The sequence below is a fragment of the Arachis ipaensis genome, chromosome B6 (assembly GCF_059453495.1).
Source record: "Arachis ipaensis isolate K30076 ecotype BB chromosome B6, ASM5945349v1, whole genome shotgun sequence".
NCBI classification, from domain to species: domain Eukaryota; kingdom Viridiplantae; phylum Streptophyta; class Magnoliopsida; order Fabales; family Fabaceae; genus Arachis; species Arachis ipaensis.
In genome coordinates, this window is record NC_142441.1 from 60,283,688 (window position 1) to 60,355,776 (window position 72,089).

The window sequence follows — 72,089 nt, forward strand, 5'->3', positions numbered from 1 at the left end:
AGAGTCACTCGAAAGCGTGGCTGGAGGTGTGCCTTTGGCACAAATTGATCCACGTGACCGCGTCATGGGAGAAAAAATGCCTCCCACGCGTCCGCGTCACCCATGCAAACGCGTGGCCCTGTAAAATCGACGTAAACGGGTGTTTGGCAGCAAGTTAGGCTGGAATGGGGCTGGAACGGTGCTAGAAGCCCAAGCCTTACCACGCGAACGCATGGCCCACGTGTCCGCGTCGTTTTGCAAATATGGTCATCCACGCGATCGCGTCATCCACGCGAACGCGTCACCCCAGATTTTTGGCAAAAATGCATTTAAACAGAGAGTTGTGCGTACGCGAGGCTGCTCTCGTGCCACTAGCACAACTCGAGTCACGCGTCCGCGTGCCCCACGCGTCCGCGTCAACTGACCTTATCGCGCACCATGCGACCGCGTCACTCATGCGTCCGCGTCGCCTGCGCCGCACAACTTATCCAGATCAGCCCAATTATCTTATCTTTTCCTTTCTAATCCTAATTTCTTCTATCTTTTTTTCTTTCTTCTTCCTTTTTCTACTTTCTTCTTCTTCATCTCTTTAACTTCTCATCCCTCTTCACTTTCATTCTATTTCATTTAATTTATTTGCATACTTTCATTCATTGCATTATTTTCATTGGTGTTAGAAATTTATTTGGGTCATTATTTTCTATATTTTTGTGGATTATTAAAATGGTTTGACAATTATATATTACTTTTTAAAGGGTTGCTTGCATGTTCAATTTAATATATTCAATAACTTATTTACCATGCATGCTATGTGTTTGTGAAAAAGCCTGTATGGCATTGTGCACTATTTTTAGATTTCTTTTATTCTACTACTCTAAATGCCTGCTCTTTACAAAATCCTTTTTATATTTTATTACTTAAATATAATTGTTATTACAAACAGGTTATTAGTTTGAAAGTCTTGGTAATCTAACTTGGACATTGAATGCTTGATCTATGCTACTCATGCCTTTGCCAGCATGCCAATAAATACCTTGCATTTAATTGTCATCATATGCACTTGCTATATTTCCATTGATGATTTTTCACATGTAGTCATGACCATGTGTTAACGTCATTCTTCCTTGCTTTGCATTGATTACCACCTTTCCCGCTCTCTTCCTTGCTCTAACGCTTAGCTTTAAAAGTTAATTTCTTTTTCCCTTTTCAGGATGGCCACCAAGAAGGATAAAGAGAAAGCTACTCCCAAACCACCAGCAAGAAAAGGAACAAAAAGAGCCCCAGCTGAGAAACTACAACCCCTATCCACTTGCACATCTTAGCATGCACCGAGGACGGTGCAATCCTTAAGTGTGGGGAGGTCGATATCGACTTCCAGGGGTTAGTTACCTTCTTTTCAACACCAATGTTTTATTTTCTTTATTTGTTCATTGTTGCATTTGCATGTTTGATTGCATATTTTTTTGATTTTATGCATTTAGTTACTACTTGGTTGAAGTAATATTTTCTTTTTCAAGAAATTTTTATAGTATTTCACTAATTTAAATTGAACAAAAAATTTTTTTTGTGTTAAACTTGTTTCGAAGTTGTATTTGGAACATGGTTTTTGAGGCAAAGAACACACAACCCGTGAGATTTTGAGCTTATTTACATGGTTACATTATTTAACCATACATTTTTATTCTTGTGTGTTTTCTTCTCTATGATTGCAAGCTTTACTTTGTTTCAGTCTATATGTACAATATTTACTGTATTTACATGCTTGCATATGATTGAGGCCATTATTTGTTATTAGCTCACTTATCCCAAATAAGCCTACCTTTTACATCACCCTTGTTAGCCACCTTGAGCCTTTTATCCCCGTTTATTCTGTTCTATAACCACATCACTAGCCTTAAGTAGAAAAATAATTAAATACCCCAATTGAATCTTTGGTTAGCTTAAGATAGAGATTGTGTAACAAATTAGTGTGGGGAAACTATGGAAACATGGGTTAATAAGGGAATGTGTTATGTTTTTCTACTTTGATAAAATATTAGGAATTTGGGTACCTACTCATGCGAGACTAGAAAAATTAAAAATCCATGTGCATTGATAAGTTATGTTTATTTTTCTAAAAAAAAATCCAAAAAAAAATATTCAATAAATAAGTAAATAAATAAGGGGACAAAATTACCCCAATGTTAAGTTAATGAAAAATCAATGCATATGTGATAAAATTAAAGAAAAGTTGATACATGAGTATGATATGCAAAAATGGGAATTTTGGGTAGCTAGGCATGAATTTAAAATATAGAATGTGTGTATAGGAGAAAGCTTAGGTTAATTAAAGATTCATATTATAGCTCACTTGGCCATACATATATCCTCACCCTTACCTTAGCCCCATTACAACCCTGAAAAGACCTCATGATGTTTGCATTGGTATACTAAATATTTGTTGATTGGTTAGATGAAGAACAAAGTTTAGAAAGCATGATTAGACAAGAATAAAGTGATTGACCCTAGACACTTGAGAGTTAGAGTGCATATACACTACCAGTGAGGGTTCAATGCTTGATTCTATGTTCCCTGCTTTCATGAGCTATCTTCTTACAAGTTTACTTGTCTTTTATTGTATAATTTGAATTAGTGAAATCTGATTTATGTTTGTCTTGAAGGATTTGTTTACTTTTAACCAAGTAAGTAGAAACATTTTTTGCATGTAGTTGCATTCATATAGATAGGTTGCATTTCATACTTTCTACCATTCCTCTTCCCCTTTATAGCTTCTCTTGAGCTTAGCATGAGGACATGCTAATGTTTAAGTGTGGGGAGGTTGATAAATCACTATTTTATGGTTTATCTTGTGCTCAATTGAGTGGATTTTATCAATCTTTCATACACTTATTCATATGATTTGCATGAGTTTACGTTTTTCTTCCTGAATTTGTGCTATGATTGAAAATATGCTTCTTTGGCCTTATATTTGCTAATATTAATCCTCTCTTATTACCATTAGATGTCGTGATGTAATAACCCTGGTTTTTGAAAATCAAATGATTAGTTATTTGTAATTTATTATATTTGTTGACAATTATGTTTTAAGAAAATTATTTACCTAGAGGTAATTAAATAGAGTTTCATGATAATTGGAGTTTAAACTAATTAGAATTTTTATATAATCTTTATTGGATCTTTGGTGTAATTGAAATTATAATTTTGGTAATTAAAAAATAAGAAAGAATTGTATAATTTAATTTCAATAATTTCTATTATGAATAAATTATGGTTTATTTTATTGATTTGAGTTCTTAGAAATTATTTTATTAGAAATGATTAGATTGATATTTATAAATACTTTAAGTTTAAGTCAATTAATATTTATGTACAATTTTTATTATAATTAATTATTTTATAAATTGAAATTAAAGTTTCAGAGATAGAAAAATAATAGAGATTTGTATGATTTAATCTAGAAAATTGATATTTGAATTTAAATTGTACTTTACAAAATATAATTAACTTGTTCATTTTATAATGTAAATTAGAAATAATTGATTGAACATAGCAATTTGTTGATAAATAATGTTCCTAAAAATTTTTAATAGAGTACATTTGATTTTAAAATTACTATACCCTCCAATTTTATTAAAATATCTATTCATATCTATCCATATTCTTTTATAAAATCCTAATTTCTAACCCTAATTCCCAAATCAAACTCAAAAACCCTAAATTCCTAAATTAAGAAACCCTAACCCTAAACCCTTTTGCCTCAACCGCACCCCCACCCCTCTTTCACCCTCTTCAGCGTAATACCCTCAGCCTCACTCAAACTCACACACGAACAGGAGAGGAAAAAGGAGAAGAGGACGGCGCCGGTGGGTTGGGTGCTGCCGTCGCTGTCGTTGCCACGTCTGAGGGAGAAAGTGATCAACAGAGAGTACAATTGCTGAGCTAGGATCGCTGCTGCTGAGAACTTTGTCGCCGCCATCCATGGAGCTGCGAGTAGTGCCGCTGTGCCTTCGTCATGCCTCCATCGCCGTTTAAGTCAGACCATCACGAAAGGAACCAGAGGAGGGAGACAAGCCCGAGCCAAGAGCAGGAGGAAGAAGACGTCGCTGTGCCTCCCGTCGCTGTCGCTGTTTGTGCTCCATCGTCGCTGCCGTTTCGTGGAGTCGCGTCGCCATTGCTGAGTGATGGAGGAAGAGGACGCATGAGAGGAGCCGCTGTTGTTTGGTTGCTGCTCTGCCACCATCGTGAGGGTTCTGTCATTGTCGTTCCAGAGCCATCGTTTGTGCCCTTCGTCGCCACCGTCGTGAGTAAAGTCCACCGCTGGTACTAGCTGAAACGCCGAAGTTGCTGTTTTGATTATGATGTAATTTGTTCTTGCCTCTGCTCATTGTTGTCCTCTGTTCTGCTTCTGCTTGTGATTTTCGTAGTTACCAGAGTCTCTGCCGCCGTGGATACTGCCATTGGAGTCGCTAGGAACCAATTTTTGGAGCTGCTCTTGATAATTCTGATGCTGCTACGTAGGTTCCGAGCTGTTGTGTTGTTGCCAGAGGAAGGGAACTCATAGGAAAAACGTCACCGAGGCTGCTGTTTGGTTTAATTGCGTTGTTAATGCGACATTGAGGTAGGGAATTAAACATTTTTAATTTAGAATGCCCACCAAGTTATTTGAATAAGTACAAATGGTTAACAATGGTTAAGAATTTCTTAATTGACATGAATGACCTGAAATGCATTTGAAATTTGTTAGTTGTTGTGAATATTTTGAGCTGTGACTGGAATTAAATGTGGTTTTGAATAATGATTAGTTTAGTGTAATTTATTAAATTGATATATGCTGGGTTAATTATTGAAAAGCTGTCGTATAGATAATTGATGAATTGAGTGTGGACTGTTGCTGTGAACGTTACTGGGTTTTGTTGTTGTAAGTGATTAATTGATAAGATTAATTTTGGTTGCTGTTGTGATTGATATTGGTTTTCTGATTTTGATGTAATTATGCTAAATTAGTTGAGTTGTGGTTATATTCTAATTGTTGAAAACAAGTGCTTGCTGTTGATTTTAGTTATCCGATGTACCGAAATGGCTGTGAAATTGACTTGTGACTGGCTAAAATTTGATCTGGTGGTTATTGAAGGATTAGAACTTAAAGGATTAAACTTTCTTGAGAACCTGATTTTCTAAAATAATATAATAACTTTAAGAGTATATAAATAATTCTGTGATGGCTGGACTAATTTATTGATCCTGGCTATGGCTGTGAATTGTGACTGCTTTTGAGGTTGTTATGACAATGATCAGTGGTTTGATTACTTTACTTAATTCTGATTAGTTGGGCTAGCTGGGCTAGCTATGAGTACGTTGTGTTTGTGCCTTGATTATAGTAATATGTGAATTGAGGATTGCTTGGTGAATGTTTGCTGGAGATTCTGATTTTGCTTGTAAGCAATACATTGGGTGTTGAATTAATTTTTGATAAGCTAGGTTTGAAGTTGTGATTTGTAAAGAGATTGTAAATCGATTATTAAATTAATTCCTTAAAATCTAAATTATAAACTGAGGCAGTTATTATTAAAAGTATAAAGATAATTTGTAATAATTGGAAACTATATGAAGTTGACTTTTTGGATGAACATAATAGTTGATTATAGGAGAACCAAGATTTTGTGAACAATACATATTTTTGTGTTTTGGTGTTAATGTTACTAAAATTCTGGTTAAGTGGGGCGATAATGTGTTTGGATATTTGGGAATGAGGAACTATTAGTCTTCTGGTTAAGTTAATTTATGAATTGATGAGTTTGAAGTTGGATTGAGGGATTATGTGAGAATAGCGAATTGTGGATTTTCTGATTGATTGAGAACCTTTATTTGATACCTGTTGAGAAAGGTTAATGAGATGTTGAGAAAGAAGGAACCCGTAAGAGTGGCTAAGTCCGAGTTTTAGGGGAGGTGCTGCTGAAATTTTATAAAATCTGAGGTTTTATTTGAGAAGTTATTTTAGAAGACTTGGACTTGGAAAATGATTATTTAAGTTTTATTTAGTAAAGAAAAGAATTATTCTATTTTAAATTCGATTTACCAAAGAAAGGTTTACATTTCAAAATTAAATTATTTAAGAAAGAAACTATGTTTTGAGATTGATTCAATATGAAAAGAATTATGTTTTAAGCTTGAAGCAAATGATTATTTTTTTTGAAATTTGGTGAAATAATAATATTTGAATTTGAATAGTAAGAGAGATGATTTTTGAATCTTTGTGAAGTTAGTAAACTTGAGAAAGAGTTTTATTTGATTACTTCTAATGAAAGGTTATGTTTTCAAAAGTGCTTAATGAATTTACAAATAAATGATTTTCTTGAGTCTTTGATAGAGAACTAAAATGAAAGATAGTTTTAAAGTTGGCTTGACTCAAGATTGCCATAGCAGAGATTAAGAACTGAATTGATGATTGAGATTTTTATGAACGAAGGGTAAAGAGAAATGGCTTGAGCCAAGATATTGTAAAAGTGAAAGATGTAAAGTTTGTACAGTATGATTGAACAGAGAAAGAAAGAGGTACTGCATAAGAATGTGAAAATGATGATGAATAATGAGAATGATGATGAATGATGATAATGAGAATGATTATGTAATGATCTGCTGTGTGAAGGCAGTCAGATAGATAGTGGTACGACCACAGAACGTTTTCCAGTGTTACACAGCTATTGAGAGCTGTACCTGCAACTGATAACCTGGGATCACTTGTGGAGGATATTAATTCATACACGGCTAGAATGCCGCACCTGTAAGGCAAGGATTGCTTACAGAGAATATGATTTCATACACGGCTGGAATGCCGCCACCTGTAAGGCAGAGTCTGCTTACAGAGGATATGACGCATACGTCAGTTAGTGAGAACTGTACCTATGCTGACTGGAAAACCATGCCCGTTTCAGCTGCTTCGGGTTACGTTGGGAGCGGGTAGAAACCGACAAATGAGCTCATTACCTGGACTAGGGCTAGACATGCATCATCATTGTTTGCGTATTTGCATTTGATTGGGTTTGCTCATTGTACTTCCCTGTGATTGTGCTGTTTGCCTTGCTGTGACTTGTTTGTGTGCTGAATTGAATCTCTTGTTAGTGCTATTAGTTGGTGAATGTATGATGATGATTAAGAATTGACGTTGTTATTGAAAATTAACTATGTGGTTGAGAAATGCTTAATGTGACCAGTTTTATATTTTGGAATTTGTTTTGAGCTTAGATTTTTGGAAAGAGGTAAATAATTAGTTAAAGTAAAACCAGGAATAGTATTTTCAAAAAGGTTTGATAAAAATATAGTTTCCTTGAGTATGTTAATTATTTGCATGTTAATCATTACTTTTACGGCATTCCCATTCCCTACTGAGAACGTGTGGTTTGTTCTCACCCCAAAAATTTCTACCCTTTCAGTGACACAGGTTCGAAGACACAGTGTGAAGCTGGGGCGATTATAGAATTTATTTATGAGTTAAGTATAAGTTAATTTGCTTTCATAGAGTTCCCTCGCCCTTATTGCTAAAGATTTTTATTTTATACAGAGGGATAGGATTTGTATCTAAGTTTTATTTGAAATCTTTTGTATGACAGATATTATTATTAATAATTATGTGATTATTATTACTTTGAAATGTTTGATATATGATTTTGATTATCAAAAACAAAATTTTCTGGAATTTTCTATAAAACTAAATAGCGATATCGAACTAAAGGCTCAATCGTAAATAATTAATAAAGGAAAGCAGGTTGGTAACGCCTTACTTTCGGTACGATCATGATGTTCTGGAAGTTGGGTCGTTACACATGATATGTGTGTTAAGTGATTTCAGGGATTACAGGACAGGAATGGCTTAGAGGATGGAAAGGAAGCATGCAAAAGTGGAAGGAATATAAGAAGTGGAAGGAACTGCAAAGCTATCAGCCTGACCCTCTCACACTAAAACGGTCATAACTTGAGCTACAGAGGTCTAAACGATGCGGTTCTAATTGCATTGGAAAGCTAACGTCCGGGGCTTCGATTTAATATATAATATGCCATAGTTTCCCTGAAGCTAGGCGATGCGAATGCATGCCCCACGCAGATGCGTCGCAGTGACGGAAATCAGATTTCTTCTCCAGCGATTCCTGGGCTGTTTTCGACCTAGTTTTCGACCCAGAAAACACAGATTAGAGGCTATAAAGTGGGGGAATCCATTCATTCATGATCAACATGCCTTCGATTATTCACTTTTAAAAATTTAGATGTAGTTTTTAGAGAGAGAGGTTCTCTCCTCTCTCTTAGGTTTTAGGATTAGGATTTCTTATTATTTCAACTTTATTATTTCAACTCTCTATCAGGTTCAATATTCCTTTCACTCTATATTTCTCTTTTACTTTCAGATACTTCAATGCTTTTCTTTAATTACTTATGTCGCCAAATTGGCTTATGAACTCTTTATGTTTAGATTGATTTTCTCTATTTGATATGAGTTGAGGTATTTCAGATTTATGATTCTTATTTAGCTTTTTTTTATATTCTTGGCTTTAATTGATTAACTGGAGGCTCTTGAGTTATCAAACTTATCGTGATTGATTGTTATGTCTGCTAATTGAATTGAATTCCACTAACTCTAGTCTTTCCCTAGGAGTTGGCAAGGACTTGGGAATCTAACTAATTAGTTCACTTGACTTTCCCTTGCTTTCGTAAAGGTTAACTGAGTGGGATTAACTTCAATTCTCATAAGAATAACTAGGATAGGACTTCCAAATTTTCATACCTTGCCAAGAGTTTATTTTAAAGTTATCTATTTATTTTACGTGTCATTTAAATTACTTGTTCCTTACTTTCAAAACCCCCAATTTACAAAACTCATAACCAATAATAAGAACATACCTCCCTGCAGTTCCTTGAGAAGATGACCCGAGGTTTGAATACTTCGGTTATCAATTTTTAAGGGGTTTGTTACTTGTGACAACCAAAAGGTTTGTAAGAAAGGATGATTGCTTGGTTTATAAACTATACTTACAACGGGAATTTATTCTGAATTCTAAACCGTCAATCTTCCATTCTTCACTCACCCACTCACTATCCGAAATGGGGTAAATGATGTCCGCCTCTAGTAACCGGGTTACCTCCTTCTTGACAACCTCCAGAATGGTAGGATTCAATCGTCTTTGAGGTTGTCGAACGGGTCTAGCTCCTTCTTCTAAGAAGATCCGGTGCTCACACACTTGGAGGCTTATCCCCACTAGATCTGCCAAGCTCCTTGCTACAATCACCGGGAACTTGTGGGCTTCATCATGGTATGAGTACTTTAGGTGGGGCGGTAGTGGCTTCAATTCTAGCTTTTGCTCTTGACTCGACATTTGAACTTCCGGTGGTTCCGGATGGGGTAATGGGTTCACTTCACTTAGGCCTTCACTTTTTTCTTCAATCATATGCTTCTCATCTAGCTTTGCATAATGCACTTTGGCCACAATGTTGTCAATTAAGTCACACCGGAATATGGAATGGTTCTCCGGTGGGTGCTTCATTGCCTCTTCTAAGCTAAAACTTACGACTGTCCCATCTATCTCAAATGAGTAGGTTCCCGAATAGGCATCCAAATTGAATCTAGAGGTCCTCAAAAATGGCCTCCCAAGTAGGATAGATGATGTCCTTTTGGATTCACTACGTGGCATCTCAAGGATATGAAAATCAATTGGAAATACCAAACCTTTTATGTTTACCAACACATCTTCCGCAATACCCGTCACAGTTATTATGCTCTTGTCCTCCAAGACAAACCTAGCCGCCAACCGCTTCAACGGTGGAAGCTTCAATATATGATAAATGTAAAGAGGCATAATGCTAACGCATGCACCAAGATCACATATACAATCAATGAATTGAACTCCATCAATGATACAAGAGACTAAGCAAGGGCCCGGGTCAACACACTTTTCCGGGATAGCTCCCATCTAAGCTGAAATAGAACTCCCCAATGGAATAGTTTCTAACTCGTGGATTCTATCTTTGTTCATACACAAATCCTTAAGAAACTTTGCATATTTAGGGTCAAGTTCCACTTTCTTGAACATCTCCACCATTTTTGGGTCAAGTTCCACACGCTTCTTAGTCTTTCTTGCCAATGTAGGAAATGGAATTGGTTGAGCTACTTCCTCCAAGACTTGCTCCTTTCTAGGGACTTCACTCCTTGGTTGAGGGTCCTCATCTTCAACTACCGCATGTGCCTCGTCCTCCTCTTCTATTTCTTCTATCTCCACCACATCCTCCTCTTGAGTAACTATCATTGGGCTAGGTGCCTTTGAGCTTCTCTCTTTTAATTGAGTTTCGGACCTCAAGGTTATGGCATTGATGCCACCCTTCGGGTTGGGTAGAGGTTGAGATGGTATGGCACTAGAGTTTGGAGCTTGAGGAGTGGAGGTAGAAGATGGCTCCATGCGAGCAATGAGGGCTTGGAAGGTGGAAGTAAGGCCATTAAGACTTGAGTTGAGTGTATTTTGGAGTTCTTTTTGCCCTTGGAGTATGGACCGGAGTGTCTCATCTTGATTTGAAGAAGGGGAAGGATAGGTGATTTGTGGTGCTTGTGATTGGTTGGGTTGAGGTGGTTGTCTATGAGGTGGTATGTAGGTTTGGTAGTTCCTTTCTTGGTTTGGTTGTTGATGTGGAGGGTTTTGTGAGTATCGGTTTTGTGGATTGTTGGTGTTCCATTTTTGGTTGCCTCCATTGTCCCTACCTCCTTGTTGATAATTGTCCCGCCAACCTTGGTTGGGGCTATCCCTCTAACCTTGATTAGAGTTGTTACTCCCTTGGCTATAATTGCCTCCTTCTTGTCTTTTTCTTTCATGCCTTGGCATACATAACTAACCAATACTTGAGTGTCAATCATGTGTTTTGGACATGAGTCAAGAAGTTTGCGAAACTGCTCCCAATACTCATATAGGATTTCCATCTCGCCTTGTACAATACATGAGATCTCCTTCCTTAGCTTGTCCGTCATTTCCACGGGCATGAATTTATCTAGGAATTCTCTTCTAAGCAAGTCCCAATCAGTAACAATATCACTAGGTAAGGTATAAAACCACTCCTTGGCTCTTCCCTCAAGAGAGAATAGGAAGGCAAACAACCATATAGCCACTTCATCGGATCCTTCTTGCCTAGTGGTCGAGCATACACCATGAAAGTCCTTAGGGTGTCTAAACTTTGGTAGAAGATTGATGAGGGCGGTCTTAAGTTCAAAGTTTGCATTCAAGTTGGGATGAAGCACATGAAGAGGTTGAAGGACAAATTACGGTGCACCTGCTTCCTTGAGAGTAACTCTCCTTGGAGCGGCCATATTGTCAACACCTAGATCAAAAGAAGAACTATTAGTAGTATTAATGGAAGAGTAGATAGTGCCTTCTCCGAATGACGCTTCGAAATTAGCCTCGGATATGGTTGGTGAATTGGTAAAAACTTTTTCACCTTCCTCAAAGGCTAACCTCCTCCGAGCTTGCCTAATATGGAGCAAAGTTCTTTCAATTTCCGAATCAAATGGGGTTAAGCTCGGATTCGGTAGTGAACGCGTCATACAATGAAGGAGATAAGAAGCTCATGACATCAAGTGGTACTAAGCAAAGATTAATTCTAACTAACAATCAAATAAACAATTAATTAAGAGAGAAATGCAAGTATCTACATATTAACATATTCACACTAATCAATAGAATGGCACACATAAGCAACTCCCCGGCAATGGCGCCATCTTGATGAACGAAATTCTTATGCCGGTATAGAAATTAGCAATGAATCCAATCGTGAGTATAGTCTAACCGACATGCAAATATCGCATCAAACAATTCTAAAATCTATGACCGAGAGTATTAGTCCCGGGTCGTTCTCCCTAGGAATTGCCTTAGAATGCACATTATTGATTAGAAAGTCTTTTGTGGTTTTGAGAGTTGGTACAAGAATTCAAGCTAACAAAGGTAAACAACAATTGATTAAGATAAAGGCCTTGGCTAAGGGTGAGTATTGGAAGTTCCATCGTTGTAGTTTCCTTCAATTGTGATAACAATTGATTATTGTTTCACTTAGTTAACCCCCTAATAATGGAGGAAAGTCAAGTGAAAGTAACTAACTTGAGTCATAAGTTCTAGTCTAACCCTAGGGAAGTCTAGCTTTAGTGCACTCCAAGTCAATTAGTAATTCTCAATTTCCAATCAACAATTGATATCCACTACTCAAGTGTCTCCAATAACTCAACCCCTAAGCCAAGTAAGGGAATTCTACTCCATAGCTAGGGTTATCATTTCATCAAACATTTGGTGAGCATTCATAGGAGACATTATGAAATTGAAGAAAAAGATTAAATTCAAGATATCTAGGAAAACAAAAAAAAATTCAAGATATCTAAATCACACAATTATCAATAATTGAACAATTGCAAGCATTAGACATGAAATACCTCAATTCATTGATTCAAATCAAAGTAACAAAGTCAAACCTAGATCCAAAGTGAATGAATAAAAGAAAGCACAAATTGAGAGTAGGAGAAGAGTAGATCTACAACTTGTATCAAAGTAAAAGTGAATTAGCAATTGATCTCACCATGAAATCAAAGGAGAATTGCAATGGAGAATGAAATTCTAGAGAGAAGTTGAAGTTTCTCTCTCTAAAAGAAATGTAACTAAATCCTCAAAATATATAAAATAATGTCTAATTAGTGAATCCCTCAATCCTTGGTCTTCTTATGTTCTTCCCGCCAGAACTTTACCCAAAAATAGGGCCTGCAACTGCCTGAAATTACTGGTCACGTTTTCTCCTTTAAAAATCACGTGCGGCCATCGGCGCGTATGCGCACAACACGCGCACGCACCGATGAGGCTTTTGCAATCCACGCACAGGCGCGCAGTACGCGGGTGCATCCAAGGATTTCTGGCCCAGTGGTGCACGAAATTGTAATTCACACTTTTCACAATTCGTACCACTAACCAGCAAGTGCACTGGGTCGTCCAAGTAATACCTTACGTGAGTAAGGGTCGATCCCACAGAGATTGTTGGCTTGAAGCAAGCTATGGTTATCTTGTAACTCTTAGTCAGGATATCAATTACAATTATCAGTTGACTTGCAAATGAATAAGAGAGCATGGATTAAATAATACTTGTTATGCAGTAATGGAGAAAATGTTGGAGTTTTGGAGATGCTTTGTCTTCTGAATCTCTGCTTTCCCCCTGTCTTCTTCTTCACGCATGCAAGGTTCCTCCTATGGCAAGCTGTGTGTTGTGGGATCACCGTTGTCAATGGCTACCATCCGTCCTCTCAGTGAAAATGGTCCAGGTGTGCTGTCACCGCATGACTAATCATCTGTCGGTTCTCACTCATGCTGGAATAGGATCCATTGATCCTTTTGCGTCTGTCACTACGCCCAACCGTTGTGATTTTGAAGCTCGTCACAGTCATTCAATCCCTGAATCCTACTCAAAATACCACAGACAAGGTTTAGACTTTCCAGATTTTCAAGAATGCTGCCAATGGATTCTAGCTTATACCACGAAGATTCTGATTAAAGAATACAAGAGATACTCATTCAATCGAAGGTAGAACGGAGGTGGTTCTCAGTCACGCGTTCATAGGTTGAGAATGGTGATGAATGTCACGGATCATCACATCCATCATATTGAAGTGCGAATGAACATCTTAGATAGAAACAAGCGTGTTTGAATAGAAAACAGAAATAATTGCATTAATTCATCGAGACACAGCAGAGCTCCTCACCCGCAACAATGGAGTTTAGAGACTCATTCCGTCAAAGAGTACAAAGTTCAGATCTAAAAATTTCATCAGATACAAAATAAATCTCTAAAAGTTGTTTAAATACTAAACTAGTAACCTAGGTTTACAGAAAATGAGTAAACTATGATAGATAGTGCAGAAATTCACTTCCGGGGCCCACTTGGTGTGTGCTGGGGCTGAGACTTGAGCTCTACACATGCCTAGGCTGTTTCTGGAGTTAAACGCCAGGTTGTAACCTGTTTTGGGCATTTAACTCCAACTTGTAACCTGTTTCTGGAGTTTAACGCCAGAATAGGCAGAGAACTGGCGTTGAAGCCAGTTTGCGTTGTCTAACCTCGGGCAAAGTATGGACTATTATATATTGCTGGAAAGCCCTGAATGTCTACTTTCCAACGCAATTGAGAGCGTGCCATATGGACTCTTGTAGCTCCAGAAAATCTATTTCGAGTGCAGAGAGGTCAGAATCCAACAACATCTGCAGTCCTTTTTCAGCCTCTGAATCAGATTTTGCTCAACTCCCTCTGTTTCAGCCAGAAATTACCTGAAATCACAGAAAAACACACAAACTCATAGTAAAGTCTAGAAATTTGATTTTTATTTAAAAACTAATAAAAATATACTAAAAACTAATCAAATCATACTAAAAGTTATGTAAAAACACTGCCAAAAAGCGTATAAATTATCCGCTCATCACAACACCAAACTTAAATTGTTGCTTGTCCCCAAGCAACTGAAAATCAAATAGGATAAAAAGAAGAGAATATACTATAAATTCCAAAATATCAATGAAACTTAGCTCCAATCAGATGAGCGGGACTAGTAGCTTTTTGCCTCTTGAATAGTTTTGGCATCTCACTTTATCCATTGAGGTTCAGAATGATTGGCATCTATAGAAACTCAGAATTCAGATAGTGTTATTGATTCTCCTAGTTCAGTATGTTGATTCTTGAACACAACTACTTTATGACTCTTGGCCGTGGCCCTAAGCACTTTGTTTTCCAGTATTACCACCGGATACATACATGCCACAGACACATAACTGGGTGAACCTTTTCAGATTGTGACTCAGCTTTGCTAAAGTCCCCAATTAGAGGTGTCCAGGGTTCTTAAGCACACTCTTTTCTTTTTTTTTTTGCTTTGGACCTTGACTTTAACCGCTTAGTCTCAAGTTTTCACTTGACACCTTCACGCCACAAGCACATGGTTAGGGACAGCTTGGTTTAGCCGCTTAGGCTGGATTTTATTGCTTTAGGCCCTCCTATCCACTGATGCTCAAAGCCTTGGATCCTTTTTATTACCCTTGCCTTTTGGTTTTAATGGCTATTGGCTTTTTCTGCTTGCTTTTTCTTTTTCTCTTTTTTTTTGCCATTTTCTTTTCTTTTTTTTTTTGCAAGCTTTTGTATTCACTTCTTTTTCTTGCTTCAAGAATCATTTTTATGATTTTTCAGATTATCAAATAACATGTCTCCTTTTTCATCATTCTTTCATGAGCCAACAATTTTAACATTCATAAACAACAAATTCAAAAGACATATGCACTGTTCAAGCATTCATTCAGAAAACAAAAAGTATTGTCACCACATCTAAGTAATTAAAATAGTTTCAAGGATGAACTCGAAACCATGTACATCTTGTTCTTTTGTAATTAAAACATTTTTTATTTAAGAAAGGTGATGGATTCATAGGATGTTCATAACTTTAAGGCATAGACTCTAATCTTTATTTATTATTTATCAGAAATAATATAAATTAGGCATAAAAGCAGATACTTAGCAATAAAAGAAAAGAAACTAAGGACATAAAGACAAATGACTCTAATTTTAATACTCATAGACTCTTAAAATAGATAAAAGGTTATCACAGAGTTAGCACTCAACAACCTTTGCTTTGGGAGGTAGATGCCTCTTTAGTTTGTGGAGTGCTTGGCCCTTCAAGAGATAGCTTCTGGCGCTTTAGTTCTTTCAGTTCACGCCCTTGCTCTTCTTGTTCCCTAAGCAGTTTGCAGAGCATGCTGTTTTGATTTTGCTGTTCTTCCTTCAGTTGATCCATAGCTTCTTGCAGCTTGGTGATAGATGCTTCTAGGCACCCCCAGTATTCAAATTGAGGAATTTTCGGGAGGAACTCATGTGCTCTCCTCTTGATGGGATCGTCTTGCACTTGTCCTTCCATTGAACTTTTGGTGATTGGTTGCTCAACTGAAATATACTCATCTACTCCCATCTTTACTCCAGCATCTTTACATGATAGGGAGATCAAGCTTGAATAAGCCAATTTGGCATTTTGGAGTTCTTGTTTGTAATTTTTTAAAGCTCACAAGAAATCAGCTGATGAACTTCCAATTTTTTTTCCAGCATAATGCAATGGATCATCACTGCTCTTTTGATGGTGACCTCAGAGTGGTTGCTAGTGGGCAGTATAGAGCACCCAGTAAAGTCCAGCTAGCCTCTGGCGACTGGTTTGAGATCCCATCTTTTGAGTTGGTTTTGGTCACCCTTTGTATTGGTTGTCCATTTGGCTCCAGGGAGGCATATGTCCTCTAGGATTTTGTCCAAGCTCAGATTTGGTCTCATCATTATCCTATTAAAGGAGTCTAGGTCATCTTGCAGTTGAGGCAGCTTGAAGATCTCCCTTATTTTGTCAAGGTGGGTGTGAACAATCTTCCCTCTGACCAGAGTTCGATAGTCATAGAATGCGGTTCTAGCTATTCTCTGCCTGTCTGTTTGCTACAGATTAGAGTAGAATTCCTGAACCATGTTTCTTCCCACCTTTGTTTCAGGATTAGCTAGGACTTTCCAGCTCCTGTTTTGAATTTACTCTTGGATCTCCGGATATTCGTCTTCTTTCAAATCGAATTTAACTTCCGGGATCACTGACCTTAGACCCATTATTTTGTAGTAATGGTATGAATGTTCTTTGGTTAAGAACTTCCTTTGATTCCAAAGTGATTTTGGAATATTCTCTTTCTTGCCTCTAGAGTTGGTTTGTTTTTCCTTAGGAGCCATGATCTTGGTGGGTATTGGCTTAGTGATCACGGATAAACACACCAAACTTAGAGGTTTGCTTGTCCTCAAGCAAAATAAAGGAAAGGAGAGGGATAGAGGGAAAGCCAAGTTCGAATTGTGGATGAGATGGGGAGGCCGAACGAGGATTTAAAGGGAAGGGGGATGGGTTTTCGAAAATCTTTTAAAAAGATATGATAGAAAATATAATTTGGAAAAGATAAGTAAGATAGGAAAAGATGTAATTTAAAATTGAAAAGATATGAAAGATATTTGAAAAAGATAGATTTCTTCTAAAAATATTGTGAAGATTTGAAAAAGATATTGATGAGTTTGAAAAATTTTGAAAAAGATAGATTTGTTTTGAAAAAGGATTTGAGAAGAGGTTGAAGAAGAATTGAGAAAGATTTAATTTTAGGATTAAGATATTTAAAAAAAAATTTGAAAAAAAAGGTTGAAAAATGAAAGTATGGGAACATGTTTATGCAAGAAAAATGGATGGACATATGAAATTTTGAAAAAAATCCAAGTTGGGAACAAAAACTTCCTCCCCCCCACAATCTTGTCGTTAAACGCCCAACTGCTGCATGTTTTGGGAGTTTAACGCCCCACTGTAGCTTCTTTTGGGCGTTTAACGCCCAACTGTTGCTTCTGGCTGGCGTTAAATGCCAGAATTCCTTTGTCACTGGGCATTTTTCCTGAACGCCCAGGATGCTGCAAAGTATGTCAATAAACGCCTAGAATGGTACCCATTCTGGCGTTTAACTCCCAGAAAGGTATCATTACTGGCGTTAAACGCCCAGTAGATGCTTCTTTTTGGCGTTTAACGCCCAATTGTACCTTTTACTGGCGTTTTCTTGCAAGTGAGCTCCTTTTTCCTGTTTTGTGCTCTGAATCCTTTTGTAACCCTGTGAACTTATTCAAGTGATTCTTTACCATGAAGATTATTAATATTGAACTTATATAATTTAAAAATAAATAAAATGAAGAATAGAATAAAATAAAATAACAAAAAAAGTTTTGCTAATGGCTGGGTTGCCTCCCAGTAAGCGCTTCTTTATTGACTTTAGATGGACCTTGCTGAGCTTTTAATCTAGCTTCAGCCTTGGGCACTCTTGCTCAACATTGCCTTCAAGATAATGCTTGATTCGCTGTCCATTAACAATGAACTTCTTATTAGAATCAATGTCTTGAAGCTCCACATAGCCATATGGTGACACACTTGTAATCACATATGGACCCCTCCACCGGGATTTTAGTTTCCCGGGGAATAGCCGGAGCCTAGAGTTAAACAGCAGAACCTTCTGTCCTAGTTTTAAGACTCTAGATGACAGCTTTCTGTCATGCCACCTTTTTGCTTTCTCTTTGTAAAGCTTGGCATTTTCGAAAGCAGTGAGTCTGAATTCCTCTAGCTCATTTAGCTGGAGCAATCTTTTTTCTCCAGCTAATCTGGCATCAAAGTTTAGGAATCTGGTTGCCCAGTAGGCCTTATGTTCCAGTTCCATGGGCAGATGACAGGCCTTACCATATACAAGCTAGTATGGAGAGGTCCCTATAGGAGTCTTGAATGCTATTCTGTAAGCCCACAGAGCATCATCCAAGCTTTTCGCCCAATCCTGTCTACAAGTACTTACAGTCCATTCCAAGATTCTTTTTAGTTCTCTATTAGAGACTTCAGCTTGCCCGTTTGTCTATGGATGATAAGGAGTTGCCACCTTGTGACTAATTCCATACCGGACCATAGCAGAGTAAAGCTGTTTGTTGCAGAAGTGGGTGCCCCCATCACTAATTAGTGCTCTAGGGACACCAAACCTGCTGAAGATATATTTCTGGAGGAACTTCAGCACTGTCTTAGTAGCATTAGTGGGTGTAGCAATGGCCTCTACCCATTTGGATACATAGTCGATTGCCACCAGAATATAAGTGTTTGAGTATGATGGTGGGAAAGGCCCCATGAAGTCAATACCCCATACATCAAACAACTCAATCTCTAAGATTCCTTGTTGAGGCATGGCGTAACCATGAGACAGATTACCAGCTCTCTGGCAGCTGTCACTGTTACATACAAACTCTCGGGAATCTCTATAGAGGGTAGGCCAGTAGAAGCCACATTGGAGGACCTTGGTGGCTATTCACTCACCTCCGAAATGGCCTCCATATTGTGACCCATGGCAATGACATAAGATCTTTTGTGCTTCTTCTCTAGGCACACACCTTCGGATTATTCCATCTGCACATCTCTTAAAGAGATAGGGTTCATCCCACAAGTAGTACTTTGCGTCAGTAATTAATTTTTTCTTTTGTTGCCTGCTGTACTCCTAGGGTATGAACCTTGCAGCTTTATAGTTTACAATGTCTGCAAACCATGGTGTTTCTGGAATGGCGAACAAATGCTCATCCGGAAAGGTTTCAGAGATCTCAATAGAGAGAAAGGACGCCCCTTCTACTGTTCTATCCGAGACAGATGATCAGCCACTTGGTTTTCTGTCCCTTTTCTATCTCTTATTTCTATATCAAACTCTTGCTTAAGCAACACCCATCTTATGAGTCTGGGTTTTGAATCCTGCTTTGTAAGTAGATATTTAAGAGCAGCATGGTCAGTGTACACAATCACTTTTGATCCTACTAAGTATGATCTAAACTTGTCAATGGCATAAACCACTGCAAGCAATTCTTTTTCTGTGGTTGTGTAATTTTTCTGGGCATCATTTAAAACACGGCTAGCATAATAAATGACATGAAGAAGCTTGTCATGCCTCTGCCCCAATACTGCACCAATGGCATAGTCACTAGCATCACACATTAGTTCAAATGGTAATGTCCAGTCTGGTGCAGAAATAACTAGTGCTGTGACCAGCTTAGCTTTCAGAGTTTCAAATGCCTGCAAACACTCTGTGTCAAACACAAATGGCGTGTCAGCAGCTAGCAGGTTTCTCAGAGGTTTTACGATTTTTGAAAAATCCTTTATAACCTCCTATAGAATCCTACATGCCCCAAAAAGCTTCTGATTGCCTTAACATTGGCAGGTGGTGGTAATTTTTTAATTACCTCTACCTTAGCTTGATCCACCTCTATTCCCTTGTTCAAAATCTTGTGCCCAAGGACAATTCCTTCAGTCACCATAAAGTGGCATTTTTCCCAGTTTAAAACCAGGTTAGTCTCTTGGTATCTTTTCAGAACCAGTGTCAGGTGATCAAGACAGGAGATGAATGAGTTCCATATACTGAGAAGTCATCCATGAAGACTTCTAGAAATTTTTCCACCATGTCAGAGAAAATAGAGAGCATGCATCTCTGAAAGGTTGCAGGTGCATTACACAGCCCAAATGGCATCCTTCTGTAGGCAAATACTCTAGATGGACATGTGAATGCTGTTTTCTCTTGATCCTGGGGATCTACTAAAATTTGGTTGTAGCCTGAATAGCCATCCAAAAAGCATTAATAATCATGACCTGCTAGTCTTTCTAGCATCTGGTCTATGAATGGTAAAGGAAAATGATCATTTTTGGTGGCTGTATTGAGCCTTTTGTAGTTAATACACATGCGCCACCCTGTAACTGTGCTTGTAGGAACCAGTTCATTTTCTTCATTATGAACCACTGTCATGCCTCCCTTTTTGGGGATAACTTGGACAGGACTCACCCAGGGGCTATCAGAAATAGGATAAATAATCCCAGCCTCCAGTAACTTGGTGACCACTTTCTGCACCACTTCCTTCATGGCTGGATTTAGTCGCCTCTGTGGTTGAACCACTGGCTTAGCATCGTCCTCCAATAGGATCTTGTGCATGCATCTTGCTGGGCTGATGCCCTTAAGATCACTTATGGATCACCCAAGAGCTGTCTTGTGTGTCCTTAGCACTTGAAGTAGTGCTTCCTCTTCCAGGGGATTTAGAGCAGAGCTTATGATCACCGAAAAAGTGTCACCTTCTCCTAGAAATGCATATTTCAGTTATGGTAGTAATGGTTTGAGCTCGGGTTTAGGAGGTTTTTCCTCTTCCTGAGGAAGTTTCAGAGGCTCTTTCAATTCCTCTGAATCCTCCAGATTAGACTGAACATCTTTAAAGATGTCTTCCAGCTCTGATTCGAGACTCTCAGCCATGTTGATCTCCTCTACTAAACAGTCAATAAGATTAACTTTCATGCAGTCTTTTGGTGTGGCTGGATGCTGCATGGCTTTGACAGCATTTAACTTAAACTCATCCTCATTGACTCTCAGGGTTACTTCCCTCTTTTGGACATCAATGAGAGTTCGTCCAGTTGCTAGTAAAGGTCTTCCTAGAATGAGAGTAGCACTCTTGTGCTCCTCCATTTCCAGCACCACAAAGTCAGTGGAAAAGGCAAATGGCCCAACCCTGACAATCATGTCTTCAATCACGCCTGATGGATATTTAATGGAGCCATCAGAAAGTTAGAGACATATCCGGGTTGGTTTGACTTCTTCAGTTAAACCAAGCTTTCTGATAGTGGATGCAGGTATTAGGTTGATGCTTGCCCCAAGATCACATAAAGCTGTCCTGGTGCAATTACCCTCTAATATGAATGGTATCATAAAGCTCCCGGGATCTTTAAGCTTTTCTGGGAAGCTTTCCAAAATGACTGCACTGCATTTTTCAGTGAGGAGAACTCTTTCAGTTTCTCTCCAATCCTTCTTATGATTCAAGATATCTTTCATGAACTTGGCATAAGAGGGTATTTGCTCAAGTGCCTCTGCAAATGGAATCTTTATTTTAAGAGTCCTGAGATAGTCTTCAAAGCGGGCAAATTGCTTATCCTACTCCTCTTTGCGGAGTTTTTGAGGATAAGGCATCTTGGCTTTGTATTCCTCAACCTTAGTTGATGCAGGTTTACTTCCTATAGAGGTGGTTAGAGAAGCCTTTTTAGAGGGGTTGCTATCAGCACTTTTGTATGTCTGATCCCTCACTGGCATTTGAATGTCAGGGTTAGAAGCTTGATTGGCGTTGGACGCCAACTTCTTACCTATTTCTGGTGTTTGAACGCCAGAACTGAGCTTCCATTGGGCGTTTGATGCTAGCTCCTTGCCTGTTTCTGGCGTTTGAACGCCAGAACTGCGCGTGGGTTGGGCGTTTAATGCCAGCTTTGCATCCTTTTCTGGCGTTTGAACGCCAGAGTTATTCCTCTCTGGGCTCTTACTGTCCTCAGAGGGATTTTGGATAATATTCTGCTCATCCTCTGTCAGTTGTTCTTTCCTTGGCTTTCTGCTGCTCTGAAGTGAGGTATTTAATGTTTTCCCTCTTCTTAATTGAACTGCCTGGCACTCTTCTGTTATCTGCTTTGATAACTGCTGTTTTGTCTGATTCAATTGTGCCTCCATATTGTTATTAGCATTTTTAGTGTCTTGTAGCATCTCCTTGAATTCTGCTAGCTGTTTTGTTAGAAGGCACAATTGTTGATTGAGTTCAGCAACTTGTTCTGGAGGACCAAGTTCAGTAGACACTGCTTTGGCTTCTTCTTTCATAGAGGACCCACTACTTATGTACAGATGCTGATTTCTAGTAACTATATCAATAAGCTCTTAAGCCTCTTCAATAGTTTTTCTCATGTGTATAGATCCAGCAGCTGAGTGGTCTAGGGACATCTGAGCTCCTTCTGTAAGCCCATAGTAGAAGATGTCTAATTGCACCCACTCTGAAAACATTTCAGAGGGGCATTTCCTTAGCATCCCTCTGTACCTCTCCCAGGCATTATAAAGGGATTCATCATCCTCTTGTTTAAAGCCTTGGATGTCCAGCCTTAGCTGTGTCATCCTTTTTGGAGGGAAATATTGATTCAGGAATTCGTCTGATAACTGTTTCCATGTCCTTATGCTTGCTGTGGGTTGGTTATTTAACCACCTTTTAGCTTGATCTTTTACAGCAAACGGAAACAGTAACAATCTGTATACATCCTGATCTACCTCCTTGTCACGTACTGTGTCAGCAATTTGCAAGAATTGTGTCAGAAACTCAGTAGGTTCTTCTTGTGGAAGACCGGAATACTGGCAGTTTTGCTGCACCATGACAATGAGCTGAGGATTTAGCTCAAAACTGTCTGCTTTGATGGAAGGTATACAGATGCTACTCCCATATGCAGAAGTAGTGGGATTAGCATATGATCCCAGAGTCCTTTTGGACTGTTCATTTCCACTTAGATCTATGATGGATAAAATAGAATTGATATGAATTGCAAAGAAAATATATCTTTGTTTTTATTTTTTTGAAGTAGAACAAACCAAATTATTAAGATAAATAAAAATAATAAGATAAAATAAAATAAAATAATTAGAAATTAGAATGTAAATTTCAAAAACCAAGAGAAAAATAAATTTGAAAATGAAAATAATTGCTTAATTAAGAAGATTTGAAAAACTTTGGATATGATTTTTTTTGAAAAAGATTTTGAATTTTGAATTTTTAAAACTAAGATAAGATAAAATAGAAAGTTTTTAAAATAAAAATCTTAATTTTTAAAGGGAAATTTCGAAAATTAACTGAAATAAAGAGAAAAGATATTTTTGAATTTAATGAAGAAAGAGAAAAACACACAAAAGACACAAGACTTAGAATTTTTAGATCTAATGCTCCTTGTTTTTTCGAAAATTTTGGAGGGAAAACACCAAGGAACACCAAACTTAAGGATTTTAAGATCAAAACACAAAGAAGCCTCAAGAACACTTTGAAGACTCACAAGAACATAAAAAGAACACCAAACTTAAAACTTTTAGAAAATTGAAAATAAGTTTTCAAAAATAAAAAAATAACAAGAGCACGCCAAACTTAAAAGTTTGACACGAGATTTAATCAAAGAAAAATTATTTTTGAAAAGTTTTAAAAGGAAGATTCCCAATTACCAAGAACATAAACACAACGCTCTAGCCAATTGAGTTATAAATTTAAAGAGTTTTTAAAAAAGTATTTAATGTATAAAATTATTTTTTTAATACTGATGATTTGAAAACGCACAAGAAAAATAAGAAAAGACACAGAATAGGAAAAACTAAAGATCAAACAAGAAAAATAGCAAGAACAACTTGAAGATCAAGAAAGAACAATGAACACAAATTTCGAAAATTTAAAGGAAAATAAAAACATGCAATTGACACCAAACTTAAAATATGAAACTAAACTCAAACCGAAAAACTCAATTATTAGTTTATAAAAATTTTTGAAAAAATTAAAAAGAGAAAATAAGGATTTAAACAAAATTTCAACCAAAAACAATAATAGAAGACTCTAAACCAAAAAGAAAAATTTTTCCTAATCTAAGCAACAAAATAAACCGTCAATTGTCCAAACTCGAACAATTCCCGGCAACGGCGCCAAAAACTTGGTGCACGAAATTGTAATTCACACTTTTCACAATTCGTACCACTAACCAGCAAGTGCAGTGGGTCGTCCAAGTAATACCTTACGTGAGTAAGGGTCGATCCCACAGAGATTGTTGGCTTGAAGCAAGCTATGGTTATCTTGTAACTCTTAGTCAGGATATCAATTATAATTATCAGTTGACTTGCAAATGAACAAGAGAGCATGGATTAAATAATACTTCTTATGCAGTAATAGAGAATGTGTTGGAGTTTTGGAGATGCTTTGTCTTCTGAATCTCTGCTTTCCCCCTGTCTTCTTCTTCACGCACGCAAGGTTCCTCCTATGGCAAGCTGTGTGTTTTGGTGGATCACCATTGTCAATGGCTACCATCCGTCCTCTCAGTGAAAATGGTCCAGGTGTGCTGTCACCGCACGACTAATCATCTGTCGGTTCTCACTCATGCTGGAATAGGATCCATTGATCCTTTTGCGTCTGTCACTACGCCCAACCCTTGTGAGTTTGAAGCTCGTCACAGTCATTCAATCCTTGAATCCGACTCGGAATACCACAGACAAGGTTTAGACTTTCCGGATTCTCAAGAATGCTGCAAATGGATTCTAGCTTATACCACGAAGATTTTGATTAAGGAATCTAAGAGATACTCATTCAATCGAAGGTAGAACGGAGGTGGTTGTCAGTCACGCGTTCATAGGTTGAGAATGGTGATGAATGTCACAGATCATTACATCCATCATATTGAAGTGCGAATGAACATCTTAGATAGAAACAAGCGTGTTTAAATAGAAAACAGAAATAATTGTAATAATTCATTGAGACGCAGCAGAGCTCCTCACCCCCTACAATGGATTTTAGAGACTCATGTCGTCAAAGAGTACAAAGTTCAGATCTAAAAATGTCATCAGATATAAAATAAATTTCTAAAAGTTGTTTAAATACTAAACTAGTAACCTAGGTTTATAGAAAATGAGTAAACTATGATAGATAGTGCAGAAATCCACTTTCGGGGCCCACTTGGTGTGTGCTGGGGCTGAGACTTGAGCTTTACACGTGCCTAGGCTGTTTCTGGAGTTAAACGTCAGGTTGTAACCTGTTTTGGGCGTTTAACTCCAACTTATAACCTGTTTCTGGCGTTTAACGCCAGAATAGGGCAGAGAACTGGCGTTGAACGCCAATTTGCATCATCTAAACTCGGGCAAAGTATGAACTATTATATATTTCTGGAAAGCCCTGGATGTCTACTTTCCAACTCAATTAAGAGCGCGCCATTTGGACTCTTGTAGCTCCAGAAATTCCATTTCGAGTGCAGGGAGGTTAGAATCCAACAACATCTGCAGTCCTTTTTCAGCCTCTGAATCAGATTTTGATCAGGTCCCTTAATTTCAGCCAGAAATTACCTGAAATCACAGAAAAACACACAAACTCATAGTAAAGTCCAGAAATGTGATTTTTATTTAAAAACTAATAAAAATATACTAAAAACTAATCAAATCATACTAAAAGTTATGTAAAAACACTGCCAAAAAGCATATAAATTATCCGCTCATCACAACACCAAACTTAAATTGTTGCTTGTCCCCAAGCAACTGAAAATCAAATAGGATAAAAAGAAGAGAATATACTATAAATTCCAAAATATCAATGAAACTTAGCTCCAATCAGATGAGCGGGACTAGTAGCTTTTTGCCTCTTGAATAGTTTTGGCATCTCACTTTATACATTGAGGTTCAGAATGATTGGCATCTATAGGAACTCAGAATTCAGATAGTGTTATTGATTCTCCTAGTTCAGTATATTGATTCTTGAACACAGCTACTTTATGAGTCTTGGCCGTGGCCCTAAGCACTTTGTTTTCCAGTATTACCACCGGATACATACATGCCACAGACACATAACTGGGTGAACCTTTTCAGATTGTGACTCAGCTTTGCTAAAGTCCTCAATTAGAGGTGTCCAGGGTTCTTAAGCACACTCTTTTCTTTTTTTTTGTGCTTTGGACCTTGAATTTAACTGCTCAGTCTCAAGTTTTCACTTGACACCTTCACGCCACAAGCATATGGTTAGGGACAGCTTGGTTTAGCCGCTTAGGCCGGATTTTATTCCTTTAGGCCCTCCTATCCACTGATGCTCAAAGCCTTGGATCCTTTTTATTACCCTTGCCTTTTGGTTTTAAGGGCTATTGGCTTTTTCTGCTTGCTTTTTCTTTTTCTCTTTTTTTTGGCCATTTTCTTTTCTTTTTTTTCGCAAGCTTTTGTATTCACTGCTTTTTCTTGCTTCAAGAATCATTTTTATGATTTTCCGATTATCAAATAACATGTCTCCTTTTTCATCATTCTTTCAAGAGACAACAATTTTAACATTCATAAACAACAAATTCAAAAGACATATGCACTATTCAAGCATTCATTCAGAAAACAACAAGTATTGTCACCACATCTAAATAATTAATCTAGTTTGAAAGATGAATTCGAAACCATGTACTTCTTGTTCTTTTGTAATTAAAACATTTTTTTATTTAAGAAAGGTGATGGATTCATAGGATGTTCATAACTTTAATGCATAGACTCTAATCTTTATTTATTATTTATCGGAAATAATATAAATTAGGCACAAAAGCAGACACTTAGCAATAAAAGAAAAGAAACTAAAGACATAAAGACAAATGACTCTAATTTTAATACTCATAGACTCTTAAAATAGATAAAAGGTTATCATAGAGTTAGGACTCAACAACCTTTGCTTTGGGAGGTAGATGCCTCTTTAGTCTGTGGAGTGCTTGGCCCTTCAAGAGATAGCTTCCAGCGCTTCAGTTCTTTCAGTTCACGCCCTTGCTCTTCTTGTTCCCTAAGCAGTTTACAGAGCATGCTGTTTTGATTTTGCTGTTCTTCCTTCAGTTGATCCATAGCTTCTTGAAGCTTGGTGATAGATGCTTCTAGGCGCCCCCAGTATTCAAATTGAGGAATTTCAAGGAGGAACTCCTGTGCTCTCCTCTTGATGGGATCGTCCTGCACTTGTCCTTCCATTGAATTTTTGGTGATTGGTTGCTCAACTGAAATATACTCATCTACTTCCATCTTTACTCCAGTATCTTTACATGACAGGGAGATCAAGCTTGGATAAGCCAATTTGGCATCTTTTGAGTTCTTGTTTGCAATTTTGTAAAGCTCACAAGAAATCAGCTAATGAACTTCCACTTCTTTTTCCAGCATAATACAATGGATCATCACTGCTCTTTTGATGGTGACCTCAGAGCGGTTGCTAGTGGGTAGTATAGAGCGCCCAATAAAGTCCAACCAGCCTCTGGCGACTGGTTTGAGATCCCCTCTTTTTAGTTGGTTTGGGACACCCTTTGTGTTGGTTGTCCATTTGGCTACAGGGAGGCATATGTCCTCTAGGATTTTGTCCAAGCTCTAATTTGGTCTCATCATTCTCCTATTAAAGGAGTCTGGGTCATCTTGCAGTTGAGGCAGCTTGAAGATCTCCCTTATTTTATCAGGGTGGGTGTGAACAATCTTCCCTCTGACCAGAGTTCGATAGTCATAGAATGCGGTTCCAGCTATTCTCTGCCTATCTGTTTGCCACAGATTAGAGTAGAATTCTTGAACCATGTTTCTTCCCACCTTTGTTTCAGGATTAGCTAAGACTTCCCAGCTCCTGTTTCGAATTTACTCTTGGATCTCCGGATATTCGTCTTCTTTCAGTTCGAATTTAACTTCCAGGATCACTGACCTTAGACCCATTATTTTGTAGTAATGGTCTGAATGTTCTTTGGTTAAGAACTTCCCTTGATTCCAAAGTGGTTTTGGAGTATTCTCTTTTTTGCCTCTTGAGTTGGTTTGTTTTCCCTTAGGAGCCATGATCTTGGTGGGTATTGGCTTAGTGATCATGGATAAACACACCAAACTTAGAGGTTTACTTGTCCTCAAGCAAAAGAAAGGAAAGGAGAGGGATAGAGGGAGATCCAAGTTCAAATTGTGGAAGAGATGGGGAGGCCGAACGAGGATTTAAAGGGAAGGGGGTGGGTTTTTGAAAATCTTTTAAAAAGATATGATAGAAAATGTAATTTTGAAAAGATAAGTAAGATAGGAAAAGATGTAATTTAAAATTGAAAAGATATGAAAGATATTTGAAAAAGATAGATTTGTTCTAAAAATATTGTGAAGATTTGAAAAAGATATTGATGAGTTTGAAAAATTTTGAAAAAGATAGATTTGTTTTGAAAAAGGATTTGAGAAGAGGTTGAAGAAGAATTGAGAAAGATTTAATTTTAGGATTAAGATATTTAAAAAAAAAATTTTTGAAAAAAAGTTTGAAAAATGAAACTATGGGAACATGTTTATGCAAGAAAAATGGATGGACATATGAAATTTTGAAAAAAAATCCAAGTTGGGAAGAAAAACTTCCTCCCCTCCACAATCCTGGCATTAAACGCCCAACTGCTGCATGTTTTGGGCATTTAACGCCCCTCTGTAGCTTCTTTTGGGCGTTTAATGCCCAGCTGTTGCTTCTGGCTGGCGTTAAACGCCAGAATTCCTTTGTCACTGGGCGTTTTTCCTGAACGCCCAGGACGCTGCAAGTATGGCGTTAAACGCCCAGAAAGGTATCATTACTGGCGTTAAACACCCAGTAGATGCTTTTTTTGGGTGTTTAACACCCAATTGTACCTCTTACTAGCGTTTTCTTGCCAGTGAGCTCCTTTTTCCTGTTTTGTGCTCTGAATCCTTCTGTAACCCTGTGAACTTATGCAAATGATTCTTTACCTTGAAGATTATTAATATTGAACTTAGATAATTTAAAAATAAATAAAATAAAGAATAGAAAAAATAAAATAACAGAAAAAGTTTTGCTAATGGCTGGGTTGCCTCCCAACAAGCGCTTCTTTATTGTCTTTAGCTGGACCTTGTTGAGCTTTTAATCTAGCTTCAGCCTTGAGCACTCTTGCTCAGCATTGCCTTCAAGATAATGCTTGATTTACTGTCCATTAACAATGAACTTCTTATTAGAATCAATGTCTTGAAGCTCCACATAGCCATATGGTGACAAACTTATAATCACATATGGTCCCCTCCACCGGGACTTCAGTTTCCCAGGGAATAGCCGGAGCCTAGAATTAAATAGTAGAACCTTCTGTCCTAGTTCAAAGACTCTAGATGACAGCTTTCTGTCATGCCACCTTTTAGCTTTCTCTTTGTAAAGCTTGGCATTTTCGAAAGCGGTGAGTCTGAATTCCTCTAGCTCATTTAGCTGGAGCAATCTTTTTTCTCCAGCTAATCTGGCATCAAAGTTTAGGAATCTGGTTGCCCAGTAGGCCTTATTTTCTAGTTCCATGGGCAGATGACAGGCCTTACCATACACAAGCTGGTATGGAGAGGTCCCTATAGGAGTCTTGAATGCTGTTCTGTAAGCCCACAGAGCATCATCCAAGCTTCTCGCCCAATCCTGTCTACGGGTACTTATAGTCCGTATTAAGATTCTTTTTAGTTCTCTATTAGAGACTTTAACTTGCCCGTTTATCTGTGGATGATAAGGAGTTGCCACCTTGTGACTAATTCCATACCGAACCATAGCAGAGTAAAGTTGTTTGTTGCAGAAGTGGGTGCCCCCATCACTAATTAGTGCTCTAGGGACACCAAACCTGCTGAAGATATGTTTCTGGAGGAACTTCAGCAATGTCTTAGTATCATTAGTGAGTGTGGCAATGGCCTCTATCCATTTGGATACATAGTCGACTGCCACCAGAATATAAGTGTTTGACTATGATGGTGGGAAAGGCCCCATGAAATCAATACCCCATACATCAAACAACTCAATCTCCAAGATTCCTTGTTGAGGCATGGCGTAACCATGAGGCAGATTACCAGCTCTCTGGCAGCTGTCACAGTTACGTACAAACTCTCGGGAATCTCTAGAGAGGGTAGGCCAGTAGAAGCCACATTGGAGGACCATGGTGGCTGTTCGCTCACCTCCGAAATGGCCTCCATATTATGACCCATGGCAATGACATAAGATCTTCTGTGCTTCTTCTCTAGGCACACACCTTCGGATTATTCCGTCTGCACATCTCTTGAAGAGATAGCGTTCATCCCACAAGTAGTACTTTGCATCAGTAATTAATTTTTTCTTTTGTTGCCTGCTGTACTCCTTGGGTATGAACCTTGCAGCTTTATAGTTTGCAATGTCTGCAAACCATGGTGTTTCCTGAATGGCGAACAAATGCTCATTCGGAAAGGTTTTAGAGATCTCAATAGAGAGAAAGGACGCCCCTTCTACTGTTCTATCCGAGACAGATGATCATCCACTTAGTTTTCTGTCCCTTTTCTGTCTCTTATTTCTATATCAAACTCTTGCTGAAGCAACACCCATCTTATGAGTCTGGGTTTTGAATCCTGCTTTGTAAGTAGATATTTAAGAGCAGCATGGTTAGTGTACACAATCACTTTTAATCCTACTAAGTATGATCTAAACTTGTCAATGGCATAAACCACTGCAAGCAATTCTTTTTCTGTGGTTGTGTAATTTTTCTAGGCATCATTTAAAACACGGCTAGCATAATAAATGACATGAAGAAGCTTGTCATGCCTCTGCCCCAATACTGCACCAACGGCATGGTCACTAGCATCACATATTAGTTCGAATGGTAATGTCCAGTCTGGTGCAGAAATAACTGGTTCTGTGACCAGCTTAGCTTTCAGAGTTTCAAACGCCTACAAACACTCTGTGTCAAACACAAATGGCGTGTCAGCAGCTAGCAGGTTTCTCAGAGGTTTTGCGATTTTTGAAAAATCCTTTATAAACCTCCTATAGAATCCTGCATGCCCCAGAAAGCTTCTGATGCCTTAACATTGGCAGGTGGTGGTAATTTTTCAATTACCTCTACCTTAGCTTGATCCACCTCTATTCCCTTGTTCGAAATCTTGTGCCCAAGGACAATCCCTTCAGTCACCATAAAGTGACATTTTTCCCAGTTTAAAACCAGGTTAGTCTCTTGGTATCTTTTCAGAACCAGTGTCAGGTGATCAAGACAGGAGCTGAATGAGTCTCCATATACTGAGAAGTCATCCATGAAGACTTCTAGAAATTTTTCCACCATGTCAGAAAAAATAGAGAGCATGCATCTCTGAAAGGTTGAAGGTGCATTACACAGCCCAAATGGCATCCTTCTGTAGGCAAATACTCCAGATGGACATGTGAATGTTGTTTTCTCTTGATCCTGGGGATCTACTGCAATTTGGTTGTAGCCTGAATAGCCATCCAAAAAGCAGTAATAATCATGACCTACTAGTCTTTCTAGCATCTGGTCTATGAATGGTAAAGGAAAATGATCCTTTCTGGTGGCTGTATTGAGCCTTCTATAGTCAATACACATGCGCCACCCTGTAACTGTTCTTGTAGGAACCAGTTCATTTTTTCATTATGAACCACTGTCATGCCTCCCTTTTTGGGGACAACTTGGACAGGGCTCACCCAGGGGCTATCAGAAATAGGATAAATAATCCCAGCCTCCAGTAACTTGGTAACCTCTTTTTGTACCACTTCCTTCATGGCAAGATTTAGCCGCCTCTGTGGTTGAACCACTGGCTTAGCATCGTCCTCCAATAGGATCTTGTGGTGCCCAAGTTCCAAAACTCTAATTTTTCCATGATCCTTCCATTCATGCATGCTTCTTTCATCCCTCTTAGTCGTTTTTGCCCTATGACTTCTGAAACCACTTAACAAATGGATCACGGCATCGAATGGTAATAGAGGAGGATTACGATATATCAATTTTAATGTAAAAGAAGCATGTTTTCATCTATGAAGCAAAGTTGGGAAAGGATCACAAAATCATGCATTTTTATATGAATAAGTGTGGAAGATCATTGATAAAACCCTCAAAATCTATTCATGATAAACCGTAAAGACGGGGTTTATCAACACATGAGCTCATGGCCTGCATAGTACAGACATGCATCATACTTGGTTGTGCATTTCCTTTGTTATGATTGTTGGATGAATGTATGCTTTGTTTGTTTGGATTCTATTCTCTGTGTTTGTGTCTTATTTTCTTGTATTCTTTCGTTCGTGTTTCGCTTTCTGTTTTCTCTATTTTCTCTATTTATCTTTTTCTTCTATTTACTGCTTTTCTATATTTTGCTATTCATCTGCTAAACAACACAGAATTAATGAACTTAACTAATAACCCCAGCCCTACTAAGAACTCCCCAGTTCTTACCTCTTCTCTCTCCCTTCCCCCTTTAGATGGAAGCCTGAGTTCCCTTCCGTAGTTCGCTGACGATTGTACGCAAAAAGGATTCAGCTCTAGGTAGTCTTCTGAGTCTAGGGTGAATCTCGTTCTCTGTTTATATGTATATACAGTGAGACCAGCCAACATCTGCACCCCGTTCGTATGCGCACTTTAGCCTAAATCCTGTGTACGAGACTCCTGTTGTGTGGCTATTTGATGGAGTACCAGTGGGACGTCATACGGCAATATATGATCGTGCAGAAGAGTAGTAGACGACCTTCTACCTTTTGATAACATTCGACCTGACTCGAGTTTTGAAGACCTAGAACGTATTTTCCCTCGCTTTAGTAGTGTAAAGGGACTAGGTGAGTATAGAGTCTAGGATAGCCTGGGTGCCAGCTTAGGGACTTCTTGAACAGGTCAGGGCCTAGGATGTTGTATGTAAATATATGTATATAGTTATTATCTAGCTATATCTAGGGGTGTTCTAACTAAAAGTCTATACTCTAATAAAGGCTGAATCACCAAATATTGTCAACTACTTGTGATGTATGTATGTGTGGTTGTTTATAACTATTTTATCTGTTATTACTTGTGAATTGATTATGAATGATTCCATCTATTAATCCAAATGTTTTAAAAAAAAAGTACCTCACAAAATAATTACGTTTTTAACAGCAAATCAGGCTCATAGAATAAATAATAGATAATAATTAGGAAGACAAATTGGTAACGCTCAGTTTCCAGTATGATCTAGACATACTGAAAATTGGGTCATTACACCCAAGATGCACTAGGACGGTGCTATTCTCTCAAGAATGGGAGTCAGAGATATTCTTCCTTTAAACACATCCACTTCTATCTTGAAATAGTCATCTTTGTCAAGCAGAATGTGGGGGATGTTCAAAATAGCTTCTAGAGCTTGATCGGATGCAACCAACATCCTTCCCCGATGGAATACTAACTTTGGTTTCCAATCTTGGTAGTTTGCATAGAATTCCCGCGCCATAGTCTCATTTACTTCAATGGGTTCTCGCTCGAGAAATCCCCAATGAAGCGAGGTAATCCTTTTATGAATAGTCGCATTGTACTGGCTTGGAACCTTCAACAGCCGCTCCATACGGATTGTGCGTTTTTCAATAGCCTCGTATTGAGAGTCGGCTCTTCGGTTAACCAAGGTATTCGGTTTATCACCTTGACGATTCCACCAAATATCAGGAGAGCGAGCAGAGGTTTGCACAACTAGTGCGAAAATTATAACCACAAACTAACCGGCAAGTGCACCGGATCGTACCAAGTAATACCTCAGGTGAGCGAGGGTCGATCCCACGAGGATTGATGGATCAAGCAACAATAATTGAGTGATAGGCTTAGTCAGGCAAGCAGAAAATAGTGTTGAGAGTTCAAAAAGCATTAAATAATAAATTCAGAGTTCAAAGATAGGCAAGTAAATAAGTTAGGAATAAAATATGGGAAAGCAGTTAAGGTTTCAGAGTTATCTATTTTTTGGATTGAATTTTCTTATTAATTTATTTTAATCATGCAAGATTTAGTTTACGACAAACTATATGTGACTAGACCCTAATTCCTTAGACCTTTCTAGTCTCCTCTAATTATCATCAACTCCCAATTCCTTGGTCAATTAATTCCAATTAGAGGGTGAAGTTTAATTCTAGTTATTATGCCCCAAAAACTTTAATTACCCAAATATAAAAGGATTATATGTCACGTATCCCGTTAAGTCCAGATAATTAGAAGTTTAGGAGAATTTTTTTTCAAGCTGTTGTTCAAGTAAAGAGCTTTTCCAAGTTATACAAGAACTCAATTAGAAAGAGGGTCATACTTCCGTTCCACCCAATTTCATAAAATAAATAACAAAAACAATTATTAAATTATAAATCAGTGCATGAATTAAAATAAAGAGAACAATAGAATCAATCCATACAAATAGACAGAGCTCCTAACCTTAACGATGGAGGTTTAGTTGCTCATGGGTCAGAGAAGAAAAACTAGGATTGTAAATTGGGCTGAGGTGGAATGAAAAGTCAACTAATGTTGGGATCCCCCCTCAGGAAAGTATATTTAATCCTAATTAATTTAAAATCAAATTTCTAAAACTAAAATAATATCTTTTCCTAAACATAAGATTTAAATTTAAATCAGAATTAATTAAATAATCACCAAGTCTTCAATTGATGGATGGGGACCACATGCTTTGTAGGACCCATGCTTAACTTGGGAAGTAATGAGAAGTGTTCCCCTGAGTCCTCCAGTCTGCAACCTCTAATCTGTGATTCCTAGGCCAAAAACTAGGTCAAAAACAGCCCAGAAATTGCCCCAAGCATTTTCTGCGTTTTCTGCACGTGGCGCATGTCACGCGTATGCGTCGATGGGCTTCTTCATGTGTCACACGTATGCGTCACCGAGCAACTTTCGCTTTCACGCGTACGCGTCAGGTATGCGCACGCGTCGCCATGAAAAGCTCAAAATGACGCGCACGCGTCAGATACGCGCGCGCGTCGTTCCTCGCTGTCATCTCCTTTAATTCTTGTGCTGCAGAAACTCCATCAAATCCAGCCGAATGCTACCTAAAATAAACAAAATTGCACAAGACTCAAAGTAGCATCCATAGTGGCTAAAAGATAATTAATTCTTGATTAAACTTAACAAATTAAATGCAAATTCACTCGGAAAAGATAGGAAAGATGCTCACGCATCACAACACCAAACTTGAATTGTTGTTTGTCCTAAAGCAACCAAAATAATATAGCCTTAGAATGTGAATTTGCATGAGAATGAGAGTTCGATTAAGCTCATGGCTCTTCTTTTAGTGGGGTTTACAGCTGCAATCCTGAATAGTTTTGGCATCTCACACTCCTTTGAATCAGAAGGATGTCACTGTCATTCGGAATTAGAATCCGGATAATATTATGAATTCTCTGATCTTTTGTAACTTAATTTAACCCTTGAACACAACAATTTTTCTTTGATTCTTTTTTTTCTTTGGTGCTTTGCACCTTGAGCCTAGCCGTGACTTTAAATGTTTTGTCTCAAGCTTCACTTGACACAGAAACACCACGAGCACTTAACTGGGGAACTCTCTTTAAGATCAGATTTTCCTTTCAGTTACTCCCAAACAGTGGTGCTCAAAGCCTTTGGCATACTCTGTTAATTGCAATTGCTCTCGACTCTAAATGTTTTGTCTCAAGGATTACTTGACACAAGAACACCACAAGCATGTGACTATGGAAACAACTCTTTGAGATTTTAATCATGTCTGACCTCCCTAGTCATTGATGCTCAATGATGACAAGTCATCATATGCTAGCTTTGCAAGTATTTTTCACTTGTTTCATTAGTTTTTATGTACTTTCTTGCATTGTAAGTTAGTAATTTGGAGTGGAATTGCATAGTTTATTTAAATCAATCAACCACCCTTTAATTGGGACAAGATTATGAGGTTTAAGCTTGAATTAATTGATTTTTAAATGAATTTTAAACAATGTGAATTTGGTGATACATTGATTGGTTTTTTTGATTACTTGTAGGTGAAGAAAAGAAAAAAATTGAGAAAAGCGTGGGCCAAGGGAAGAAAAGCGTGGCTCAATTCAAGGAACAAGAGCACAAAGCTCTTGCCAAGAGCCTAGAGCTCTTGTGGAGAGCTTTACTTAAAAAAAAAATCAAAGGCCAAGCTCTTGCCAAGAGCTTAATCAAGTGCTACAAGGAAGAAGGAAGCAAGGCAAACTCAAAGCAAAGCTCTTGCCAAAAGCTTTCTTCCAGAGCTTTTTCGGTCTTCTTCAAGGAAAAATCAAGGGAAAAAGAACTCAACAATGCACTCACCAAGGCTTGAACCCAAGACCAAGGGGGAGGGGGGCAGCACTACCTCACAAGAAAAACAAGCCAAAATTGGCTTGTTTTCTCTCCATGGGGTTCGAACTAAGTACCTCAAGAAAGCAAAGCTTTAGGCGCTACTCTTGTGACATGAAAAATGGGCAGCTCCTGCACTCCCCAAGGATCGAACTGGGCACCTCAAGGAAGGGAGACATTGGGAGCTACTCTTGTGCCAAGGAAAATGGCCAGCAAGTGCTCCGCACAAGGATCGAATCATGGACTTCAAGGGACAAGGAAAGCTCTTGCAAAGAGCTTAATTTCCTTGTCATAATGAGAAATGCGCGCAACACCTTGGAAGGAAGAGAACCAAGGCTCGGCTCTTGGTAACACCCGAGCTTTGCCCTGGGAGCATGCCATGGGCCAAAAATCCATCAAAAATCAAATTTAATTCATTTCTTCACCAAATTTTAGAGCCCACCTAAATTATTAGATCCAAATTAGGAAGTGTATAAATAGGTGTTAGTTAGATGAAGAAAGAACTTTGGACTTTTACTTTTTCTTTTTTTGAATTTTGATTGGAGAACTTTTTCATTTTAGCTACTGTTTAGAGTTTTCATTTTTCTGAAAACTTTGGCTTGATTTGGGAAGGAGAATTGAGTTCTCTTCCTCTGGATTTTCTTGTTTTCTTTTCTACAAAGCTTTGTTTGAGTCTTAAGTGTGAATAATTGAGGAAATTCTGTCTCACTCTCCTCTTAAGATCTTTTTGTTCAATTTACTGCATAATTCAAAAATTTGTGTTCTTCTTTTCTGAAATTCATCTTCAATTCTCTTTAAATTTTCTTCTAGATTGGATCAAGGAAGGTAGTGAGATCTAGACTTAGTTTTCTAGTCTCTTGACCCCTGAGATCTTGCATTTCCATCTAGTTTACCTGCTAAATGCTTTTACAAGCAAATTTACCTTTCTGTTTGAGATCTATTTCAATTCAAATTATCTTCTGCTCTTTTACTTGTTGCAATTTACTCTTCTTTGTTTAGATACTGCAATCCCAGCTCCCTAAGCCCTTTAATATTCAAGTAATCTACATTTCTTGCACTCTAAGTTTCTGCCATTTACTTTACTTGTTCTTTAAGATTCAGCACTTTTACTTTCTGTTCTCTTTAATTTACTGCAATTCCCCCTTCTCCCTTTACAATTCATGCAATTTAGCTTCTGTCAATTACAAATCACTCAAATCAACTCTTGTTTGCTTGACTAAATCAACCACTAAACTAAAATTGCTCAATCCTTCAATCCCTGTGGGATCGACCTCACTCAGGTGAGTTTTTATTACTTGATGTGACCTAGTACACTTGCCGGTGAGTTTTAGGTATTGGAATTTTGGTTCCAAGCCATCAAGTTTTTGGCCCCATTGCTGGGGATTAATTAGATTGATAATGATTAAGTGAGGTGGAGGTCTAGATCATGCACTTTTTCTTTTCTGTTTCTCTAATTTTTGACTAACACACTAACTGTTTGACTTTTTGCTTAAGCTAACTAAAACCTCACTTTAACAATTGAGTGGAGTTTTCCTGGTTTTTCTGGTTTTGTGTGATTTTTATGATTAGTTTGTATGTCAGGGACAAGGGGAGCTACACCCACCTTTTGTGAACAAGACGAAAGAACCCTCAGTAGATTAAGAAGAGAAGCAAGAGTGAAAAGTGTTGTTGGAGAGGAAGAATCAGAGGAAGAGTTCCAGGAAATGGAGGAACACTCAACTAACCCAACAAATCCACTAGCAGGAGCAACCAACAATAACAACAATCCACCACAGAGAAGAGTTTTGGCTTCCTATACATTTGCAAATCCTAGACATTGTGGGAGTAGCATTCTTACCCCAAATGTTAATGCAAATAACTTTGAACTGAAGCCACAGCTCATCACCTTGGTTCAAAACAACTGCTCCTATGGAGGAGGACCACTTGAAGATCCAAACCAACACTTATCTATTTTTCTGAGGATTTGTGATACTGTCAAAACCAATGGTGTACATCCTGACATTTACAAGCTGCTGTTGATGCACGGAAAACTTGTCTCTCAACAAATCTCCCTTCGGCAAGTGTACCGAAGTTATCGTCAAGTAAAAGCTCACAATAGAGTGAGGTCGAATCCCACAGGGATTGATTGATCAAGCAACTTTAATTAGAAGAATGTTCTAGTTGAGCGAATCCAAAATTTGGGTTGAGAGTTGCAGAAAATAAAATGGCGGGAATGTAAATAACAGAAAAGTAAATGCTAGAATTAAAGGACTGGAAGTAAATGACTGAAAATAAATTGCAGAATTGTAAATGGGAATGGGGGATTTGCTCATAAAAGTAAATGGCAGAAATTAAAGAGAATGGGTAAGATCAGAGATGGGGAGTTCATTGGGCTTAGGAGATGTTGCAATTCTCCGGATCAAGTTTATTTTCATCTCTTCCTCAATCAATGCACTCATTGATCTCCTTGGCAATCTTAAGTGATTGAATTACAATTTCTTGCAATTCAATCTCTCAAATCTTGATCAATAGCCAATTCCTTGGTCAATTGCTCATGAGAAGAGATGAAGTATGGTTACTGATTATACCACATGCATTTCCCAAATCAAGTATTGAGAGGGTTATAGTCACATACCCATCCAAACCCAATTTGGTCCAGCATGAGAAAGCATTTCTAGCTTGATCTCTTCATTCCTCTTTCAAGGTTCAAAAGAGATCCAAGTTTGAATAGCTTCTCTTCCAAGATAACTACTCAATTGGATGAAGATCGAAAGCTTTCAAGTAAAATCAAGAGGAAAGATAGAAGAAGAATAATGAAAATTATTATTGATCCATCAAATTACAACAGAGCTCTCTAACCCAATGAAAGGGGTTTAGTTGTTCATAGCTCTTGAAAATGAAAAAAAAGATGGAGAATACATCATAAAATTAGAATTTGCAAAGAAAGTAAAATACAGAGAGTAGTTCTCTTTTTCCCAGCCTCCAGAGCTTCTTTACAATTCAAAGCTACTCCTATATATACTACTCTTCTCAGCTTCTAGTTTTCTATTCAAGTCTTGGGCCTTTAGATCTTGAGTTTGAAGCAGTTATTTTCTTCATTTGGGCTTGGCTTTACTTGCAGAGAGAAAGTGCTAAGTGGGCAGAGACTTCAGCTCAGGACGTTAGGGGTGTTAATATTTAGTGAGAATATAAGTTCGAGAACGTTACTGACACTTAACATTGTCACTAACGTTCCAATGCACCCCTTTGCCTTACGTTAAAACCCACGTTAACTAGGTTAACGTGGCTTTTACCGTTGCCTTGTTAATCCTTCGAGAACGTTAGTGACACTCAACATTGTCACTAACATTCCAGTGTGCCCCTTCTTGTTTCACGTTAAAGCCCACATTAACTAGGTTAACGTGGCTTCTAATGTGGTCCTTGCCAACCTTCGAGAACGTTAGTGATACTCAACATTGTCACTAACGTTCCAATGTGCCCCTGGGTCTCACGTTAGAGTCCACGTTAACTAGGTTAACGTGGCCTCTAACGTGGCCATCTTTAGCCATCCCAACGTTAGTGACAATGTTGAGTGTAACTAACGTTGGCTCATCCTTCATTCCTCATCGTCAGCTTCCACGTTAACTAAGTTAACGTGGAGGTTAATGTGACTCTTGGGGGTTGTGTGGTTGCTTCAACGTTAGTGACAATGTTGAGTGTCACTAACGTTGTCGACAACTCTTCATCCTTTACGTTAGTTCCCACGTTAACCAAGTTAACGTGGGAGTTAACGTGGTACTTTGCACCATAGGCCAACGTTAGTGATAATGTTGAGTGTCACTAACGTTGGCTTCTCTTCCCCCCTTAACGTTAGAGGCCACGTTAACTAGGCTAGTTAACGTGGCTTCTAACGTGGCCATTTATGAGTAATTGCCAACGTTAGTGACAATGTTAAGTGTCACTAACGTTGGCTCAACTTCTCTTCTCCACGTTAGAGTTCACGTTAACTTAGTTAACGTGACTCTCTAACGTGGGCATTGATGGCTTTTTGAGAATGTTATTGGCAATCACTTTTCTCATTAATCTTGCAAGTTACCTCCCCTTTTCTTGCTTCCTTTTTGGTCCTGAAATCAAGCAATAAAGTGCATCAAAGCTCTAGTCCAAGTCATGAGTAATGCAACATAATATTTGTCACTAAACTTATGCAAAATCCTCATGAAATTATGTAAAATGCACAATGTATGCTTGAATCAAGGCATAAGTGAATATTTACCCAAAACTAGCTTATTTCCTAAAGAAATATATGAAACTATCCTAAAAACAGTAAAGAAAAGGTCAGTGAAACTGGCCAAGATGTCCTGGCATCACAACACCAAACTTAAAGCTTGCTTGTCCCTAAGCAAGTACTGGAACAAGAGAATGATGAATGGAATATCCAGAGGAATGAGTCATCCTTGTGGAAGTCATATTACTGATTTTATGGTGGTTTCATGCATAGCAACTTAGGTTCATTCCATTACTGGCTTTCAGACTTTTATCATGTCCCTAAACACTTACTTTGTTTATATCTCATGAGACTTTTATTCATTGATCCTTTTATTGTTATTTCAAGGGTTATTTGTGTTATTTAGGCTAAGTGCTCTGTAAGGGGGCAACTCTTTAAGATAAGCTTTCAGCCAACACTCCCGAACCAGTTGGTTCAGGTTGCTAGGTGTTGAAGCACCCCTAAGGACTTACTCCCTCAAGCCTATCCCCCATACATACACACTACAGGCATTTAGTTTATTTATTTTCTTTTCTTGAGACCTTGGTGTCCAGCACCTCTTTGGGTTACTAAGTGTTCTGTAGTGAAGGTTACTCTTGAAAGTGGACTTTCAGCTGATAATCCCGAGTTAGTTAACCCAAGTTACCAGGTGATAAGGCACCCCTAAGAGCTTATTCATCCAAGTATATCCCTCACACAAGAGCACCACAGACACTTGCCTCAAGATTAAAACCATTGATGCCTAGCCTTATTGCTTACTCTTTTTCTTTTGTTTTTCACTTCCATTATTCTTTCCCTTTTCTCTTCTTAGGATCTTGTTATTAACTTAGTCTCATGAGTGTATCCAAAGCAAAGTATTCAGGCCAGATAATTGTCATCCCAGCCTTGTGGTTAAACCAACTTAGCTAACTTATGACTACCCCAAAGATTCATGAGTGCACTTCCACAATATGAACTCTACTCTAGTCTTTTAACAACATAATCATTCTCTTCTTCAATTTGATTTAAAATGGACAAGCTTACAAGTAAATAAGGGAATGATGCAGTGACATTTAAACCAGAAATCATGGACCTATTCAGAAGGAAAACTTAAAAGACAGAATTTAAAAAGGGTTCAACTACGAGCAACTACAAATCAAAAGTGCATTCGGACTTTCAACTTTTAACAATTCTTAGTACAATGGAGTTAGGTAACAATACAACCTTCGGGTGATGATCTCTGGTCCCCCTCTCTCTTTGTTATCATCCTAGTTTTTGCTGCCTCGCTTCTTTGGGTGAAGGTGCACCATTTCCTTATAAGATTCCTGCAAGGTTACTGGAAGTTGCTTGTTCCTAAAGCACTTGAGACATAGTTAGCTTACATGCATGCTTGTGCCTCTCGAACTCAATTTGGTGTGTGAACACCAAACTTAGTTCTTTTCCCAGTACAAAACATTGCATATATGCAGAGACCCTCATATCTTGCTATCAGCAAAGCAATGATCACCTAAAGTCTAACTACATCTAAGTGGTTTCTCTTGATTGGATGGAGCTAGCAATGTTCTTTTGGAGTGGAGTGTAATTCTAACCAATGTCCTTTAGTGGAACACCAAACTTAGAACTACACTATCACTCTTGGATTGTTCTGGTGTGGAACACCAAACTTAGCTCCTTACAATACAGGGGAAACAACTTTGTGATTTTTATTGAAATAAAGATGAAAGTGAAACTACCTGAGGTTGGGTTACCTCCCAACAGAGCGCTCTTTTATCGTCGCTAGCTCGACGAGTCCTTAATTACTTGAGATGGTACTTTACTCTGGGGTTTTCCCCCATGTTGCCCAGATAATGCTTGAGTCTTTGTCCATTCACTGTAAAAGTCCTTTCTGAACCTTCATCCGTGATTTCGATGTAGCCATATGGTGATACTTTTGTAACCATGAAAGGTCCGGACCACCTTGACTTGAGTTTTCCTGGGAACAGCCTTAATTTAGAATTGTAAAGGAGTACTTGCTGCCCTTTTTCGAAACTCCTGGGTGCCAGATACATGTCATGTTTTCTCTTTGCCTTCTCTTTATACATCTTAGTGTTTTCATAGGCTTGTGACCTGAATTCCTCCATCTCTTGCAGCTGCAAGATCCTTTTTGCACCAGCAGCAATGCTGTCAAAATTTAGTATCTTGATAGCCCAAAGAGCTTTGTGTTCCAGCTCCAGTGGTAAATGACAAGCCTTCCCATAGACTAGTTGATATGGAGACATTCCAAGTGGAGTTTTGAATGCTGTTCTGTATGCCCAAAGAGCATCATCCAACTTCTTCGACCAATCCTTTCTAGATGCGCCCACAGTCTTTTCCAGGATCCTCTTCAGCTCTCTGTTGGATATCTCAGTTTGCCCACTTGTTTGAGGATGGTAAGGTGTGGCTACTTTGTGTTTTACCCCATATCGTAAGAGGAGAGCTTCTAGTGGTTTGTTACAAAAGTGGCTCCCTCCATCACTGATGAGGGCTCTTGGGACTCCAAACCGGCTAAAGATATTCTTCCTGAGGAAGTTCATGACTACCTTGTTATCATTAGTTGGGGTTGCAATAGCCTCTACCCACTTGGAAACATAATCCACTGCTACCAGGATGTACTTGTTTGCATATGAGCTTGGGAATGGTCCCATGAAATCAATTCCCCACACATCAAACAATTCCAGTTCCAAGATGAAATTTTGTGGCATGGCATTTCTTTTGGGCAGGTTTCCAAATCTCTGGCATTCATTGTAGCTTTTTACTAGTTCCTTGGCATCCTTGAAAAGGGTGGGCCAAAAGAATCCGCTTTGTAACACCTTTGCTGTAGTTCTGTCCCCTCCAAAGTGCCCGCCATAGCATGAACCGTGGCAGTTCCACAGGACTTCTCTCCCTTCTTCTTCCGAAACACATCTTCTAAGAATTCCATCTGAACATTTCTTGAAGAGATATGGCTCGTCCCAGACAAAGTATTTTGCATTATTCATGAGCTTCCTCTTTTGATGTTTATTGATCCCTGGGGATAATGCCCCAGTCGCCTTGAAATTTGCAATATCTGCGAACCATGGTGCTTTGTGAACTGTCATCAACTGCTCATCAGGGAAGAGCTCGTTCACATTTGTATCATTTTCTCCACCTTGATCATGGGCGATTCTGGATAGGTGATCTGCCACCTTGTTCTCCACTCTTTTCTTGTCTCTGATTTCAATATCGAATTCCTGCAACAGTAAGATCCACCTTATTAGTCTTGGCTTTGATTTTTGCTTGGCAAACAAATATTTAAGTGTTGTGTGATCTGTAAAAACAATCACTTTAGCACCAATGAGGTATGATCTAAATTTGTCAAATGCAAAAACTATTGCTAGCAACTCCTTTTCAGTAGTGGTATAATTCTTTTGAGTTTCATTAAGGACTTTGCTAGCATAGTATATCACACGAACTAGGTTATCTTTCCTTTGTCCTAACACTGCCCCAACTGCAAAATCAGATGCATCGCACATCAATTCAATGGTAGTTTCAATCAGGTGGGGAGATGATAGGAGCAGAGGATAACCTCATTTTCAAATGTGCAAATGCTAGCATGCATGTTTCATCAAAGATGAATGGTGTATCAGATACAAGGAGATTGCTTAAGGGCTTGGCTATCTTTGAAAAATCTTTAATGAACCTTCTGTAAAAACCAGCATGCCCTAAAAAACATCTAATTGCCTTGACATCACTGGGTGGGGGTAGTTTTTCAATAAGTTATACTTTAGCTCTATCAACCTCAATGCCTTGGTGAGAGACCTTGTGACCAAGGACTATTCCTCCTGTCACCATGAAGTGGCATTTTTCCCAGTTCAAGACCAAATTGGTCTCTTGGCATCTTTTCAATACCAAGGCGAGGTGATGTAGGAAACTAGGAAAAGAATCTCCGAATACCGAGAAATCATCCATAAAAACTTCAATGAATTTTTCTATCATATCTGAAAAGATAGAAAGCATGCAGCGTTGGAAAGTTGTAGGGGCATTACATAATCCAAATGGCATGCGCCTATAGGCAAACACTCCATACGGACAGGTAAATGAGGTTTTCTCTTGGTCTCTTGGATCAACCACTATTTGGTTATATCCTGAATAACCGTCGAGAAAACAATAATATGCGTGCCCTGCAAGTCTTTCCAACATCTGATCCATGAATAAAAGGGGAAAATGGTCCTTTCATGTAGCCTCATTAAGTTTCCTATAGTCTATGCACATCCGCCATCCTGTGACGGTCCTTGTAGGTATGAGCTCGTTCTTCTCATTGGTAACCACAGTGATCCCTCCCTTCTTTGGCACAACATGTATGGGGCTAACCCAAGGGCTGTCCGAAATTGGGTATATGACCCCTCCTTGCCAAAGCTTCATAACCTCTTTCTGTACCACTTCCTTCATGATTGGGTTCAGCCTTCTTTGGGATTGAATGGATGGCTTGGCATCATCTTCCAACAGTATTTTATGCATGCATATGGCTGAACTGATTCCCTTCAAGTCAGCAAGGGTCCATCCAATGGCATCCTTATGCTCCCGCAGCACCTTGAGTAGCTCGTCCTCTTGATCTTGACTGAGGGATGAATTTATGATCACTGGGTAGTTTTCATTTTCTCCTAGATATACATATTTGAGAGTGGGTGGCAATGCTTTGAGTTCAGGTTTGGGTGCTTCTGATTTTTTGTTCCCTTCCTTTGGTGCATCTGGTATATGTATTTCTGCTGTAGCTACCTCTTCACTTGATTCAGATTCTTCCTCCACCAATCTCTCGTTCTCTTCAGGTTCATCTTCTTCAAAATTCTCATGCACTTCATCCTCAAGTGCATCTAACCTCATGCATTCCCCCAATTGTTCCGGTGGATAACTCATGCCCTTGAACACATTGAATTTCATCTTTTCATTATGTAATCTCAGGGTGAGGTCACCCTTTTGAACATCAATGACAGCTCCAGAAGTGGCCAAGAATGGCCTTCCCAAAATGATGGAGGTTTTGGCGTCTTCCTGCATGTCCAGCACCACAAAATCTGCTGGGAATATGAAATCTCCTACTTTTACTAGCAAATCCTCCACTATCCCGTGAGGAAATTTGAACGAACGGTCTGCCAGTTGTAGAGCCATTTTTGTTGGTTTAGCCTCCTCAATTTTCATCTTTCTCATCATAGCTACTGACATCAAATTGATGCTGGCCCCTAAGTCACAAAGAGCCTTTTCTACTGTAATTTCTCCTATAATGCAAGGGATCTGAAAACTCCCAGGATCCTTCAGTTTCTGAGGTAGTTTATGCTGAATGATAGCACTGCACTCTTCAGTTAGTATCACAGTCTCATTGTTCTTCCAGCTTCTCTTCTTAGTCATTAGCTCCTTCAAAAATTTGGCATAAAGTGGCATTTTTTCTATGGCTTCAGCAAATGGTATGTTGATTTGTAGCTTCTTGAAGATTTCCAAAAATCTCAAGAACTGGTTGTCATCTTCCTTTTTCTTCAATAGCTGGGGGTATAGAGCTCTTGAGACGTTCAGTTGGGGTATCTTTTTTTCTTTCTGCAAACTTGGCGTGGGGGGTTGCATTCCATCTTGCTCTTCTTCCTTTTCATTTGATCCTTCTTCTTGTGGTTTTTGGGGATGTTCCTTCAGTTCCTTCCCACTCCTAAGTGTGATAGCTTGACACTCCTCCCTTTTGCTTGACACTCCTCCCTTTTGACACTCCTCCAGTTTTGTGATGACAACATTTTGATTCTGCATGTTTGACTGCACTTCCTCTCTGAATGCTTTACTGTCTTGAATGTCTCTGCATATTCCTTCAATGAAGGTTTCGATCTTAGAGAGCTTGTCATCAATTGATGAGTGATTCGGAGCAGACGTGCTGTTTTGGTTTTGATAAGTATGTGGAGAAGTGTTGTTGTGGGGGTATTGAGATGTCCTCTGGGTGAATTGCTTTTGATCTTGCTCACTTCCCCACCCAAAGTTCGGGTGATTTCTCCATCCAGGGTTGTAAGTCTTGGAGTATGGATCATAGTTTTTCCTTGGTGAATTCCCAATGTAGTTGGCTTGCTCCTGACTCCCCTCTGCTTCTTCATTCACTCCTTCTTGGATTGTTGATGAAGATGAGATTGCTGCTACTTGGTTCCTCTCCATCTTCTTGGTGAGGTCAGCCAGCTGCTGGGTAATGAGCTTGTTTTGGGCTAACAGAGCATCTACATTGTTTAGCTCTATCACTCCTCTTGTGTTCCCTCTTTCGGAAGCATAGAAGTAGTCATTTTCTGCTACTGTTTCAATAACATCTATGGCTTCCTCAATGGTCTTCTTCTTGTTCAAGCATCCTCCAGATGAATGGTCTACTGCCTTCTTTGACTCATAAGAGAGCCCTTCATAGAAAATGTGCAGCTGGACCCATTCGTTGAACATGTCAGGTGGACACCTCCTTGTTAAGTCTTTGAACCTCTCCCATGCTTCATACAGAGTCTCACCATCTTGTTGCCTGAAGGTTTGAACCTCAGCTCTCAGCCTATTAATTCGTTGAGGAGGGTAGAATCTTGCTAAGAATTTGTTCACCACATCCTCCCAAGTTGTCAAGCTCTCCCTTGGGAAGGATTCCAGCCACTTGGCTGCCTTGTCTCTGAGTGAGAAGGGAAATAAAAGCAGTCTATAGGCATCAGGATAAACACCATTAGATTTCACTGTGTCACATATTCTCAGGAAGGTGGTCAAATGTTGATTGGGGTCTTCTTGAACACCTCCTCCAAACGAACAGTTGTTCTGAATAAGGGTGATGAGCCGTGGTTTAAGTTCAAATTTGTTGGCATGGATTGTTGGCTTTTGGATGCTACTTCCACAATTGCCTGGGTTTGGATTAATGTAAGAGCCCAAAACTCTTCTATCCTCCCCAGCATGATTTGCTCCACCTCCTCTTCATGATAATTTTCCATGTTTTCTTCCATGTTTGGTTCAAAGTATTCCTCAAACTGTTCCTCCTCTTCTTCAGCACCAACTACTCATTTTTCTTTTGCCTCCCTCCTTAGTCTAAGGAAGGTTCTCTCCGGTTCAGAATCAAAGGAAGTTGAAGCCCCGCTTCTTCTCCCTGTCATACAACCAACAAGTACAAGCAGAGAAAATAGGTGCAGACAGTATTTGTGTCAGAATTGCTGTTAGTTGTGGGTGATGCAATATATCAAACAGTTAGTGGGTTAGCAAACAGAATTGAAAATAACAAAGAAAAAAAACAAAAGAGTAGAGGGAGAAAAGAAGAAGTATAACTAAAACAAAAAGTAAATCACTCAAACAGAAAATGAAATTCACAAAATAAAATGCTCAATCTAGTGATCTTCCAATCTAATCATTGTTGATGCACAATCAATCCCCGGCAACGGCGCCATAAACTTATGCACGAAAAACTTGTCTCTCAACAAATCTCCCTTCGGCAAGTGTACCGAAGTTGTCGTCAAGTAAAAACTCACAATAGAGTGAGGTCGAATCCCACAGGGATTGATTGATCAAGCAACTTTAATTAGAAGAATGTTCTAGTTGAGCGAATCCAGAATTTGGGTTGAGAGTTGCAGAAAATAAAATGGCGGGAATGTAAATAACAGAAAAGTAAATGCTAGAATTAAAGGACTGAAAGTAAATGACTGAAAATAAATTGCAGAATTGTAAATGGGAATGGGGGATTTGCTCATAAAAGTAAATGGCAGAAATTAAAGAGAATGGGTAAGATCAGAGATGGGGAGTTCATTGGGCTTAGGAGATGTTGCAATTCTCCGGATCAAGTTTATTTTCATCTCTTCCTCAATCAATGCACTCATTGATCTCCTTGGCAATCTTAAGTGATTGAATTACAATTTCTTGCAATTCAATCTCTCAAATCTTGATCAATAGCCAATTCCTTGGTCAATTGCTCATGAGAAGAGATGAAGTATGGTCACTGATTATACCACATGCATTTCCCAAATCAAGTATTGAGAGGGTTATAGTCACATACCCGTCCAAACCCAATTTGGTCCAGCATGAGAAAGCATTTCTAGCTTGATCTCTTCATTCCTCTTTCAAGGTTCAAAAGAGATCCAAGTTTGAATAGCTTCTCTTCCAAGATAACTACTCAATTGGATGAAGATCGAAAGCTTTCAAGTAAAATCAAGAGGAAAGATAGAAGAAGAATAATGAAAATTATTATTGATCCATCAAATTACAACAGAGCTCCCTAACCCAATGAAAGGGGTTTAGTTGTTCATAGCTCTTGAAAATGAAAACAAAGATGGAGAATACATCATAAAACTAGAATTTGCAAAGAAAGTAAAATACAGAGAGTAGTTCTCTTTTTCCCAGCCTCCAGAGCTTCTTTACAATTCAAAGCTACTCCTATATATACTACTCTTCTCAGCTTCTAGTTTTATTTTCAAGTCTTGGGCCTTTGGATCTTGAGTTTGAAGCAATTCTTTTCTTCATTTGGGCTTAGCTTTACTTGCAGAGAGAAAGTGCTAAGTGGGCAGAGACTTCAGCTCAGGACGTTAGGGGTGTTAATATTTAGTGAGAATATAAGTTCGAGAACGTTACTGACACTTAACATTGTCACTAACGTTCCAATGCACCCCTTTGCCTTACGTTAAAACCCACGTTAACTAGGTTAACGTGGCTTTTAACGTTGCCTTGTTAATCCTTCGAGAACGTTAGTGACACTCAACATTGTCACTAACGTTCCAGTGTGCCCCTTCTTGTTTCACGTTAAAGCCCACGTTAACTAGGTTAACGTGGCTTCTAATGCGGTCCTTGCCAACCTTCGAGAACGTTAGTGATACTCAACATTGTCACTAACGTTCCAATGTGCCCCTGGGTCTCACGTTAGAGTCCACATTAACTAGGTTAACGTGGCCTCTAATGTGGCCATCTTTAGCCATCCCAACATTAGTGACAATGTTGAGTGTCACTAATGTTGGCTCATCCTTCATTCCTCATCGTTAGCTTCCACGTTAACTAAGTTAACGTGGAGGTTAACATGACTCTTGGGGGTTGTGTGGTTGCTTCAACGTTAGTGACAATGTTGAGTGTCACTAACGTTGTCGACAACTCTTCATCCTTTACGTTAGTTCCCACGTTAACCAAGTTAACGTGGGAGTTAACGTGGTACTTTGCACCATAGGCCAACGTTAGTGACAATGTTGAGTGTCACTAACGTTGGCTTCTCTTCCCCCCTTAACGTTAGAGGCCACGTTAACTAGGTTAACGTGGCTTCTAACGTGGCCACTTATGAGTAATTGCCAACGTTAGTGACAATGTTAAGTGTCACTAACGTTGGCTCAACTTCTCTTCTCCACGTTAGAGTTCACGTTAACTTAGTTAACGTGACTCTCTAACGTGGGCATTGATGGCTTTTTGAGAATGTTATTGGCAATCACTTTTCTCATTAATCTTGCAAGTTACCTCCCCTTTTCTTGCTTCCTTTTTGGTCCTGAAATTAAGCAATAAAGTGTATCAATGCTCTAGTCCAAGTCATGAGTAATGCAACATAATATTTGTCACTAAACTTATGCAAAATCCTCATGAAATTATGTAAAATGCACAATGTATGCTTGAATCAAGGCATAAGTGAATATTTACCCAAAACTAGCTTATTTCCTAAAGAAATGTATGAAACTATCCTAAAAACAGTAAAGAAAAGGTCAGTGAAACTGGCCAAGATGCCCTGACATCAGCTGTTATTTCCATTTTCCCTCGGAGACAAGGCTACTCAATGGTTGGAATCCTTTCGAAGAGATAGCATCAACAATTGAGAAGATCTAGTGAGCAAGTTCCTTACCAAATTTTACCCGCCTCGGAGGATTATTAGGTTGAAGACTGAAGTACAAACATTCACACAGATGGAGACTGAACCTCTCTATGATGCATGGGAGAGATAAAAGGCTCTAATTAGAAAGTGCCCTCCTGAAATATTCAATGAATGGGACATATTGCAGAATTTTTATGAAGGCTTGACATTGAAATCTCAGGAGGCTCTGGATCACTCAGCCGGGGGCTCTTTACAATTAATGAAAACTGCAGAGGAGGCCCAAAATCTCATCGATATGGTAGCTAACAACCAGTATTTCCTTGCTCACCAAAGGCAATGCCAACCATCACAAAGGAAAGGAGTGATGGAGTTGGAAGGAGTGGACTCAATCCTAGCTCAAAATAAAATGATGCAGCAACAAATTCAGTAACAATTTGACAAAATGGCCAAAAAGATTGATAGCCTCCAAGTTGCAGTAGTAAACACAAGCCAACCATCAACCCCTTGGGGGCAGAATGAAGAGAATCAAGAGGATCAATAGCAAGAACAATTCAGTATGTGCACAATCAAGGGTCTGGATCAAATGAGGTTTATGGTGACACTTACAACCCCTCCTGGAAGAACCACCCCAACCTCAAATGGGGAGACAATCACACTTAGACTCAACAGCCATGGCAAAGAAATTCAACACAAAATAGTTGGAAAAACACAAACCACAACAACCAGCAGAAGAATAACCAAAATACATACAGAAAACCACAAAACACTTACGCCAACTCTAACCATCATCCATCCAATAACCAAGCCACCAATCAAAACACTTACCATCAACCCTCAACATCTCATAACTAACCAATCTCATAAGACTCTCAGAGGATCACCAACTTGGAGCTCTTGATGGAGAAAATGATGAAGCACCAAGAGATGACAACAAAGAACCAAGAAGCTTGCATGAAAAATATGGAAAAGCAGATTGGACAGCTTTCCAAGCAAATTGCTATTGAGAGACCATCAAGCTCACTCCCAAGTGATACAATTCCAAATCCGAAGGAAGAGTGCAAAGCTATACAGCTAAGGAGTGGAAAGACATTGGTGGACAACAAAGAAGTAACCAAGAAGCCTAAAGAAAGCAACAAAGAGCCAATAGGAAAAGAGGAAGCCAGCAACAAGGATGTGACAAGAAGCAAGCAAACTTCAAAGCAGGCTAAAGAAAAGGAGGAACAACCACACAATTCAAAGGAAGCAATAAAAGAACCAACCAAGGATCACAGGCAGGGAGTGAACTTCACACCTCCATTGCCATATCCCTAAAGGTTCAACAAGGAGACTAAGGACCAACACTTCCCTCAATTTCTTGAAGTCTTCAAGAAATTGGAGATAAATATTCCACTGGTTGAAGCACTAGAGCAGATGCCTCTATATACAAAGTTCTTGAAAGAGCTTATCAACAAAAAGAGAAGTTGGCATGAGAAGGAAACTATACTGCTTACTAAAGAATGCAGGACATTAATCCAGAAAAGGACTTCCCCCTAAACTTGAAGACCTTGGAAGGTTCTTTTTGCCTTGTACCATTGGCAGCATGATCATCAACAAGGCAATGTGTGACTTAGGGGCTAGTATCAATCTGATGCCCTCTTCTCTGGTGAGAAAGCTGTGCATAGAAGAAGTGAAGCCAATACAAAAGTCTCTAGAATTAGTGGACAAGTCAGTGATCTGTCCCAGGGGTGTGATTGAAAACCTTCTAGTTAAGGTGGACAAATTCATATTCCCTGCAGATTTTGTAGTCTTAGACTCAGATGAGGATGAAGGTGATTCCATTATACTTGGAAGACCATTCTTGGCCAGAGCTAGGGCCATTATAGATGTGGAGCAAGGAGAGCTGACCCTCAAAATGCATGATGAAAGCATCACTCTGAATGTATTTCCAGAAACACAGCTCATTGATGAAAAGAAGAATTGCATGGAAACTGACAAGGAAGACTTGCAATGGAGGGAAGGAATCAATAAGACAACCAGTAATCACCTTCCAAAGCAAGAAACAGACAACACAGCAAGAAAAAAAGAGAATGAGACGATGTAGAGTGATGAAGGAACTCAAGAAGAAATTGAAGTGTTGACCACTAAGAAGGAAAATCCTAAAACAAAGTCCACTGTCAAAGAAGAAGTATCAACAAAAAGAAGAAAGAAAAGCAAGAAAAAGACTCAGAAGGGGTGGAAGAACAAGAAAATTTCAACTGAGGGATTTTCCAAAGGTGATAAAGTACAGTTAATTTACCAACAGTTGGAAACAAGCCAACAAGCTGATGGCTACTACACTACCAGCAAAATACTCTCACTAGAGCATGCTGAAATTGAGCATCAAGGCACTAAAAGGAAGATCACAGTGAGGGGGGATAAGCTGAGACACTACAGTCATCAACCACCCCAATGAGGGGCCCAATGTCAAGCTAGTGACAATAAAAGAGCGCTCCATGGGAGGCAACCCATGATTTAAGATTCAAGTTTGTTTTAAATTCAATAATCTGGGATCATTCTAGCATGATTTTGAATTCTCATGAACATACTTGATAGATGCATACACTGAGTTCTTGAAGCATATACCAGACTTCTAAGTTTGGTGTGCCTTCATTAGCTTTTCAAGCATTTTTAGACCGTATGCTTAGTCATTTTTGATGAGGTATATGACCAAACATTAAGTTTGGTGTCTGCACATGTATTAATTTTCAGAAGAATCATTTCTTGTTCATAGAATCAAAGTCATGCATAGATGGATTATGCATTATTTCATTTTAGAAATTTATGATAGAAAATAAATGATGTATTATGATGAAGGTATCAATTGTGATGAATTGCTTGCATTTTACATTAATCCCTTAGCAAGAGATAAGTTTGGTGTTCACCAAACCTTGGTTCACTAATTAAGGGACACAATTGATCCTTTATGAATAAAAAACATAATAAATAATCTAAGCACTCACCACTTCATCACCGTGCTACATTTGTGTCCTAAGGCTTAACATTTTGATTTAATTAGGAAAAAGAAGGTTGGGGTAAAGACAAGAAGAAGACACAGCTATGACAAGCCAAGAGAGAAGGGTCACATGTGCCTAGAGAGGTGTGCCTACCTTGGGAACAAAATCTGTATGCTAGCCACCTTGGAGGACGAACCTCATGCAACCAATAGGGAGAGAATCATTGTCAATCCTCAAGAGAACATGCAAGCCGTTCATCTCATGAAGCTACTATGTTGGTTAGCTCAATCTTCACCCTTCATCAGTCATAACCGAACTCTTCCCCCCCTAAAAAGTGTTTTGTTCAAAGCTTTGATGACTTGACTATAAGTAGGTGGAAACATTTCAAGAGCTACACATTCATATAAACCTTCCTCATACTTGCAAGCTATTGTCTCACCTTTCACTTAGCCAAAAACATGTCCCTTTTTCCTTACCAACATCAACATTCCCTTTCTCACATTTCCTTCCACAACAAGACCGAATCTCACCTCATCAAAGCTCATCCTCACTCTTCCTTCTATTTGAATCCATGGCTTCATCAAGTTCAAGAAGAAGAAAGGGCAAGGAACCAATGGTGGTCGAACCTCCCACCTATGATACCAGGAAATTTAGATCTCAGTTTCATGAAGGAAGATATCATAGGCTCATGAAAACAAAGCGTATCATCCCTGAGATGGGTTTTGAGCTGAGGGAAGGGGAGTACCCCATCATGAAGCAAATCACTAGTGAAAGAAGGTGGGAGCTTCTATGTGATCCTTTCACTGACATTAGTGCAGTTATGATCAGGGAATTCTATGCAAACGCGGTGAAAGAGAGCGAAGACAGTGCCCCTTACAAGAGTTATGTCAGAGGGGTTGAAGTGGATTTTATTCCATCATCAATCACAAGGGCCTTGAAGCTAAGAACTATAACTTATAAAGAGCTTAACTATGAAGCCAGACTGCAAGGAGAGAATGACCCCGATGAGATTTTACAGGGGATATGTTTGGAAGGCACAGACTAGGAAAGAGATTCAAAAGGAGTTCCAAGCCACTTGAAAAGAATAAATCTTACTCCTGAGGCCAACGGGTGGTATGAGATAGTAAAAAGATCTATACTTCCCACTGGAAATACCTCAGCTGTCATAATCAAGCGTGCACTCTTAGTATACTGTATCTTACATGGAGGAAAAATTAATCTGGCATAACTCATGGCTGACAATATCCAAGAGATGGCTGAAAGCACAAATAAATCAAGTAGGCTTGGTCATCCAAGCACCATTCTAAGGCTATGCAACAAAGCTGGAGTGATCTTTAAAGATGAGGATATAGAGAAAGTAAAAAAGGGGAAGGGAATCACAAAGAGAAGCATGGAAGGCATCACTGAAGAGGATGATCAAGAAGAAGAACCCCAAAGGAGAAGAAGACCACAAAGGGAGGCAGAGCAAACTCACGGTGCCATAGACATGAGTCAATTGCAAAGAGCTCTTGAGGAAATATCACAGCAAAATGTGAGAGCACAAGAGCAGTATTCAAGGCAACAAGAGCTATATTTGCAACAACAAGAGCAATATCTAGAGCACCGGGAGCAATATTTGAAGGATAGAGAGCAAAATAAAGCTTGGCAGCGCAGAATGGAGGAGAGGCAAGAAAACTGGCAGCTACAAATGATGGCTCAACAACAAGAATTCCAAACAAAGGTTCTTGAGGGGCAGAGAGAACAAACAACAAATTTTAAAGAGTCATATGACAAAATGTTCCTGACCCAAGCCAAATCTGGGGAATACACTCATAACTTGTATCAATGGAAGAACATACATCATACCATTGGAGAGTGTAAGCATGTGGATAGAATAGAATATGATGAAGACACCCAAGCAAAGTTGGATTATTTGACTCACAGCATGCCAGCAATAAATCTACAGATTAAACCATTTGAGATGTGCCCTGAGTTAGTAAACCAACAGAGAGCAAGAACAGATAGATACTCAGCACATATGCAAAACAGATTGGAGGATGTTGGACTCTTGGGCCTGCTAGATTCTGTCTGGGACAGAAGATGCCTTGGCGAAGAAGCTCAAGACTACTCCAAGCTCTGGAAGAGAAAGAAGAAGAAGGGAAAATCAAGCAAAAACCAGGAACAAAACAATTAGAAGGTGGTGAAGTTCTTTCATGATTTCGAATTAAATAAGGAAGATGCATGTCTGAAACATGACATGCCTCCAAATGCTCTTTGTTCTGCATTTTTGTTTTGAGTAATTAGCTTGAAAGTAATCTGCATAATTTTGTCATCCTTCATTTGCTTGAATCTTGTTTTGTGTCCCATATACTTGAATAAAAGAGAAATATTTGAATTAGGAAGAAAATATCCAATGTTGCATGAGTTAGAATGAAAGTTAGTGGTGGTATTTGTTGATTTAATGCATGGCTCATAAAATAAATGCTGCATAATGATATGTTCTTTGAAGAAGGAACTAGTTTGCTGTTATAAATGCTTGTATCATTAAAGATCCCTTGAGAATGAAATAAAACAGAAAGAAAAAGAAAGAGAAAAAGCCAAGAATGGCAAAGAAAACAAATAATAAGGCTAGGCACCAATAGCTTGGACCCTAGGATACATGCCTGTGGTGTTTTTGTGCTAGGATATGCTTGGACAAGTAAGTTCTAAGGAGTATTTCAAAACTTGGCCACTTAGATCAACTGATTTGGGATTGCCAACTGAAAGTCCACAATACAGAGCAACCTAGCTACAAAACACTTAGTTATCCAAAGAGATGCTGGGAATCAATGATCCTAGGAAGAAAAGGTTTAGCCATGTGTCTGTGGTGAAGGAATGTTGAGCAAAATTAAGCCAGAGGCTACTGCAACATTTGCTACCAAGCCTTCAAAGAACAATAAGCTCTCTGAGCAAAACAAAGAAGGAAAAGTTAGCAAGGGAACAAGCAAAAGTAAAGCCTTATAGCAGCAAACTTAGTGATCCTTTGAGGAAGCATCTCCTATGTAACAGCAAGCAATAAATGAGCAACCATTGTCTGCATAAAAACCCGATGAACCAAGTTTAACTATATGCTCAACAAGGATATGCACACTTCTCTGTTTCATTTCATTCCCTCTTATGTTTGATGCTTGCTTGGGGACAAACAAGATTTAAGTTTGGAGTTGTGATGACAAGTCATCATATGGTAGCTTTGCAAGCATTTTTCACATGTTTCATTAGTTTTTATGCACTTTCTTTTATTGTAAGTTAGTAATTTGGAGTGGAATTGCATGGTTTATTTGAATCAATCAACCACCCTTTAATTAGCACAAGATCATGAGGTTTAAGCTTGAATTAATTTATTTTTAAATGAATTTTAAACCTTGTGAATTTAGTGATACTTTGATTGGTTATTTTGATTACTTGTAGGTGAAGAAAAGAAAAAAAATGAGAAAAGCGTGGGCCAAGGGAAGGAAAGCGTGGCTCAATTCAAGGAACAAGAGCACAAAGCTCTTGCCAAGAGCCTAGAGCTCTTGTGGAGAGCTTTACTTTAAAAAAAATCAAAGGCCAAGCTCTTGCCAAGAGCTTAATCAAGTGCTACAAGAAAGAAGGAAGCAAGGCAAACTCAAAGCAAAGCTCTTGCCAAGAGCTTTCTCCAAGAGCTTTTTTGGGCTTCTTCAAGGAAAAATCAAGGGAAAAAGAGCTCAACAATGCACTCACCAAGGCTTGAACCCAAGACCAAGGGGGAGGGGGGGCAGCGCTACCTCACAAAAAAAACAAGCCAAAATTGGCTTGTTTTCTCTCCATGGGGTTCGAACTAAGTACCTCAAGGAAGCAAAGCTTTAGGCGCTACTCTTGTGCCATGAAAAATGGGCAGCTCCTGCACTCCCCAATGATCGAACCGGGCACCTCAAGGAAGGGAGACATTGGGCGCTACTCTTGTGCCAAGGAAAATGGCCAGCAAGTGCTCCGAACAAGGATCGAACCATGGACCTCAAGGGACAAGCAAAGCTCTTGCCAAGAGCTTAGAGCTGTTGCAAAGAGCTTAATTTCCTTGTCATAATGAGAAACGCGCGCAACACTTTGGAAGGAAGAGAACCAAGGCTCGGCTCTTGGTAACACCCGAGCTTTGACCTGGGAGGTATGCCATGGGCCAAAAATCCATCAAAAATCAAATTTAATTCATTTCTTCACCAAATTTTAGAGCCCACCCAAATTCGTAGATCCAAATTAGGAAGTGTATAAATAGGTGTTAGTTAGATCAAGAAAGAACTTTGGACTTTTACTTTTTACTTTTTTTGAATTTTGATTGGAGAACTTTTTCATTTTAGCTTCTGTTTGGAGTTTTCATTTTTCTGAAAACTTTGGCTTGATTTGGGAGGGAGAATTGAGTTCTCTTCCTCTGGGTTTTCTTGTTTTCTTTTCTGCAAAGCTTTGTTTGAGTCTTAAGTGTGAATAATTGAGGAAATTCTGTCTCACTCTCCTCTTAAGATCTCTTTGTTCAATTTACTGCATAATTCAAAAATTTGTGTTCTTCTTTACTGAATTTCATCTTCAATTCTCTTTAAATTGTCTTCTAGATTGGATCAAAGAAAATAGTAAGATCTAGACTTAGTTTTCTAGTCTCTTGACCCCTAAGATCTTGCATTTCCATTTGGTTTACTTGCTAAATGCTTCTACAAGCAAATTTACCTTTTTGTTTGAGATCTATTTCAATTCAAATTATCTTCTGCTCTTTTAATTTACTTGTTCTTTAAGATTCAGCACTTTTACTTTCTGTTTTCTTTAATTTACTGCAATTCCCCCTTCTCCCTTTACAATTCATGCAATTTAGCTTCTGTCAATTACAAATCACTCAAATCAACTCTTGTTTGCTTGACTAAATCAACCACTAAACTAAAATTGCTCAATCCTTCAATCCCTGTGGGATCGACCTCACTCACGTGAGTTATTATTACTTGATGTGACCCGGTACACTTGCCGGTGAGTTTTAGGTGTTGGAATTTCGGTTCCAACCCATCACTCAGATCCTTGGACCTTGCTTTTATATCCCTTTTTTTGCTGTTTCTTTTGCTTCAAGGATTAAACTTTCATAAATTTTAGAGAAGTTATAATACTTCTCTAAATTCCCGTTCCTTGTACATCAACATCTTTTAATTCAAATTTAACTATGCATTGGTCATATCATGCATTTAGAATCACAGAAAATACCACCACATCTAAGTAAATAAGACTACTATTCAATATAAACTCAATTTCTCATGCAATATATCACTTCTTTTTCTTTTTTATTTACATTCAAGCTTGGTGGGCAATACATGAGACACCTTTCAGAATTAAAGCAATTAACAGAAAACTAAACTAGAACCAAGGAATCTAACTAATAAAGGATTATGCAATAAACAAAGCAAAATAGCAGAAAACCGGAACATAACATAGTAAAAGCGAGAAGGAATATAGAATGAAAGGAGCTCAACAACGTTAGTTATCCTAGCAGTCGTTTTATTCTTCAGGTTGTGCTCCTCCGTGAAGATGATTCACCTCCCTTTGGTGCCATAAAAATAAACAGAAAACCCATAAGTGAAGCATCAACACCAAACTTAAAGGTTTGCTTGTCCTCAAGCAAAGAAGAACTGAAAACAAAATGAAATAAGTATCATGCTGAAAGAAGAATAAAAGGATAAAAGAATAAGAGAGAATTAGGATTGGGGGGTGGATGATTTGAAATCAGTCGCTGAGGTGGTTTAATTGGGCATTGCATACGACGCATACGCATAAAGAACGCATACGCGTAAGGAACGCATACGCGTAAGGAACGCGTACGTGTGGATCGTGCGAATTTCAAGTGACGCGTACGTGTCAGGGACGCATACGCGTCAGGGACGCGTACGCATGGACAGCCAGGGTGAAAAAACGACGCGCACGTATCAGGGACGCGTACGCATGATGGGGCTTGTGCTCCCATCACCATTCCGGCCCCATACCATCAAAACTCTCTGGCCTTACACCCATTTACACCGATTTGCAGGGTCACGCGTATGCGTGGGGACGCGTACGCGTGGACTGGCGAAAACGCAGGCGATGCGTACGCATGAGGGACGCGTACGCGTGGACTCGCTTGTGCACTAGGCACGCCACCAGCACCACTCCTGCACAACTCTTTGTTCAGTTTTATTTTTCACGCACACACATATGATGCGTACCCGTCAGCGACGCTTGCGCGTCGTGTGCTCATTTTTTTTCAATGCTCGGTTCCTGTTCTAAGATAGCTGCATGATCAGAACACACATAAAACGTAAGGAAAATAGTAAAAACTCAATAAAAATCAAATAAATAAGAAAATTACTACTACGAAAAATAACTAAGTATACGAAATTATCGGGTTGCCTCCCAACAAGTGCTTCTTTAATGTCACTAGCTTGACACTTGATTGTTGAATTTTCTTTCTCTTCTTCCAGTTGGTTAAAAGAAATGTCTCCAAGGGGGGAGAGGTGAAAATTAGTGCCCCCTGATATAAATTCCTCCAAACAAACTTTCTTTTATTGTGATTAACTAGATTCACCTTGCTTGTTGGTGTAGAGGTTGGATTTTTCTTTCTGACCTTCTCTTTTTCATGGATATTTTCTTCTGTTTCTTGGTCACAATCCCCTTTTCAGTGCTTTTCTTGGTTTTCTTCACTTCCTTGATTTCAAAATTTGGGTGTTGTGTGATGGTTAGAGTGTACCCTTCATCAAGACTTTCTTGAATTGGTGGTTCAATAAACTCACTTTCTATGACAGTCTCTACTTCATTGGAGTGTAGATTCCCATAATTGTTTTCATCCCTTACAACCTCCTTTGTTTGCGTATCTTCCTCCTTTGTTTTTGCATCTTCCTCTTCTTCCATGTGTGAGGATGGAAAGTTCTCTAATTCATTGGAGTATAAACTCCTTTGATTGATTTCATCACTTTCTTCTATAGGATCTTGCATTATATCTCTTGGGAAGGAATTTGCTTGTTCCTCTTCCTGTGACTTGATAATCGACTGCACATGTTTCTCTATATTTTTGACACTCGTCTTTATATCATGTATAAATTCTTTTATGAGAAGCTCAAGATCTGATGGTACTTGATATGAATAAGGAGATAGTGGCTCTTAATATGAATAAGAAGGAGATGATGATTCTTGATAAGAGTAAAAAGATGATGGTTCTTGGTATGGATAGGGAGATAGTGGCTCTTGATATGGGTAGAAAGATGATGGTTCTTGATATGGATAGAGAGGTGGTGGTTCTTGGTATGAATATGGAGATGGTGGTTCTTGATATGAATATGGAGATGGTGGTTCTTTATAGTTGGAAGATGGAGCACTGAAGTTTCTTTTGTTTTGACTTTGCCAACCAAAATTTGGGTAGTTCCCCCATTCACAATAATATGAATCACTCATTGGGTGTGAGTAGTGACCCATGTGTTCTCTCTCCATTATTTTTCTTAGCACAAAACACCAAAAAGAATTAAACGCACCATGTGGTAAACAAGAAAGCAAAGAAGAAAGAACATAAAGGAAATTTAAACTCAATAAATAAAATAACTAAGGGGACACCAAACTTAATTTGAGAAATTAAGAAAAATATTAGTGCTATTTTTTTTAAAATATTAAAGCAAAATTTAAATAAAATTAAAACTAAAATGTATAATCTAAGTAATCAAACAACTGATAGTTGTTAATCACTATCAATCCCCGGCAACGGCGCCAAAAACTTGGTGCGGAAATTATAACCACAAACTAACCAGCAAGTGCACTGGGTCGTACCAAGTAATACCTCAGGTGAGTGAGGGTCGATCCCACGAGGATTGATGATTCAAGAAACAATAATTGAGTGATAGGCTTAGTCAGGCAAGCAGAAAATATTGTTGATAGTTCAAAAAGCATTAAATAATAAATTCATAGTTCAAAGATAGGCAAGTAAATAAGTTGGGAATAAAATATGGAGAAAGCAGTTAAGGTTTCATAGTTATCTATTTTTCGGATTGACTTTTCTTATTAATTTTTTTAATCATGCAAGATTTAGTTTATGGCAAACTATATGTGACTAGACCCTAATTCCTTAAACCTTTATAGTCTCCTCTAATTCTCATCAACTGCCAATTCCTTGGTCAATTAATTCCAATTAGAGGGGTAAGTTTAATTCTAGTTATTATGCCCCAAAAACTCGAATTACCCAAATATAAAAGGATTATATGTCACGTATCCCGTTAAGTCCAGATAATTAGAAGTTTAGGAGAATTTGTTTTCAAGCTGTTGTTCAAGTAAAGAGCTTTTCCAAGTTATACAAGAACTCAATTAGAAAGAGGGTCATACTTCCGTTCCACCCAATTTCATAAAATAAATAACGAAAACAATTCTTAAATTATAAATCAGTGTATGAATTAAAATAAAGAGAACAATAGAATCAATCCATACAAATAGACAGAGCTCCTAACCTTAACGATGGAGGTTTAGTTGCTCATGGTTCAGAGAAGAAAAACTAGGATTGTAAATTGGGCTGAGGTGGAATGAAAAGTCAACTAATGTTGGGATCCCCCCTCAGGGAAGTATATTTAATCCTAATTAATTTAAAATCAAATTTCTAAAACTAAATTAATATCTTTTCCTAAAAATAAGATTTAAATTTAAATCAGAATTAATTAAATAATCACCAAGTCTTCAATTGATGGATGGGGACCACATGCTTTGTAGGTCCCATGCCTAACTTGGGAAGTAATGAGAAATGTTCCCCTGAGTCCTCCAGTCTGCAATCTCTAATCTGTGTTTCCTGGGCCGAAAACTAGGTCAAAAACAGACCAGAAATTGCCCCCAGCGTTTCTATGTTTTCTGCACGTGGCGCATGTCACGCGTACGTGTCAGTCACGCGTACGCGTCGATGGTCTTCTTCGTGTGTCTGATGCATGGAAACTTGTCTCTCAACAAATCTCCCTTCGCCAAGTATACCGAATTGTCGTCAAGTAAAAACTCACAATAGAGTGAGGTCAAATCCCACAGGGATTAATTGGTCAAGCAACTTTAATTAGAGGAATGTTCTAGTTGAGCTAAGCATAAATTGAGTTGAGGAATTGCAGAAAATTAAATGGTGGGAAAGTAAGACAAAAAATGTAAGTGCTGGAATTAAATGACAGAATGTTAATGGCATAAAGTAAATTGCATAATCTTAAATGGGGATTTGGGGAGATGAGCATAAAAGTAAATGGCAGAAAATAAAGAGAATGGGTAAGATTAGAAATGGGGGATTCATTAGGCTTAGGAGATGTTGCATTCTCTGGATCAAGTTCATTCTCATCTCTTCCTCAATCAATGCATTCATTGATCTCCTTGGAAATCTTAAGTGATTGGATCTCAATTCCTTGGCAAACCAATCTCTCTAAGCTTGAACAATTGCCCAATTCCTTGATTTAATTGCTCATGGGAAGAGATGAAGTATGGTCACTGATTATACCACATGCATTCCCAAATCAAAGTGTTGGTAGGATTATATGTCACTATATCCATGCAAACCTCAATTTGGTCCAGCATGAGAAAGCATTTCTAGCATTTCTTCTTCAATGTTTCCTTCTATTGTTTCACCTTTCCCTCCTCTTGTTTCACCCAATTTGGATTGATATCTTCGAAGACTACCCTGGCTTTCATACATAGTCTTAGGATGGTACTGGGGTAGCAAAGCCGAGCATTGGGATCAATCTTCTTGGCTGCTTCTTGAATCCCCTCAGCTATAATTTCATGTACATTGATGTCTCCACCCCTCATTATGCAATGTACCATAGTAGCTCGAGAAATGTTGACCTCAGAATTGTTTGAGGCTGGGAGGATAGATCTTCTCACGAGCTCAAACCATCCATTGGCTTCCAGTATGAGGTCTCCTCTTCTAATGAACCGTGGCCTCTTATCCGAATACCTTTCCCAATCTGATCCTATGACACATATGTCGTTCACAATTTCTTCAAGTTCATCATTGTCGGGGCCGTTACTTATTCTTGCTTGATAACTGGGCTTATCAGAAGGTTGTGATCTCAGATGAAGAGTCCTCATTATGGCATTGGAACTGAAGTCTAACTCTGTTCCTCTCACGTAGCTTTTGAAGGTAGGAGCCTTGGTAGTGTCTTCTCTGGCTACATTGGCATAGAACTCCTTAATGAGATTTGCATTTATCTTTGTGTCTGGGTTCGTGAGCTATTGCCAGCCCCTTTATTCAATCTTCTCTCTAATCTGTGGGCATTCATCATCGTTGAACTGGAATGTCAATTCTGGCAATATTTTCTTGTGTTGTATCCATTCAAATTGGAGCTCATGGAAGGCGGTCTTGAACCTTCCTTCGTCAAAAAGAATGCTCTCCACCGGTTCCTTTCCCTTTTCGCCTCTTGGAGCTTGATGATGCCATGAGTAGAAGTTGGTACGTGAAGGTGTTGAAAAGTATGGATTGATAATGGAATTCGGAAAGGTTAAGATATGGTATAGCTGTAGGATTGTGTTAACGTGTTTTTGGATGAGGGAAGAAGTGTTGGGTGTGTGTTTCAAAAGGGAAAAGAATGAAATGAAAGGGCATTTGAATATGGAGGGGTATAAAGTGGGGTCATTTATATAGAAAGATGATGGGTGATCGAAGGCTGTGGATTGATAGTAAGAACCAATGGTGGACGGTTGGGGTTTGGTATAAAATGAGCATAAGGATCATCAATTTGTGTGACGTGATTGGTTCGGTCTCCAAGGATATCATTCTTCCAATGTTGCATGGCAACACTTCCCAATGCACTCCTTTTGAAGACATGTGTATAGCCCGCTTTTGTGAAGTGGCCGAACCCCCTTCTCAATTTGTCTCATCAAATTTGTGCAATCCTTCCTTCATTTCCTACACAAGACAAAAAGGAAAGTAAAAGTTAGCATTGAATTTTTGGTAGTAAAAGTTAAAGAGTGGACTGGCTACTTTTTATTTTTTTTTTTGTTTCTAAACATCTAAATGCTGTCCATGAATGCAAACCAACTGACCTATTTAGTGTTTATGTATGCAACATTGGTGACACCAAACTTAGTTTGTGACAATGTAGTATAAAAAGAGTTGATTAAGGCTCTAGGATTAACACGTTATGAATTGTGTTTATGTCCTCTTAGTGTGCCTTGAACACCAAACTTGTTGTTCACTATATGTTGCATACAAGGGTTCTTCTAAGTGTTTGTCAAAGTTGATTTGGAATTCATGAACCTTGCTTTATTAACTACTTAAATCATCCTAAAAAAAACTGAAAAGATATAAAACATGGGTTGCCTCCCATTGAGCGCTTCGTTAGCGTCATTAGCTTGACGTTTAGCCTTAGTCAGGGTGGTTGGTAATGCCTCAAATCTTTCCCTCTCGCAGTGAATCTATCTCCTTTGGCTTCATTAAGAATCTCCACATGTTCCAAGGAGAGAATTCTGTTGATGGTGTAAACTTTAGGTAGCTGAGATGGAATGGTGGGGAGATGAGATAGGATAATTGGGAAATGAGCAGAGATTACTTCATCCCTTGGAGAGAAATCCTCTGTAGGGATCTTCTTGTTCCTCCATCCCCTTGGCGCCTTCTTCCTTGTTTCTTTTAATGCTACTCTACTCCTTGTGGCCTCTTTTTCCAGGAAAATTTTGTTGCTGGTCTCATATGGCTCTGAAGGGTTTAGCTCCTCTTGGGTTTCCCTTAGCTGTTGTGCCTTCTGACTGTATTGTTTGTCAACCCAAGGGACTCCCAAGGGTATTGTTTCTGCTACCAGTACCTTATTGTGATCCTCTCTTGATTCCTCGTTTTCTTGATCTGCTTCTTGTGAGGGTTTGAAGACATTGAAAGTAAGTTGTTCATCATGTATCCTCAGTATAAACTCTCCTCGCTCCACATCTATAAGTGCTCTGGCTGTGGCTAGGAATGGTCTTCCCAATATGATTGGATGGAGGTGACTTTCTTCCATTTCCAGGTTAACAAAGTCTGTGGGAAGGAAGTAGTTCCCAACCTTCACCAGCACTTTTTCAACCACTCCTATTGCTTGTTTTTGAGTTTTGTCAGCCAGCTTGATGATTACATCTGTGGGCATTAGCTCATTGATTTGAAGCTTCTTCATGAGGGATAAAGGCATTAAGTTGATGCTTGCTCCCAGGTCACAGAGTCCCTTATCAATCCTTGTTTCTCCTATAGCACAAGGGATGTGAAAACTCCCTGGGTCCTTCCTTTTTGTAGGAAACTCTGTTTGAATGAGAGCACTGCACTCCTTATTCATCACTATTATTTGTCCTCCCTTTAGTGAATTTTTCTTGGTCAGCAGCTCCTTCATACACTTAATGTATGAGGGCATTAGTTGGAGAGCCTTGATGAATGGTATGTTTACATGGAGAGATGCAAACATGTCGAGGAACTTTGAGTACACTTTCCTTTCTACACCCCCCTTGAGTGTTTGGGGAAAAGGTGCATATGGGTTCAGAATCTCTTTCTCCTTTAACTCCTTCTTTTGTATGGGGTTGGTTTCTTGGTTACTCTCTTCTTGCTTCTCTGCTGGAATGTCTCGAGAGTGTTCTAATGGTTTGTTTGGTTCTTCCTCACTCCCCTTATCACTTGTAGTGACCATCTTACATTCTTCCCATCTTACATACTTTGCTTCACCTCTCCGATTTTTCTCCGTGTCACTTGGGAAGCTATCAGTAGGCTTGGGAATCTACTGAGAGAGATATCCCACTTGAGACTCCAGCCTCTTCATGGAGTCTCCATGGTGTTTGATATTATCTCTCACTTCATCCTTAAACACTCTGTTGTCTTGGATTTCCTTGCATATACCTTCAAGTAGAGTCTCAATCCTGGAGAGTCTATCTTCGGATGGTGATGGTGAGTTGAGGTTGTAGGGGTGAGAAGGGCTATTTTGGTTTTGATATGGATGTTGAGAGGTATTGTTGGGTGGGTGTTGATATGATCTCTGTGTGGAATGTTGGTGAGTTGCATTCTTGTTGGGGTTGTGATGTCTCTGATCTTGGCCTTAATCTTGTTGATTTCTCCACCCAAAGTTTGGGTGGTTCTTCCAACCAGGATTATAAGTTTTGGAGTATGGATCATGGGTTTGCCTAGGTGAGTTCCCAATATAGTTGGCTTGTTCCCGATCACCCTCTTCCTCTGTATTTACTCCTTCTTGAGCTGCTGATGAGGTGGTGACTACTGTAACTTGGTTTCTTTCCATCTTCTTGGTAAGGTCAGCCAGCTGCTTGGTGATCATCTTGTTTTAAGCCAGCAGAGCATCTATGTTGTTCAGCTCCATCACTCCTCGAATGTTGCCCCTTTCAGAAGCATAGAAGTAGTCATTCTCAGCTACAGTCTCGATGACATCTATGGCTTCTTCAACGGTCTTCTTCTTGTTCAGAGATCCCCCAGATGAGTGGTCTACTGCATTCTTTGATTCATAAGAAAGACCCTCATAGAAAATGTGTAGTTGCACCCATTCATTGAACATGTTTGGGGGGCACCTTCTTGTTAAGTCCTTAAACCTCTTCCATGCTTCATAGAGAGTTTCACCATCTTGTTGCTTAAAGGTTTGTACCTCAGCTCTCAACCTGTTGATTCTTTGAGGAGGGTAGAATCTCGCCAAGAATTTGTTCACCACCTCTTCCCACGTTGTTAAACTCTCCTTCAGGAAAGATTCCAGCCATTTAGATGCTTTGTCCTTGATTGAAAAGGGGAACAAAAGCAGTCTATAGGTGTCAGGGTGAACACCATTAGACTTCACAGTATCACAGATCCTTAGGATGCTGGTTAGATATTAATTGGGGTCTTCTTGGGCACTTCCTCCAGATGCATAGCTGTTCTGAACGAGAGTGATGAGCTGGGGCTTTAGTTCAAAGTTATTGGCATATATGGTTGGCCTTTGAATGCTACTTCCACAATTTCCTAGGTTTGAATTGATGTAAGAGCCTAGAACTCTTCTCTCTTGCCCAGCATGATTTACTGGCCTTCTCTGGCATGGTTGTGAGCTTCTTCTTCATGGTGTTCCTCCATATTCTCCTCCAGGTCTGTTTCAAAATACTCTTCCTCTTTCTCGGCACCAATAACTCTCTTTCCTCTTGCTTTCCTCCTTAATCTAAGGAGGGTCCTCTCAGGTTTAGAATCAAAGGGAGTTTAAGCCCCGCTTCTTCTACCTGTCGTACAACCAACAAAGGAAACAACAAGAAAGAAAATAAATGAAGAAATTACTCTTGTTAGAATGGCTGTTAGTGTGAGTGGTGTAATGTATCAAACAGTTAGTGGGTTAGTGAACTAAATTCTAAACAATGAAGAAAACACAACAAACGGGTAAAGGAAAAGGGAATAAAATAGCTAAAACTGAAAGTAAATCACTAAAACGGAACAAAACAAAAGAAAATTGCTCAATCTAGTTATCCTCTAATTTAATCATTATCGATACAAAATCAATCCCCGGCAACGGTGCCATAAACTTGATGTACAGAAACTTGTCTCAACAAATCTCCCTTCGGCAAGTATACCAAATTGTCGTCAAGTAAAAACTCACAATAGAGTGAGGTCCAATCCCACAGGGATTGATTGGTCAAGCAACTTTAATTAGAGGAATGTTCTAGTTGAGCTAAGCAGAAATTGAGTTGAGGAATTGCAGAAAATTAAATGGAGGGAAAGTAAGACAGAAAATGTAAGTGCTGGAATTAAATGGCAGAATGTAAATAGCATAAAGTAAATTACAGAATCTTAAATGGGGATTTGGGGAGATGAGCATAAAAGTAAATGGCAGAAAATAAAGAGAATGGGTAAGATCAGAAATGGGGGATTCATTGGGCTTAGGAGATGTTGCATTCTCTGGATCAAGTTCATTCTCATCTCTTCCTCAATCAATGCATTCATTGATCTCCTTGGCAATCTTAAGTGATTGAATCCCAATTCCTTGGCAACCCAATCTCTCTAAGCTTGAACAATTGCCCAATTCCTTGATTTAATTACTCATGGGAAGAGATGAAGTATGGTCACTGATTATACCACATGCATTCCCAAATCAAAGTGTTGGTAGGATTATATGTCGCTATATCCACCCAAACCCCAATTTGGTCCAGCATGAGAAAGCATTTCTAGCATGATCTCCTCATTCCTCTTCCAAGGTTCCGAGGAGATCCAATTGTGGAAAGCTTCTCTTCCAAGATAGCTAACCAATTGGATGAAGAACGAAAGCTTTCTAGTAAAATTAAGAGAAAAGAAAGAAGAAGAATAATGAAAACTATTATTGATCCATCAAATTACAACAGAGCTCCCTAACCCAATGAAAGGGGGTTTAGTTGTTCATAGCTCTAGAAATGGAAGATGATAGAGAAGAATGCATTCTGAAATTTAATAAGAAATTGCAGAGAAAGTAAAATATACAAGGTATAGTTCTCCATTTCCAGATCACCGTCCTCTTTTTAATTCAAAACTATCCCGATATATACTACTCCTCTGATCTTCTAGTTAGCTCTTCAAGTCTTGGATATAGGCCCTTGATCTTTATTTGAAGCAGTTACGGTCTTTAGTGGGCTCAGCTTTGCTTGTAGAAAGAATGCAAGTTAGGCACAATGGGAAGTTAGTTAGGACGTTAGTGGCGTTAACGTTAAGTGTAAAATTGGGTTCGAAAGCGTTAGTGATGATAACTTTGTCACTAATGTAACCACTAACGTAGCCTTTTAGCCCTTCGTAAGCGTTATTGGCACTTACTTTTACCAAAAACGTTGCTCTTGGTTCCTCTCTTCCGCGTTAATAATCCACTTTAGTGTAACTAACGTGGCTCTTAATGTGGGCATGCCAAGACTCGAGAGCGTTAGTGACACTTCAAAATGCCCCTTCCTTCCACATTAGTGCTTCACGTTAATGGCATTAACGTGACCACTAATGTGGGTGTGCTTTCCATCTCCAACGTTAGTGACAAGGGTTAGTGTCACTAACATTGGCACATCATCCCTTGCTCCACGTTACCATTCACGTTAGTGGTCTTAACGTGACCACTAACGTAGGCAATCTTGGCCTGATCCAGCGTTAGTGACAAAGGTGAGTGTCACTAACGTTGGCGATCTCTTCTTACTGCACGTTAAAGTTCACGTTAATTGGGTTAACATGACTCTTAACGTGGCTATGTGTGGCCTTTTGGAACGTTAGTGGTGTTTACCTTTACCACTAACGTTGGAGCTTCTCTTTTCTTCTACGTTGGTTTCCACATCAGGTACACACACGTGTCATCCTGGAAAGCTCCAAATCACGCGCACGCATCAGGTATGCGCGCGCGTCGCTCCTCGCTGTCATCTCCTTTAATTCTTGTGCTGCAGAAACTCCATCAAATCCAGCCGAATGCTACCTAAAATAAACAGAATTGCACAAGACTCAAAGTAGCATCCATAGTGGCTAAAAGATAATTAATTCTTGATTAAACTTAACAAATTAAATGCAAATTCACTAGGAAAAGATAGAAAAGATGCTCACGCATCAACAACCGCGCGAAGTAACCGGTGCCTTACCCTTCTTTCTCATCCTGAAAATAAAATAAAAGATTTTCGAGATCATAGGGCAACAATAAAATGAAATCACTAAGGAAGCACTAACAAGGTTAAAAGAAGCTCTTAAAATAGTGTGGTCTACAAAATAAACGCGGTGTGTATATCCCAATGATGTGCGCAGTTGGAACACACACACCAGCCAGATACCACGGCAACCACAACGATTATCAGTCAAATATCACTGCCTCTCAAATAGGTGCTTAAGTTTCAAGGCTAAAGCATGGATGATGAGCGGATAATTTATACGCTTTTTGGCATTGTTTTTAGGTAGTTTTCAGTATGTGTTAATTACTTTTTAGTATATTTTTATTAGTTTTTATTCAAAATTCACATTTCTGGACTTTACTATGAGTTTTTATATTTTTCTGTAATTTCAAGTATTTTCTGGCTGAAATTTAGGGACCTGAGCAAAAATCTGATTCAGAGGCTGAAAAAGGACTGTAGATGCTGTTGGATTCTGACCTCCCTGCACTCGAAGTGGATTTTCTGGAGCTACGGAAGCCCAATTGGCGCGTTCTCAATTGTGTTAGAAAGTTGACATTTTGGGCTTTCCAGAAATATATAATAGTCCATACTTTGCCCGAGATTTGATGGCCCAAACCGGCGTTCCAAGTCTGCATAAAAATTCTGGCGTCAAAACACCAGAACTGGCATAAAAGCTGGAGTTAAACGCCCAAACTGGCACCAAAGCTGGCGTTTAACTTCAAGAAAAGTCTCTACATGTGAAAGCTTCAACGCTCAGCCCAAGCACACACCAAGTGGGCCCAGAAGTGGATTTCTGCATCATTTAATCATTTCTATAAACGCTAGGCTACTAGTTCTCTATAAATAGGACCTCTCTATTGTATTTGAATCTAGAGTTCATATTTTGATCATGTTTTGATGATTGAACCCTCTTTGGGAGGCTAGCCATTCGGCCATGCCTGGACCTTGTTCTTATGTATTTTCAACGGTGGAGTTTATACACCCCATAGATTAAGGTGTGGAGCTCTGCTGTTCTTCATGAATTAATGCAATTACTATTGTTTCTCTATTCAATTCATGCCTACTTCTTCTCTAAGATATCCATTCACACTTCAACATGATGAATGTGATGAACTAGTTACACTCATCACCATTCTCACCTATGAACGCGTGCCTGACAACCACTTCCGTTCTACATGCAAACAAGCTTGAATGTGTATCTCTTGGGTTTCTAATCTAAGATTAAAGCCTTCGTGGTATAGGCTAGAATTATTGGAGGCCATTCCTGAGATCCAGAAAGTCTAAACCTTGTATGTGGTATTCCGAGTAGGATCTGGGATGGGATGACTGTGACGAGCTTCAAACTCGCGAGTGTTGGGCGTAATGACAAACGCAAAAGGATCAATGGATCCTATTCCAACATGATCAAGAACCAACAGCTGATTAGCCCTGCGGTGGCAGCGTAGATGGACTATTTTCACTGAGAGGACGGACGGTAGCCATTGACAACGGTGATCCCCCAACATACAGCTTGCCATTGAAAGGAGTATGAATGATTGGATGAAAGCAATAGGAAAGCAGAGGTTCAGGAGGAACAAAGCATCTTCATACGCTTATCTGAAGTTCCCACCAATAAATTACATAAGTATCTCTATCTTATTTTATTTATATTTTAATTATCAAAATCCTATAACCATCTGAATCTGCCTGACTGAGATTTACAAGATGACCAAAGCTTGCTTCAAGCTGACAATCTCCGTGGGATTGACCCTTACTCCCGTAAGGTTTATTACTTAGACGACCCAGTGCACTTACTGGTTAGTTGTGCGGAGTTGTAAAAAGGAATTGAGATTATAATCATGCGTACCAAGTTGTTGGCACAGTTGAGATCACAATTTCGTGCACCAAGTTTTTGGCGCCGTTGCCGGGGATTGTTCGAGTTTGGACAACTGACGGTTCATCTTGTTGCTCAGATTAGGTAATTTTATTTTATTTTAAAGCTCTTTATTCTTTTTACTTTTTGAAAATTTTCTTTTCTATTTTATTCTTCAGAATTTTTAAGAATGAATTCTAGAGTTTCATGATGATCTGTTGAAGTCTGGCTGGCTATGAAGTCATGTCTAATCTTTTGGACCGAGGTTTCAACTTTTCATCACAAGAGCTTGTTGATTTCTATCAATCTTGCTGTTGTGTGTAATGATCTGCTAAAGCTTGGCTGGCCGTTGGCCATGTCTAGTGTTTTAGACCGAAGCTTTCATTGAAAGCTTGGCTGGCTAGTAAGCCATGTCTAATTCCTGGACCGGAGTTTTAGACTAACACTGCATGATTCCTGGAATTCTCATTAAGAATTTTGAATTTCTTATTTTCTTCCAAATAATTTTCGAAAAATACAAAAAAAATTTTTTTATAAAATCATAAAAATCAAAAATAATTTGTGTTTCTTGTTTAAGTCTAGTGTCAATTTTC

At 38.9% G+C, this 72,089-nt stretch overlaps 2 non-coding genes and 1 pseudogene across 2 annotated transcripts; all 3 read left to right on the forward strand.

Annotated features, from left to right (window-relative positions):
• The first annotated feature begins 46,788 nt into the window (after positions 1–46,788).
• On the forward strand, positions 46,789–46,892 carry LOC148555764 (small nucleolar RNA R71). Its single transcript, XR_015886683.1, has one exon. It is a non-coding gene; the product is annotated as a small nucleolar RNA R71 (small nucleolar RNA).
• A 6,793-nt stretch (positions 46,893–53,685) lies between these two features.
• Positions 53,686–55,287, forward strand: LOC148555765 (uncharacterized; annotated as a pseudogene).
• Positions 55,288–66,590: 11,303 nt separating this feature from the next.
• Positions 66,591–66,694, forward strand: LOC148555766 (small nucleolar RNA R71). The gene has a single exon (XR_015887742.1). It is a non-coding gene; the product is annotated as a small nucleolar RNA R71 (small nucleolar RNA).
• Positions 66,695–72,089: the final 5,395 nt, after the last annotated feature.